General features: G+C 36.4%; 1 pseudogene; it reads left to right on the plus strand.

Annotated features, from left to right (window-relative positions):
* The first annotated feature begins 10,062 nt into the window (after positions 1-10,062).
* On the plus strand, positions 10,063-38,718 carry LOC100386033 (protein LSM14 homolog A-like; annotated as a pseudogene).
* The last annotated feature ends 33,371 nt before the right edge of the window (positions 38,719-72,089 follow it).

Genomic DNA, 72,089 nt, shown 5'->3' on the forward strand with positions numbered 1-72,089 from the left:
TCTTTCTAAGAATTACTATAAGAATCAGCAAAGAATTGGTTTTGATGGAGATCCAGACAACAAAATTTCTTATACTAATAGGAGTGCCTCTGGAGTACAGGGTATTTGAGCGAGAGTCAATGATTCCTCTTGGACTGTGCATGCTTGATTAGAGATGGGCAGCATCTAGCTTATAGCTGAATCTAATTCTATATAAATATCACTCTGTGTATGTGGAGTGCTTTAAAATCAGTTATAAATATCATAGCAACTCCATTCCTAGGTCTTTATCTCAGAAGCTTCACTCCAATTCCAGGTTTCTATGCAAACTGTTTAATCAAAAACTCAACCTGCCAAAACTGAACTCATATTTTCTCCTTTCCTAATCTGAAAATGTTCGTCCTTCATGTTTTCTACTTTTTTTTAGTGTGTAATTCATTACTCCTTTTCTCAGAGTCCCAGATTATACACATATGATCGCTCATCAAATGCTGTCAGTGGTTGAAGCCAAATGCTTCAAATTCCAACTCTGCCATTTACTATGTGCCCTCATGAAAGTTCCTTAACCTCTCTGAACCTTAATTCCCTTATCTGTAAAACAGGGATGATAACATCTGTTTCCCAGGTTTAGGATAGGGATGTAACAAGATAAAGGAAAGTGAGGCTTGGCATATGAAAGTCTTCATATATGTTAGTTTCCAGCCTTTACCCCTTCTTCCACACCATTGCCATCCTTTATTGACTGAGTTTGTGGCTTTAAACTGATTCCTAATTAATTCATTCAGCATTCAATTCATCCTCCATGTGCTTGAAACTCACCTATGCAAGGTACTAGAAACACAATTGTGACAAAATAGGCATTGCCTTTGTTCTAATGAAGGTACTTAAAAAATGTAATAATAATTTGAGACAGAGTCTCACTCTGTTGACCAGCCTAGAGTGCAGTGGTGCAATCATGGCTCTTAACAGTCTCAACCTCCTGAGCCCCAGCAATCCTCCTGAGGTAATGTATTCTGTTCCTGGATCTGTAAGGGGGTTAGTTTCAAGGTCAAGAACTTCCCAAAGCCCCCTTCCCCTCTCTTCATCTGGGAGACTTTACGGTCTTTGTTTAAACTTTCGCAAGTGCGGGAAAGAACCAAAAAATCAATCACTCCAGTGGAAGTATAAGGGAACTCTTCTCATTGGCCAGGAGGCTTGGAGAAGGTGAGAATTCCTCCCAGGTTAAAAGTCTCCTTCTTCCACACCCCTTCAGATTCCATACTTGGGTCCCCTTCTACACTCTTCATGGAAGCTTTCTCTCTCTCATCTTTTTCTCTCTCCTTTTTCCCTTTTCCTGCCTAAATAAATCACTCTTTGTAAAATGTCTTTGGGGTCTGATATTTACTTTATGATTGCACCATGCTGTGGTCCCCTCTCCCATTCTTGGGTGAGTGAGAGACCAAGAGCCTGCAGAAACATCCTCTCACAGGAGCTAAGTGCTCCCCTGAACCCCAAAACCTGGAAACATTCCCACCTTGGCCTCTCAAAGTGCTGGAATTATACGTGTGAGCCACTGTGTCAAGCCTAATGGAGGTATATGTTAATGGAGAAAAGTAATATGCAAAGATTAACAAATAAATGATTATTACAAGACAAAACAAGATAGGATTATGAAGGAATTATTTAGGAAGCTCAATCAGAGACCAACAGAAGCTAGGATTTGGGCTTAGGATTGTGATCTGTGGAATGCTGCCATCTAAATGCTGTTTATTCACTGTCTACAAAAGGAAAACTGCAGACATTGAGATTAGGTGTTAGAAACTTTTATAACAGTTTGGCTTGGCTGTAATCATTGTCATGTGTGTGTTAGATAAGTAGGTGAAAAGAGCAGAGATCATCACACTCCTGTTGCTGGTGGTGTGAGCTACTTAGAAGTCTCATGCACAATAGAACCATGTTCCAACTTGGGATATTTTGATTTGTCAACTGTAAGCCAAATGTGTACAAAATCCAAAATTCATTTCTTTCATTAAAAGCTAATTCAAATTTAACCTTAACTCTACAGGAAAAATTACTGAAACTGGCTACTAATGAAAAAGTAATTATGAATTTTAAAAATACAATGTCTCTTGTTTCATTTTGGATCTGTTAAAAATGAAAATTTCTATAGATGTACTGAAGGACCTTTTTTCATTTATATCAGCATACCTTTAAGATGCTATCTCTACTACTAATGTAATACCAACAAAACATAGAAGCAGTTCATATATATATTATCTTCAGCAAGTAGAGTTGTCATCAATTCAACCTAGATTATCAACTAACAGGCGAAAAGCAGCTCATTTGTCATGCTAAAAACTTTAAGTATCAATACACATTATGTTTGTTTAAAGTGTGTTTCAAGGCTTTTATTGTTGGGAGTCACCATTACACTAACAATTTTTATTTAATCATGATAGCAAATCAAAAAAGTTATGAGCAGAGTAGCAACTTTCCGTATTTATTGCCTATATGCACATTTTTCATGAACAACATTTATCATTTTTTAAATTATTTTGGTTTTTTTTTAACCCAGGTTAGACTTGTTTTTTTTTTTTTTTTTTTTTTTTTTTTTTTGTGATGGAGTTTAGCTCTTGTTACACAGGCTGGAGTGCAATGGCACGATCTCGGCTCACCACAACCTCCGCCTCCTGGGTTCAGGCAGTTCTCCTGCCTCAGCCTCCTGAGTAGCTGGGATTACAGGCATGTACCACCATGCACAGCTAATTTTTTGTATTTTTAGTAGAGACAGGGTTTCACCATGTTGGCCAGGATGGTCTTAATCTCTTGACCTCGTGATCCACCCGCCTCGTCCTCCCAAAGTGCTGGGATTACAGGTTTGAGCCACGGCGCCCGGCCCTGACTTGTTCTTATATTTACCAAAAAGATAACCTTATGCTTGATGAATTTGATAATAAAAAATCAGGGCTTTATTTTGAAAGTATTTTTATTTGCTGTTTCTACTAATTTACTTTTATTGTATTTTATAAAACTATTAGCCCATGATGAATTGGAGAAAAAATTAGTCTCTATTAAAAAATGTAAAAATCAGCTGGGCATGGTGGCTCATGCCTGTAATCCCAGCTACTTGGGAGGCTGAGGTAGGAGCCTGAACTGGGACCGGGTAGGTGGAGTTTGCAGTGAGCCAAGATTGTGCCACTGCACTCCAGCCTGGGCTACAGATGGAGGCTCCATATCAAAAAGAAAGAAAGAAAGAAAATTTAAAAAAAGAAAAGAAAAGAAAGAGAGAGAATGACAAAAAAAGAGAGAGGAACAGAAAAAAACATATCACCATCTCGTAGACAAAAGTGAAGTTCTGTACAGGTATGAGTTACGCCATATCCTCTGTATCCAAAGGACCCTTCACATAGTAGATACTCTAATTTTTTGATGTTGATGGCAGTGCTGTGGTAAGTCTAACAATGCATTCCTTTCCACTGATTCTCTTTTTCTGTTTTATTCTTTACATAACAGTAAGTCCAATTTTATTAAATCTCATTATTTTTGTTGCGGAAAATGTTTTGGGAACTTCAATTATTGACTCAGCTAAGCACAGGATGTTTCCACAACAAGCAGGCCCCAGTGGTCTGGTGGTGAGCTTGCACAGTCATGTGTACCCTGGACCCTGTAAATCTCCCAGTTACCCTGTGTGACCTTTCACCAATTCCTTGCTGACTTGATCATGGGTGAAATTATGTCTTCACTTTTACTAATTTCTAGGCCCTTAAAAGAAATGTAATAGATAACATACACCCCCTCAACCAAAAACCCTTATATTTAACAATTTTCGTTTCATAGAGATGTATAATTTATATAAAAAAAATGAGAAAAAGCATACATTAAATGTTTGTAGTGTGAATCTTGTCTCCAAAGTCAAGAACTGATGGACTCTGTTTTCCAAAATCAGAGTTCACGATGCTCATGGTAATGTAACTATCTCAGAGAAAGACATTCAAATTTACATTTGCTATGTTTACTGAGATTTAACGACAGTACTTTTTTTCTCTCCTAGAAAGTAACTTATGCTTGAAAGAAACTGTAGAGGTTCTTTCTCATGGAGTAAAATGCCCTCAAAATAAATGATCAAATGGTTTATAAATCTAGGAATAATATTACATTTAGAAATAAAGATCCAACCTTCATTTCAGAAAGCAATTTTTTTCCTTTTGCATTTCAAAAAGTTATTTTATTTTTTATTATAAGTTCTGAGATACATGTACAGAATGTGCAGATTTGTTACTTAGGTATTCATGTGCCACAGTCGTTTGCTACACCCATCAACCCATCATCTACATTAGGTATTTCTCCTAATGCTATCCCTCCGCTAGTTTCCCAACCCCTGACAGGCTCAGGTGTGTGATGTTCCCCTCCCTGTGTCCATGTGTTCTTATTGTTCAACTCCCACTTATGAGTGAGAACATGCGGCATTTGGTTTTTGGTTCTGGTGTTAGTTTGCTGAGAATGATGTTTTCCCACTTATCCACGTCCCTGCAAAGGACAAGAACTCATCCATTTTTAGGCTGCATAGTATTCCATGGTATGTATGTGCCACATTTTACTTATCCAGTCTATTATTGATGGGCATTTGAGTTGGTTCCAAATCTTTGCTATTGTGAATAGTGCTGCAATAAACATATGTGTGCATGTGTTTTTATAGGAGAATGATTTATAATCCTTTGGGTATATACCCAGTAATGGGATTGCTAGGTCAAATGGTATTTCTGGTTCTAGATTCTTGAGGAATCACTACACTGTCTTCCACAATGGTTGAACTAATTTACACACCCACCAACATTGTAAAAGCATTCCTATTTCTTCGCATTCTCTCCAGCATCTGTTGTGTCCTGACTTTTTAAGGATCACCATTCTAACCGGTGTGAAATGGTATCTCACAGTGGTTTTGCATTTCTCTAACTACCAGACATGATGAGCTTTTTTGATTTGTTTGTTGGCCGCATAAATGACTTCTTTTGAGAGTGTCTGTTCATATCCTTCACCCACTTTTTGATGAGGTTTTTTTTTTCTCTTGTAAATTTGTTTAAGTTCCTTGTAAATTCTGGATATTAGCCCTTTGTCAGATGGACAGAGTGCCAAAATTTGCTCCCATTCTGTAGGTTGTCTGCTCACTCTGATGATAGTTTCTTTTGCTGTGCAGAAGCTCTTAAGTTTAATTAGATCCCATTTGTCTATTTTGGCTTTTGTTGCCATTGCTTTTGGTGTTTTAGTCATGAAGTCTTTGTCCATGCCTATGTCCTGAATGGTATTGCCTATGTTTTCTTCTAGGGTTTTTGTTGTTTTAGGTCTTATATTTAAATCTTTAATCCACTTTGAGTTAATTTTTGTATAAGGCGTAAGGAAGGGGTCCAGTATCAGTTTTCTGCATATGGCTAGCCAGTTTTCCCAACACCATTTATTAAATACGGAATCCTTTCCCCTATTACTTATTTTTGTCAGGTTTGTCAAAGATCATATGGTTGTAGATATGTGGCATTATTTCTGAGGCCTCTGTTCTTTTCTATTGGCATATATATCTCTTTTGGCACCAGTACCATGCTGTTTTGGTTACTACAGCCTTTTAAAGTAATTTGAAAACAGTCCAATATTTTTTGGTTGTATGAAATTCTCAGGAGACTTTCAGAAATTGTGCATAGTGATTAGTTCAAGGTTCATTACATTTAGAACCAACTTCTCCTAGGGCTGATTTCAACCTCTTTCATATTCGCAGCATCAGTCTTCAATATGCTGAGTTCATGAGGGTAAAGCAGTTTTCAAGAAAACATTCAGGAAAAGATGTGGAGAAAGAAGATAGGCATTGGGTTGCAAATGTTTTTTTTTTCAGTTAATCAAACCCAAACCAGGTTCCCTTAATTATTCAAACTTTGTGTATTATAAGAAAATTTAATACACATGTGTCTTACTGACTTATAATAAAATCCCAGAATTTTAAAGAACAGCTGTTAAATGTCTGAAAATTCATTTTGATATTTTAGCTTACTCCAGTCAAAACCAGAGCTGCATTTTTCCATCAGAAACTGATTTGAGGATCAAAGACAGAAGTTCCATTTGAAACTCTAAACCTATTCTAAGGTGAATGTTCAAAATCCATCAAAAATTGTCTCTCTTAAATAACTCTTAAAGAATTGAAAAGATGTTTTGCTCATTTAAATCTATTCAACAATAGGATCTGGTGTGACTTATTTGGGGACATATTCAATGTCAAAAATCTTTTGTGTTTCAAAAGGCAACAGGGCAAAGACAAAGTTGATAAGTGTTATTAAAAAGCCTTTCCGTTTTGAAAGATCAACTCAGTTCACCAAATAGTAATTAGGCATATAATACTATGTTAGTCAGGTTTCTTAGGAGGGGTGTGTGTGTATGTGTGTGTGCGTGCGTGTGCATGTGTGTGCATATGTATGTCTTTATATATATCTCCTCTGAAGTGTTACTGACATAATAAAATCATGGAATTTTTAAAAACATCTGTTTAATGTGTATATAATCTATATATATTTAGGTTGAACATTCTTAATCTGAAAAGCTGAAATTTGAAATGTTCCCAAATCTGAAACTTTTTGATCTCTGACAATGCTACCAGTGGAAAATTCACACTTGACATCACATGATGGATCATAGTCAAAATACATGGTGTTCAATACACAGTTGATTCAGCATCCTCAAGGGAAAAAAGACCCTCCCAGTCCCCTTTGGCTGCCATGTTTTTTCTACACATGCCCAAATTCCTCTATGTAAGCACATACACAAAGGGTGATAAAATGCTACATGTGCAGAATGGACGCACCAAAGGCAGGTTCTCCACAATGCTCCGCTTGGGGCCAAGACTTACATGCATTACTCACTGTGGGTTTTTGTTTGTTTGTTTTTTGCTTATTCTCTGCTCTGCAGTATAAAATTATTTTGATAAATGTCAAAAAGGCCTGCAGACACCCCTATGAGTAATAGTGGTAAGAAACAAGGAAGCAAGCATTTACGTTCATCTATAACATAGAAAGTTAAGTTGTTGGCGAAACTGGACAGTGGCATAGTGTGAAATGTCTTACAGAAAAGTGTGGAGTGGAAAGGATCACCATATGTGACCTGAAGAAACAGAAGGAGAGACTTTTGAAGTTCTGTGGTGACAATGATGAATAGTAGTAAAAAAGTAAAAAAACACTGCATTAAAGCTAAAAATGATTATCTCAATTGTGCATTGAAAGTATGCATGTGAGGGAATCTGTGGGGATCACTCCCATGTGAGGCCCCTAGGAAATGGGCCTCGCCACACAGTGAGCTTGAGCCCAGGCACAGATCTCTGGTTGGGGAAGTCGAGGTGGGGGAAAGCAGGAACTGAGAGAGGAACTATATGTTATTCAAAATAATTAACAGACATTACTTTATGGATATGAGGACTTGCAAGGCATCGTGACCACTTTTGGCTCCTTATGGTTTATTGCTTGATTGTGTTCATTTTGGACCCTTGTTACCTTCATTGTAAAATATTAAGTATTTACACTTGGTAACTTACCGTAACTTACTGGGTATAACTGTAACTTACTTCCCATAGCTTACTGGGCGTGACTGTAACTTACATTGATCTATTGGGCGTAACCTAATTACTGAAAGTAACCTACTTACTGAAAGTAACCTACTTACTGAAAGTAACCTACTTACTGAAAGTAACTTACTTACTGGGCGTAACCTACTTAATGGGATTAATTTACTTACTGGGCGTAACTTAGTGGGGGTAACTTGCTTACTGTAACTTAAGTAGGTTGATCTGGTGTAAACAACTTTGACCTCAGAAAAGTATATAAGGAAACATATTGCAAAAATAAAATTGCTGCTTGGACATAGCCTAAGCCAGCCCTCCAGACTTCGCTTTTCTATTTTCTTTCACTTCCGCACACTCTCTCCCTCAGGTTGAACGAGACATCTACGTTGGCGGTCTCGGGGACTCCTGCAGGTCGGTAGTCCCCCGGCAGACATGCCGAACCCCAACATGCATGCATCAGCATTGCAATGAACATGCCACTTAGTGGTATTCAGATCATAAAACAAGCAGATTTTTCATGATGAACTGAAAATTGAGGGCAACTATGAATATTCAACAGGCTGGTTGCAGAAATTTAACAAAGATGTGACATTAAATTTTTAAAGATTTGTGGTGAGGGCTGGGCGCGGTGGCTCAAGCCTGTAATCCCAGCACTTGGGGAGGCCGAGACGGGTGGATCACGAGGTCAAGAGATCGAGATCCTGGTCAAAATGGTGAAACCCCGTCTCTACTAAAGATACAAAAAATTAGTTGGGCATGGTGGCGCGTGCCTGTAATCCCAGCTACTCGGGGTGCTGAGGCAGGAGAATTGCCTGAACCCAGGAGGCGGAGGTTGTGGTGAGCCGAGATCGTGCCATTGCACTCCAGCCTGGGTAACAAAAGTGAGACTCCGTCTCAAAAAAAAAAAAAAAAAAAAAAGATTTGTGGTGCAAAAGCATCTATTGATCATGAAGCAGTGGATGAATTCAATGACAACTTTGCCACTGTCATCACTGGTAAAAATCTGATGCCAGGGCAAGTTTATAATGCTGATGATAAATGACTGTTCTGGTTCATTTCTCCATGAGCCTGGAAGGATGTTGGTGTTGAGTTAACGTATCTATGAAGGACAGTAACCACCACAGCTTTCAGTGCTTTGACAAAATTTCAGATGTGTGGTATTCTGGCCAAGCATCTGTGACTTCATATTGTTGGAGCATTTGTTGTATCCCTTAGGCTTGCAGCTGTGGCTGAACCAAGAAAGAAGACAAGTGCAGATTTCCACAGAAATAATGATTCCATGAAAGATTTTGAGGAGATGAGAAAGGCTGGTATTTTTCAGAGTACAAAGTGATATTGGAATATAAAGAATTTCTTGCTGGCTGTGGTAGCTCATACCCAAGAGTTTGAGATAAGCCTGGGCAGCATAGTGACACCACATCTCCACAAAAAATCAAAATATGTATATACAGACCAGGCACAATGGCTCACACCTATAATCCCAACAGTTTGGGAGGCCAAAGCAGGAAGATCACTTTAGTCCAGGAGAAAAAGACCAGCCTGGGTAACATAAGGAGACCCTGTCTCTAAAAAAAAATTTTTTAAATTAGCCAGAGATAGAGGTGTGTACCTGTGATCCCAACAACTTGTGACGTAAGCTGGGAGGATCGCTTGAGTCTGGGAAGACAAGTCTACAGTGGGCTGTGATTGTACTGCTGCACTCCAGCCTGGGCAACAGAATGAAACCCTGTCTCAAAAAGAAAAGTGGTGGTGCTGAATTTCTCAGAAGGGTAATTCTTTGGGTTGAATTCCCTAGAAGTTTGTCACTGACCTGTGTTCCTGAACCATAAAACAAATATGTTCCTGAACCAAAAAACAAAAGAGAAATAGTTTCTCTTGATAAACAATTAACAAATTAAGAAAAAAATCATTATTCTGGTATTGTTGCCCCAGACAGGCACTGACTACAGCTGATGAAAGCCCCTACAGAACTAAGGATGCCAGGGACAGAAAAATGGTGCTAGGATGCACGAATGTGGTAGGCACACATAAGTATAAATTTTCTACAACAGGCAAAACTTATGGCCTCACTGTTTTCAAAGAGGGAATTTATTATCACCACACTGTCTTCCACGATGGTTAAAAGCATAAATCAACAGGGACATCTTTTATGATTAGTTTTACAATTTGTTCCAGCAACTTGTGCTTACTACAGGGAAGCTGAACTGGATGATGACTGCAATATTTTGTTATTTTTTTGACAACCATTCTGCTCATCCTACAGCTAAAATTCCGATAAAAAATAATGTTTACATCATGTACTTCTCCTCAACTATGACTTCATTAATTTAGCCATGTAATTAAGGTATCCTTAGATTTATGAAGAGTAAATATAAGACCAGTTTATTGAACAGCATGTGAGTGGCAGTGAACAGTGGCATGGATGTGGAAGACTTAGAAAAAAAAATTTAACATAAAGGATACCTTATATTCTATGGCCAGTTCTTGCCTCACAGTGACAAAAGACACAGTTACGCATGGCTGGCACAATCTCTGGCCTGCAACTCACGTTCAGGGATGATGATGAACAAGGTGATGACTTTGAAGGATTCCATGTGTCAAGTGAGAAGGAAATAATGTCTGACCTCTTTACATATAGAAAAAAAATACACCTTCAGAGTTCATCAGTAAGCTGGAAGAAGTGAATATTGAAGTTTTTAACACCGGAAATGAAGCTTCATTTGTTCATTCTAACGTTTCTGAATCGATGTGATTGTGATAATAGTGATGATGAGGATTACGTTAACGCTGTAGAAAAAGTGCCTGTAGGTGACGTGGTGAACGTGTTATGGGCTTATTGAAAGACTAGAGCATGTGCCTTCTTTTTTATTATTTTATTTTATTTATATTTTTATTTGTAGAGATGAGGTCTTGCTTTATTATTGCCCAGGCTGGTTTCACACTTTGGGCCTCAAGTGATCCCCCAGTCATGGCTTCCCAAATTGCTGGTATTTCAGGCATGGGCCACCACAGCAGGCCTAGCATGCATTCTGCATGCCCCCTTTTTTTGTCTTTTTAAATTTTTTTCCCACATATAGTCATTCCCAACCAGCATGCATTCTTAACAGAACAAGAAATCATCATGTCAGTTTATAAAGTCAAAGAGAGACTTCTAAAACAAGAACATTGTTATTGAGGCAGATGACTGAAGAAACATTTTAAAAAGCCAACCAGCAGAATGCCTTGGTATCCCTAGGTGACTACATTCCTGGTGCCTTAACAGCCTCTGATGTTTATTTTCACCTAAAAAATAAAAACAGTATGCAGTAACATTTTTTTAGCCTTTTAAAAATTATTATATTTTGAGTTCTGGGATACATGGGCAGAATGTGCAGGTTTGTTACATAGGTACACACATGCCATAGTAGTTTGCTGCATCCATCACTCCGCCATCTACATTAGGTATTTCTCCTAGTGCTATCCCTCCCCTAAGCCCCCACTCCCTGACAGGCCCCAGTGTGGATGTTCCCCTAGCTGTGTCCATGTGTTCTCATTGTTCAACTCCCACTTATTAGTGAAAACATGAGGTGTTTAGTTTTCTGTTCTTGTGTTAGTTTGCTAAGAGTGATCGTTTCCAGCTTCATCCATGCCCCTGCAATGGACATGAACTCAACCTTTTTTATGGCTGCATAGTATTCCATGGTGTATATGTGCCACATTTTCTTTATCTAGTCTATTAATGATTGGCACTGATTCCAAGTCTTTGCTATTGTGAACAGTACTGCAATAAACATATGTGTGCATGTGTCTTTATAGTAGGATGATTTATAATCCTTTGGGTATATACTCAGTAATGGGATTGCTGGGTCAAATGGTATTTCTAGTTCTACATCCTTGAGGAATTGCCACACTGTCTTCCACAATGGTTGAACTAATTTACACTCCCATCAACAGTGTAAAACCATTCCTATTTCTCCACATCCTCTCCAGCATCTGTTGTCTCCTGACTCTTGAATGATCACCATTTAAACTGGTGTGAGATGGTATCTCACAGTGGTTTTGACTTGCATTTCTCTAATGACCAGTGATGATGAACTTTTTTTCTCAAGTTTCTTGGCTGCATGAATGTCACCTTTTGAGAAGTGTCAGTTCATATCCTGTGTCCACTTTTTGATGAGGTTGTTTTTTTTCTTGTAAATTGTTTAAGTTCTTTGTAGACTGTGAATATTGGCCCTTTGTCAGATGGGTAGATTACAAAATTTTTTTCCATTCTGTTGGTTGCCTGTTCACTCTGATGACAGTTTCTTTTGCTGTGCAGATGCTCTTTAGTTTAATTAGGTCTCATTTGTCTATTTTGTCTTTTGTTGCCATTGCTTTTGGTGTTTTAGTAATAAAATCTTTGCCCATGCCTATGTCCTGAATGGTATTGCCTAGGTTTTCTTCTAGGGTTTTTATGGTTTTAGGCCTTTTGTTTAAGTCTTTAATCCATCTTGCATTAATTTTTGTGTAAGGTGTAAGGAAGGGATCCAGTTTCAGTTTTCTGCATAGGGCTAAGCCAGTTTTCCCAACATCATGTATTAAATAGGGAATCTCTTCCCTATTGCTTGTTTTTGTCAGGTTTGTCAAAGATCAGATGATTTTGATGTGTGGCATTATTTCTGAGGGCTCTATTCTGTTCTATTGGTCTATGTACCTGTTTTGGTACAATACCATGCTGTTTTGATTACTGTAGTAGCCTTGTAGTATAGTTTGAAGTCAAGTTGTGTGATGCCTCCAGGTTGTTCTTTTTGCTTAGAATTGTCTTAGCTATGTGGACTCTTTCTGGTTCCATATGAAATTTAAAGTAGGTTTTTCCAATTCTGTGAAGAAAGTCAATGGTAGCTTGATGGGGTTAGCATTGAATCTATAAATTACTTTGGGCAGCATGATCATCTTCACGATATTGATACCTCCTAACCATGAACATGGAATGTTTTTCCATTTGTTTGTGTTCTCTCTTATTTTCTTGAGCAGTGGTTTATAGTGGTTGAAGAGGTTCCTCACGTCCCTTGTAGTTATATTCCTAGGTATTTCATTCTCTTTTTAGCAATTGTGCATGAAAGTTCACTCATGATTTGGCTTTCTGTTTGTCTGGTATTGGTGTATAGAAATGCTTGTAGTTTTTGCACATTAATTTTGTATCCTGAGACTTTGCTGAAGTTGCTTATCAGAGTAAGGAGATTTGGGGCTGAGAATATTGGGTCACCTCAATATACAATCATGTCATCTGCAAGCAGAGACAATTTGACTTCCTCTTTTCCCATTTGATTACCCTTTATTTCTTTCTCTTGCCTGATTGCCCCAACCAGAACTTTCAATACTATGTTGTATAGGAGTGGTGAGAGAGGGCATCTTGGTAATGCTGGTTTTCAAAAAAAATGCTTCCAGTTTTTGTTAATTCAGTATGATACTGGCTGTGGGTTTGTCATAAATAGCTCTTACTATTTTGAGATATGTTCCATCAATACCTAATTTATTGAGAGTTATTAGCATAAAGTGCTGTTGAATTTTGTCGAAGGCCTTCTCTGCATCTATTGAGATAATCATGTAGTTTTTATCTTTGGTTATGTTTACGTGATGGATTATGTTTATTGATTCGCATATATTGAACCAGCCTTGCGTCCCAGGGATGAAACTGACTTGGTCATGGTGGATAAGCTTTTTGATGTGCTGCAAGATTTGATTTGCCAGTATTTTATTGAGGATTTTCACATTGATGTTCATCACGGATAATGGCCTGAAATTTTCTTTTTTTGTTGTGTTTCTGACAGGTTTTTGTATCAGAATGATGTTGGCCTCATAAAATGATTTAAGGAGGATTGCCTCTTTTTCCATTGTTTGGAATACTTTCAGAAGGAATGGTACTAACTTCTCTTTCTACGTCTGGTAGAATTCGTCTGTGAAACCATCTGGTCCTGGACTTTTTTGATTGGTAGGCTATTAATTGCTGCTCAATTTTAGAACATGTAGCTGGTCTATTCAGGAATTCAACTTCTTCCTGGTTTAGTCTTGGGAGGGTGTAAGTGTCCTGAATTTGTCCATCTCTTTTATATTTTCTGATTTATTTGTATAGAGGTATTTGTAGTATTCTCTGATTGTAGTTTGTGTTTCTGTGGGATCAGTGATGATATCCCCTTTATCATTTTTCATTGTGTCTATTTTATCCCTCTGTCTTTTCTTCTTTATTAGTCTGTCTAGAAGTCTATCTATTTTGTTGATCTTTTCAAAAAGGAGCTCCTGGATTCACTGATTTTTTTGAAGGATTTTTGTGTCTCTATCTCCTTCAGTTCTGCTTTTATCTTTGTTATTTTTTGTCTTCTGCTAACTTTGATTTTGTTTGCTCTTGCTTCTCTAGTTCTCTTGTGATGTTCGGGTGCATTTTTCTGGCTTTCTTTTGTGGGCATTTAGTGCTATAAATTTTCTCTAGACACTGCTTTAAATGTGTCCCAGAAATTCTGGTATGTTGCATCTTTGTTCTCATTGATTTCAAAGAACATCTTTATTTCTGCCTTTATTTTGTTGTTTATCCTGTAGTATTTCAGGAGCAGATTGTTCAGTTTCCATGTAGCTGCACAGTTTTGAGTGAGTTTTTTAATCCTGAGTTCTAATTTGATTGCATTGTGGTCTTAGAGACTGTTGGTTATGATTTTCCTTCTTTTGCATTTGCTGAGGAGTGTTTTACTTCCAATTATGTGGTCAATTTTAGAATAAGTGAGATGTGGTTCTGAGAAGAATGTATATTCTGTGGTTTTGGGGTGGAGAGTTCTGTAGATGTCTCTTAGGTCGGCTTGGTCCATAGCTGAGTTCAAGTCCTCAATATTCTTGTTAATTTTCTGTCTCGTTGATCTATCTAATATTGATAGTGGGTGATAAAATCTCCCACTATTATTGTGTGGGAGTCCAAGTCTCTTTGTCTGTAAGAACTTGATTTATGAATCTGGGTGCTCCTGTATTATGTGCATATATTTAGGATAGCTAGCTCTTCTTGTTGCATTGATTCCTTTACCATTATGTAATGCCTTTCTTTGTATCTTTTGATCTTTGTTGGTTTAAAGTCTGTTTTTCTCAGAGACTAGGATTGCAACCCATGCTTTTTTTTTTCTTTCCATTTGCTTGGTAAATATTTCTTCAGCTTTTTATTTTGAGCCTATGTGTGTCTCTGCACGTGAGATGAGTCTGTTGAATACAGCACACCAATGGATTTTTGACTCTTTATCCAGTTTGCCAGTCTGTGTCTTTTAATTGGGGCATTTAGCCCATTAGCAATACTCCTTAAGAAGAGCAACTGCTGGACACTTAATCGTCAGCTTTACCAAGGCTGAAATGAAGGAAAAAGTGCTAGGGGCAGCCAGGGAAAGGTCAGATTACACACAAAGGGAAGCCGATTAGACTAATAGCAGATCTCTTGGCTGAAACCCTACAAGCCAGAGGAGAGTAGGGGCCAACATTCGACATTCTTAAAGAAAAGAATTTTCAGCCCAGAATTTCATATCCAACCAAACTAAGCTTTATAAGTGAAGGAGAAATAAAATCCTTTACAGACAAGCAAATGCTGAGATTTTGTCACCACTAGGCTTGCCTTTCAAGAGCTCTTGAAGGAAGTACTAAACATGGAAAAGAAGAATTGGTGCCAGCCACTGCAAAAACATATCAAATTGTAAAGACCATCAATGCTATAAAGAAACTGCATCAACTAACAGGCAAAATAACCAGCTAGTATCACAATGGCAGGATCAAATTCACACATAACAATATTAACCTTAAATGCAGTAACCTTTTAATAATAGCACAGCATCGTGGATGGACACTGAAGGCTTGCCTTTGTTGGCTGTTGCGGCTTAATAGCTGATACAGGTATTCTGCTGATGCCTCTGTGCTGCTTAGTTTCACTAAACACATTATTTTTTCACTGTGTTAATAGTATGTCATATTTTTCACTGTTAACTAATTATGTGTGAATAAATATAAGAAAATAATTGCTTATCAGTAGCATATAAATTCAGCATCGGGAATGATGGTGATGCCAAAGAACCACAGATTGTCTATGAGTGACTGAGATAGTGACACTGGTGCTAAACAGGTTTAGTGTGCACAAATTTTGTTTTATGTGTGAAATTATTTAAAATATTGTGTAAAATTACCTTTAAGCTTTGTGTATAAGTACATATAAAACATAAATAAATTTTATGTTTAGACTTGGGTTCCATTTCCAAAATATCTCACTATGAATATGCAAATATTCCAAAACCTGAAAAAATCCAAAATATTCAACATTTCTTCTTCCAAGCACTTCACATAAGGATTGCTATATATATTAATCCTGTTTCCATGGTTAATACTGGCTGTCAACTTGATTGAATTGAAGGATGTAATCTTGATCCTGGGTGTGTCTGTGAGGGTGTTAATTATTGCCCAGGATGGTCTCAACCTGTGAGGGTGTTGCCAAAGGAAACTAACATTGATTCAGTGGGATAGGAAAGGCAGACCTACCTTTAATCAGGTGGGCACCATCTAATCAGCTGCAAGCTAATATGTAGTGGGCAGAAAAATTTAAAGCAATGAGAGGGGCCTAACCTCTCAGCTTACATCTTTCTCCCATGCTGGCTGTTTCCTGCCTTCGAACATGGGACTCCAAGTTATTCAGTTTTGGGATTCAGACTGGCTCTCCTTTCTCCTCAGCTTTCAGACAGCCTATTTTGGGGCCTTTTATTTAAGGTAAGATTCTCATTTACATTTTAATTTTAGGTGAAAATAAACATAAGAAACTGTTAAGGTACAAGGAATTTAGTGGGGCCTTTCTTTTATTTTAGGTGATATTCTCATTTACATTTTTATTTTCAGTGAAAATAAATATCAGAAGCTGTTAAGGTATCAGGAATTTAGTCACCCAGGGATACCAAGGCATTCTGCTGGTTGGCTTTTTAAAATATTTCCTCCAGTCATCTGCCTCAATAACAACATTCTTGTTTTAGAAGTCTCTCTTGACTTTATAAACTGACATGATTTCTTGTTCTGTTAAGAATGCATGCTGGTTGGAAATGACTATATGTGAGAAAAAAATTTTAAAAAGACAAAAAAGAAAGGAAGAAAAAGAAGAATGGATGCTGGGCTTGGCATGGTGGCCCATGCCTGTAATATCAGCACTTTTGGAAGCCATGACAGGGAGATAAGTTGAAGCCCAAAGTTTGAGACCATCCTGGGCAATAATAAAGTGAGACCTCATCTCTAAAATATAAATAAAATATTTTAAAAATTATATAAAAATAAAGCAATGCTACTTATATGTATGCCACACACACACACACACACACACACACACACACACATATATATATATATATATGAGTGTATTAGCTATCAACTTAATAGGATATGTATATATCCTATTAATTCTGTCCCTCTAAGAGAACCCTGACTCATACAGATCTTGGTACCAAGAGTGGCTCTAGAGAAACAGAATATTAAGGATGGAATTCTTTCATAGGTTTTGGAGTTTCAGGAGTTGGCTCCTTAATACGGTTAGACCCAAGAGTGCTTAAAGACTACCTCTAATAGTATGGAGAACACTGATAGTCTTTGGCATGAAGTGTTTAAAGAGTTAGGCAAAATAGATGCATTTGGCACTCCTGATTCACTGCTCATAAGAGGCAAGAAATTTAGTGACTCTATACATAATACCTTTGATTATATATGGAGAACCAAGAAACATAATGAAGCTGGTTGGTTGTTCCTAAGTTCAGTGGACAAACTGATAAAAGAAAATGATGAACTCAGGAATACTGTCTCCCAGCTTCAAAAGCAGATACTGAGCCTCAAACCTGCTAAGATTGCCCTGAGTGAGAGTATTATCTACTATAGAGAAAGAGCTAGAATTGTGGAAAACAGACAGAAGCTCTTATCATGTGAGTGGCTGACCTGCAACAAAACATTCATGCACAGCCTTGCCAGTGTACTATAAAAGTGAGGGCATTGACTGGAAAAGAATGAGGCCCTGCAACTTGGAATGGGGACATGTGGGAAGACTCTGATGAAGCTGGGGAACCTGAGTTTGTAAACTCTGATGGACTTTTTTTTTTTTTTTTTTTGCCAGAACTAACAGCTTCCCCAACCCCAGTAGTGGCAACATCCCCTCCCAGACTTTCCACCTTTATCTGAGGAGATAAACCCTGCTCTGCCTAAAGCAACAGTGATGACCTCCCCTGAGGCAGTTCCCAGGTGAGATAATGTTGATTCTCCTCAGAAGCCATCCCCAACACCTCTGCTTGCTTCTTTTTTGTTTGTCTGTTTGTTTGTTTGTTTTTTTCTCTGTTTGCTTCTAAATCTATAACTATGCTAAAGTCCTGGTAGGCTCCTAAAGGTGAGGTTGAGAATCTGATGCATGAGAAATGCTACACTCAAAAAAGAACTGTTTGAGTTCCGTAATTTATATAAACAGCAATCTGGAGAACAAGCATGGGAATAGGTATTAAAGGTATGGGATAATGGTAGAAAAAACATAGAGTTGGATCAGGCTGAATTTACTGATTTAGGCCCACTAAGTAGGGACTCTGCATTTAATGTTGTAGCTCAGGGAATTAAAAAAGTGTGTAATAGCTTATTTGCTTGGTTAGCTAAAATATGGATTAAAAGATGGCCAACTGTGAGCAAGCTGGAAATGCCTGATCTCTCTTGGTTTAATGTAGAGGAAGAGATCTAAAGACATAGTGAGATTGGGATGGTGGAGTGGATTAGTCACTTTAGACCTACCATCCCAGCTGGGAGGGTCCAGAAGATACAACCTTGACCAATGCCTTCTGAAATAAATTTGTGAGGGCAGCACCTGCATCATTGAAGGGCCCTGTACTTGCTCATCTCTGTATGTCAGATCTAATGATGGAAACTGCAGTCACTCAACTACAAAATTTAAATACATTGGTAATAATTGAATCCAGAGGTGACAGGGGCCAAGTGATGGCATTCAACCATCAAAGGCAAGGTGAGCATAGCTCTTGTAATGGACAGCAGTGGTGAAGCGGCAATCAGAATAGTCTGACTCGTGTAGCACTCTGGCATTGTCTTATTAATCACAGTGTTCCTAGAAGTAAAATTGAGAGTTCCAACTCAACTCTCCTGAGTCTCCAGCTTACTGCAAGGAAAGCCAGTCTTGAGTACCAAAACTGAAGAACTTGGATTCTGATGTTCAAGGACAGAGAGCATCTAGCACAAGAGAAAGAGGTAGGTTGGGAGGCTAGGCCCATCTTGTCACTTCACATTTTTCTGCCTGCTTTATATTGGCTGGTGGCTGATTAGATGGTGCCCACTCAATTAAGAGTGGGTCTGCCTTCCCCAGCGCACTGACTTAAATGTTAATCTCCTTTGGCAACACCCTCCCAGACACATACAGGATCGATACTGTATCCTTCAATTCAATCAAGTTGACACTTAGTATTAGCCATCACATGTCCACCTTTTGTCAACTTGTACCTATACACACCTCCTGAGATCATATATAATCTTCAAATAAAGACAATAATAAGGTCATGATTACACCTAACACAATACAACTATCCTTCATACAACTGGAATGCACCAATCCCCAACTCAAACACTATCACATAAAGTTAACAATACTCAAATACTGATATGAAGTCAATAAACCTTGTACCATATGTTGAAGGAAAAGTTAACAAAATTAAGAATTTTCTTAGTACAAGAAGATATTTCTTTGTACAATGTACAAACACGTTTTTACTCATGACAACTGCAGTCCTTATTTTGTCAGCTGGTCACGCAGCCGGTATTGATGATTACCATCTTCTACTACTCATTCTGTATTTCCTTTGCCTTTAGCAAGTATCTCAGCAGGTAACTTTTTGTTTTTTCCTGGTAGAGTGACCCAAACTTAGTTTCCCCATTGACCTTAATCACAGGGCATGGTAATACTAAGAGACACCCTAACAGATCTCTTGTATTCCATGCACACTCTTCCTTACCTCTGCTATGGAGTAGTAGAATGATTTCCAGTCTGGGTCAATCACCCCAGACAACATTGTAACTCCCTTCTTAGCCTGTTGTCTTAAAGGCAGGAGGAACCCAAAGTGTCCAGGTGGCAATTGAAACTTCTACTTCAATGGGATTGTTGTGCCTCAGGGTAGCAGTATTCTTTCCTCTGGAACTAAGACCTCTGGGCCAGCAGAATGTAATGTCATGGGAACAAGATGCAAAAATTTTGCTAGAAGATCACTAGGGGTGATGGTGAGAGGTTCCACTCCACTTACACCCTTTGATTTCTGGACCTGTGAATCCTGACTTTGAGAAAAACAGTACCGTATATTGGACACTGATTCAGAGCATACATGGCCTTTTGGAGAACTTTTCACCAGCCCTGCAAAGTATTGTCACCTAGTTGGCATTGTAATTGTGACTTCACAGGGCCATTCCACCATTCTATCAATCCAGCTACTTCAGCATCATGGGAAACATGATAAGATCAGTGAAGTCCATGACCATGAACCCACTGCTGCACTTCTTTACCTGTAAAGTAAGTGTCTTGGTCAGAGGCAATGCTGTGAGGAATACCATGTTGGTGGATAAGGTATTTCATGAGTCCACAGATGGTAGTCTTGGCAGAAGAATTGTGTGCAGGATAGGCAAACCCATATCTAGAGTAAGTGTCTATTACAGTGAGAACAAACCTCTGCCCTTTCCAAGATGGAAGCAGTTGAATATAATGAACCTGCCACCAGGTAGCTGGCTGATCACCTCAAGGAATAGTGCCATATCAAGGGCTTGGTATTGGTTTCTGCTGCTGGCTAACTGGGCACTCAGTCACAGTCATAGCCAGGTGAGCCCTGGTAAATGGAAGTTCATGTTGCTGAGCTCATGTGTAACCTTCACCCCTGCCACCAAGGCCACTTTGTTCATAGGCTCATTGGGTGATGACAGGTGTGGCTGGTGAAAGAGCCTGAATTGTGTCTACAGAATGGATCAAATTTGGTTTGCTTAGGAAAAACTGAGATAATTATTTTTTTTTCTAAAATTAAGGTTATTACATCCATGTATTTTTCTTAATGTGCTTTTAACATCCTGTGACATTGAGTTACAGGGCTTTGACTCATGGGTCTAAAAAGGACATTAAATCTTGCTAAATCTTAAACACTGACAGCAATTAAAGCCTCATCTTCGGGCCCAGTAGAAGATACCAATCAAAATAGACTGTATTCCTGAGATATAAGTCTTGAAATTAAAGCTATTCAACTCCTCACAGCCCAGGAAGTATCACAGAAGGCAAATGAGATTGTAAACGCTGATTTTGAGAGAGAAGTTCAGTTTCTCTACAAATTTAACCATTAATGTCAAAGGCACACTGATGCAAGACCAACTTATGGGCCTTGTGTCAGATTAATAAGGTTTTATGAAGCATTAACCAACACTTTAATAAAGCTTATAAAGGTTATAAAGGCTTATGGAAGTTATATCTTATGGTCAAGATTAAAATTTTATATATTATTTATGTAAAATTTTGAAAAACAAATTTGATTGGCTTCATGCTGCTATTTATTAGGGTTTATTTTTTGGAAAATTAAGTCTCCTAGCTCAAAGAATAAAGGCTTTTTTTTTTTTTTAAATCCTTGAGTAACCAGTTTGGTTAAATGGATGACTTATTTGACAATGACCTCTGATCCTATTTTGTGATGGCAAGTGTTTTTTTTTATTTATTTATTTATTACATTTTAGGTTTTGGGGTACATGTGAAGAACATGCAAGATTGTTGCATAGGCACACACATGGCAGTGTGATTTGCTGCCATCCTCCCCATCACCTATATCTGGCATTTCTCCCCATGCTATCTGTCCCCAACTCCCCACCCCCACTGTCCCTCCCCTATTTCCCCCTGACAGACCCCAGTGTGTGATGCTTCCCTCCCTGTGTCCATGTGTTCTCACTGTTTAACACCCAACTATGAGTAAGAACATCTGGTGTTTGATTTTCTGTTCTTCTGTCAGTTTGCTGAGAATGATGGTTTCCAGGTTCATCCATGTCCCTACAAAGGACACGAACTCATCGTTTTTTATGTCTGCATAGTGTTCCATGGTGTATATATGCCACATTTTCCCAGTCCAGTCTATCATCGATGGGTACTTAGGTTGGTTCCAGGTCTTTGCTATTGTGAACAGTGCTGCAATGAACATTCATGTGGATGTGTCCTTATAGTAGAACGATTTATAATCCTTTGGATATGTACCCAGAAATGGGATTGCTGGGTCAAATGGAATTTCTATTTCTAGGTCCTTGAGGAATCACCACACTGTCTTCCATAATGGCTGAACTAATTTACACTCCCACCAACAGTGTAAAGTGTTCCTATTTCTCCACATCCTCTCCAGCATCTGTTGTCTCCAGGTTTTTTAATGATCACCATTCTAACTGGCGTGAGATGGTATCTCAATGTAGTTTTGATTTGCATTTCTCTAATGACCAGTGATGATGAGCATTTTTTCATATGTTTGTTGGCCTCATGTATGTCTTCTTTTGTAAAGTGTCTGTTCCTATTCTTCATCCATTTTTGAATGGGCTTGTTTTTTTCTTGTAAATCTGTTTTAGTTCTTTGTAGATTCTGGATGTTAGTCCTTTGTCAGACGGGTAGATTGCAAAATTTTTTTTCCATTCTGTTGGTTGCCGATTCACTCTCATGACTGTTTCTTTCCCCATGCAGAAGCTGTGGAGTTGCAAGTGTTTTAAACCTTTGATATTTGACAAACTTTCCAAAATCAAATTATAAATTATATCCTTTTTGACCTAATTAATCCTTTACGATTTTAAATTCCCTAAGGTTTAAAAATGATACATTTAGTTAATCTGTTATACAAATTACATAGGAAGCATTGTCAAATATGAAATGTTATTTGGCTTTCTTTGAGCTGTATTTGTATAAATATGTTATTGGTATGTGTTCCAAAATAATGGGAAATTCCTATAATTCTGATATGACTTACTGGATATCAGTAATAATTATAATTATAATATTAAATTATTGTGTGCCACAGAGGTAACAAATTTCCTCAGCAATAGTGCCTTTGACTGTGGCTGCCCTAAACCTTTTTGTCATCCATATATAATTGTTGTCTTGTTTTGGTCCTCTTTAGAAGGTGGTTTTATAAATATCTCCAAAACTCTAACAAGTGCTCTTAAATGTATGTTTCTGATAACTTTGGAGATTGTAACATCAGAATAGAGAAAAAACTTTCAGGACTTATGGATAGCTGACATGTTCATAAATATCAAGCAAAACATGAATTAACTGCATGTATGGAAATAATAGAAGACTGAAGTAATCTTTTTGACCTTTTACTTAAAATGCTTCTGATTCTTTATTTTGTTTTTCAGAGTTAAGGAAACTTTTCTTTTATCCTATTTACAGCTTTTAACAATTAAGTAAAGTAGACTTCTGTGAACAAAAGTTGGAGCATATTTGTATCTGTCTACCTGATTTCTCTAGAACTTAGAAACTATTTGTGATTAGTCTTAACTTATAGCAATGTAGTTAGGTTCATAAGTGAAATGAGTCTGTTTTCATTTGTAACAAGACACGACTGGAGAAACTGCTTATTTTACCAAGGCTTTGCATGAAATGATGTGTTTTCCTTTAAGAAATCCAACTTGACTTATACAGCCAATAAAAAGCCCTGTGAGAAAATTGGCCTCATATCTTGTCTACATAGTTCCTGTACAGGGTTCCTGAACTGTGGCAAGTAAAGAATGTCACTTTCTGATAGATGTAGAAGCCCCAAGTTATCTTGGGGCCTCAAGAGGAGCAAAATTCCCTCAACTCATAGGTGTTTTATGGTACAAATCCATGGCTGGGCTCCACTTTAAACAAGTCTTATCTGAGATTCCTTCTACGAAACAAAGTTGCATCAAAGCCAATTAAAAAACCCTGTGTAAAAAATAATTATCCTTGCTGCACTTTATACAAATAATCTGACCAAGTATAACAAAGCAAATTGGTCCTAACATAATTTGTCTTTAGCAAAAACGGGAAACTGGAGGAGAAAAAATATGTTTCAAACATTATAGCACACCTGTTGTTATATTCTAGTCTTGTCTAATGTTTTTCAAATTTTATTATTTTCTATAGTTTGGACTAAATTCTAATTTTTCCTGGCTATATATCTTCAAAATACTGTTTTCAATTATTTTCTTCTTTCTTTTCCTTTTTTCCTCCATTTTTTTCTAACTTAAAATCACTAAAAATTAAGCTGTGCTTTCTTAATGCCCTTTGAACTGAAGCTAGTCAATTTAAATTTTAGAAGAAAATAACAGCAACCTATTTACATACATAAGCCATTTTCATACCTGCTTACTGATGTATGGACTTCAGAGTAATGTGGCCTATATTAATTTTCCAGGATTGTTCTTTTGTTTGTTGTTGTTTTTCTCCTTTTCTTCCTCGATTTTGTTTTTATAGGATATGAGAGTTCACAACCTGCTAAAAATGAGCTTTCCTAGTAGCTCAGAACCTACCTGTCTAGAAATAAACCATCCTAGCCATGAGAGATCAGACAGACTGAGACAAGAAACTCATTTTCTATTAAAATGCTTTCTTCAAAATATTTTAAAAACAAAAGGGGGGAAATGTGAAAGAAAAATGAATATTGGGGTCCCCAAATCTCTAAGCTAAAGGGAAAAGTCAAGCTGGGAACTGCTTAGGGTCAAGAAAACTTTTCTTTTAAGCTATTAACAGCTTTAGCAATTAAGTAAAGTATACTCCTGTGAACCAAATTTTGTTCAAATGGAAACAGACTCTTATGCAAATAACTATATTGCCATAAGTTAAGAATGCTCACAATTGTTTCCAAATTCTGGAGAAATTGGGTAGAGAGAAACAAATATCCTCCAAATATTGTTCACAGGAGTGTATTTTAATTGTTAAAAGCTGTCAGTAGCTCAAAAGAAAAGTTTCCTGGACTGAAACAGGGCCAATAGCTTTTAACTGCTGACTTATTCTATTCAAAGTCATCCTTCTGCTGATTGAGATAAATGCACATCTGATTGCCTCCTTTGGAAAGGCTAATCAGGAACACAAAAGAATGCAACCATTTGCCTCTCACCTCCCTGTGACCTGAAAGTTCCCTCCCTGTTTCTGGTTGTCTGGCCTTTCTGAATGAAACCAATGTACATCTTACATGTATTGATTGATGTCCTATGTCTCACTGTAAAGTATGAAACCAAGCTGTGCCCCAACCACTTTGGGCACAGGTTATCAGAACCTCCTGAGGCTGTGTCATGGGTCCACATCCTCAACCTCAGCAAAACAAACTTTCTAAATTAACTGAGACCTGTCTCAGATATTAGGGGTTCAAAAAACCTATATGATATATAAGTTCATTTTGTGACAAGAGAAATAAGACAAAGATAATTAATATCTAGAGGAAAATGCATAGGTGATACATGAAAATATAAGGTAATGAGGGGATTAGGAATAGGAAGAGAGCGAAAGCATGGTGGGCAAGAAGGATGGGTGCATGAAATCTGGGTTAGTATAAGCAGTGCAGCATTATTTATATCCAGCTACCTTCTGCTTGGGGGACAATTTCCAACTAATGGCTATTACTTCTAATCAATTTGCCTTTGATACAATTTACAAGGTATTTCTTTCCTTTGGAATTCTCAGCATGTAAAATAATGGTATTAAATTCTTCTATTTGGTCAGCTACATAAGGTTGCTTGAATTTTTCAGACTTGAAATCATAAACCTTAGAAGACTGGGTTCAAATTCTAGGATTCTTCCTTACTGGGGATCCTTTTATATTTCAGTTGCTTCATTAGTTGTTGCTGCAGTGAGAATGGGTGGATAATAATACTGACCTTATGAAATTTTTGTGAAGACAGGAGCACCTTATATGACAGCAGGCACATAGAAAATAGTCAACAAGGCAGCTGGGAGAAGTTATTACTTGTAAGGTGAGCAATACCCAGATAAAAAAGAACACTATGAAATGACTCAACATACTCTGACTTGACTTTACTACAGGAAAAAGAACAAAGGAAGAACAAGTGCTTCCTTGCTAGGAAGTAATTTATGATGGTCAGTAACACTATGTCTGCTGTGCTCTATTCTGTGAAGAATAATTTTTTTTTTCTTTTCAAAAACATCTCTTAAATGCTGACAGTGTTCTTTTCTTCTTATGCATACATATCAATGAGAAATTCATACTTAGAAAAATTGACTCCTTTGTGGTATGACATCAAACTTTTAACTCTAGTGTATGAGTCCTTGGAGGATGACCTTAAATTTAATAAAGGCAGAAATAGGAAGAAATTAAGAAATTTATTAACTATAAAAATGACCTACTTTCAGGTTTTACATTCTTTGACATAATATATTAATTTATTTCCTAGAATGTATTGCATTAACAGTATCACCACTATTATGACATTGATTCCTATGTAATCTATACTCCTATTTGCAACATTACTGTAAAACCTTGGATAAGCACTTACCATCTCTGAGCATTAGTTTCTTGTCTGAAAGTTACAAATAATAATACCTACCTAACAGTGTTATTGGGGATACTAAATTAAATAATAATTGTAAAAATATTGGGCATTATTTTGCAGGTCCATAAGTGTTAGAAAATGAGACTAATAGCCTAAAGTTCCCTTAACTTTTCTTGATTCTAATTCAGTAGATTGTCAAGAATATAATTCAGTGAAAAAATTTAATGTTTTATCTCCATGATAATACAGTCAAACAGTTACATTTCCTTAACAACCTTCTGTAAGATACGTTTCTTTATTGCTTTGAGAGATATAATCCTGCTTTCAATTTTGAAGTCTTGAAAAAACTAGAAGAATTTTGAAAAGAAATCATGACTAGGAGGTATTAACATAAAAAATGAAATAAGAGATTTTATTTATGAAGTAAATTTAAGAGTAAATGCAGATTTTTTTTTTTTTTTTTTGAGATGGAGTTTCGCTCTTGTTACCCAGGCTAGAGTGCAATGGTGCAATCTCGGCTCACCACAACCTCTGCCTCCTGGGTACAGGCAATTCTCCTGCCTCAGCCTCCTGAGTAGCTGGGATTACAGTCACGTGCCACCATGCCCAGCTAATTTCTTGTATTTTTAGTAGAGATGGGGTTTCACCATGTTGACCAGGATAGTCTCAATCTCTTGACCTCAAAAGTGCTGGGATTACAGGCATGAGCCACCGTGCCTGGCTCAGATCATTTTAAACCCTGACTTACAGAAGTATAATGAGTATTTGTAGGGAAGAAATAGATTGACAGTATGTAAAGCAGTAAGATTTTTTTTTCTGTCACATAACTGCCAGAAGTCTTCTGATGATGAAAACCACAGTATAAAGTTGGGTGGAAACCAAAGATATATCCTACCCAGGTAATAATAGACTTTATATTCTGATATTTCTCCTTTCCCTGACTGTTGCAATGAGGCACTGAGTACTAGCTTTCTATGTAGAGGAGGTTGGGAGGTTGGGTATAAGAATTCATTTTAAAAGATGCACTATTGAGAATCTTGGGTCATTCCCCCAATAGGTAAACATGAATTAAAACCATCTATGCTGGCATCAATATAGTTTGAGAAAATGTAATTACCAGGCTGATTTGGATCACTAGAAAGCATTGAGTAAACATCTGTGTGTGGCACCATACAAAGAAAACTAAACAGAAATGCCCTGCTTCAAGGGCATAATTATAGGTGATTTTGATAAAGGCATTGTTACATCTAGGAAGTCCATGGAAGCCTGCTGGTTCCAGTTTGCCTAAAGTATGAGGGGATTCAGGAAAGAAGTTACTATACCCCATAGAGTTAGAAGGACCTTTAGGCATCCAGTGAGACTGCCAGTTACGAACTCTGGTTCAGATTAAAAGAGATCTGGCAGAAACCGATTGCTAGAAAAGGGGCTGCTGAGGCTCTTTTTCTAATCCATGTTTGAGAGGGCAAATGACAAGCACCTCCTTTGACTCAAAGGGGAAATGCAGAGTCCAGGATGTTTAGCATTCATTAGTTACTAGATACTGAACAGATCATGTAAGAGACGCCTATTTATTCATGTTAATGAAGTAGGTAATGTCTTAAACATGCTACATAATTTGAAACATGTTGAAGACAGTTTTTGAAAGAATGTTTGATTTAATAAATGCTAACAAAAAGGAGTATCTTCAAATGGGGGAGGGGTAGAGGAAGAAGAAATATCTTCCTTTGTGTTCTTATGTTTCTCTAGGGTCATGGAAAAGTTATCTTTTAAAGGTATGCAACATAAATTTTTTCTCTGACTTCTTAAACTGAAACAGAAAAATGACCTTCAAAGAATTTCAAAACAGAGAATCAGGTATTAAGATATAATGAGTTCTACTGCTGTTTGTTTCCAACTATGTAATGTAAAGTGCATCATGACCCTAGTAAAGTCAGCACCACGGAAGAGGTCCTTCTTAAGAAATCTGCTAGCACATTTGTTTTTCAAATAGGTAAATTGCCTGACTGTTCTTAGATACATTTATTCAATAATGGAAGAAGAAAATCTTGAATCATTTCTTTTTATACAGACATATTTCTCAACAGTTTGAAAGGATGGTTTTATCTTTGCAAATATGAATTAGTTTTCCAAATAACTGTAAAACTATTTTTTTCTTCACTGTCACTCATAATTACTTGCAGAATCAAATAATTGTTCAGTTTGTTGCTGCTTCTGAAAGCTAGAAAATAAAAATGTCCAGATCATTTTAGTTCAGAGATGTTACAACTCTAACAGCTTTGATAATTCTCTCCTAAAAGTCAGTCAAATGAAAAATTTGGAGATCAAGTCAGTAAAAGTATTTCTATGAGTAGTGAATTTTGCTGCAGGCGATGAGATGCCAGTACTTCAGTTAAAAAAAAAAGTAATATGAATCAATACCTCTGGGGCAGGGGTGCTTGGTAGGCAGTGATTCATAACCCTACATGCTGTCCAAGTTCTAGAACCCCTTCTGAGAAGAGTGGCTGATGGTACGGAACAAACCTTATTCAGAGATTGCTACTTAGTAACCTGTTGAGCCATCATCTTGGCTGGAGATTTGTATGAGCCAGAATGACCCAGGAGTTGACCCAGTTCAGTGGGTGTGGAGCTAAGTCCTCCATGATAGCTGTTTGACCTGGTCAGCTGTTCAGGTTCCACCTCAAGACCTGCGGAATCAGAACTTGAATCAGCAATTTATGTTTTAACAAGTCCTCTAGGTGATTCTGTTGCAACTAAAGTTTGAGAACCACTGCTCTAAACAGAAGCACAGAGAAGGGGCATTTAATTCATCCTTGGGCAGTCAGGGAGGCTTCAAAAAAGAGTCATTAATTTTGATAGAAATTTGTGGAGGATGAGAGGAAGATTGTGATGGACTATGTTAACTATTCTTCCCAGGGCCACAAGGGGCGTGGTTTCAAAGGTAAGAACTTCCCAGTGTCATGCCTTCATCCACCTCCCCATCCGGTAGGTAACCTAGAGTTCTTTGCCTAACTTTTCCTCCTGCCAGCAAGGTAAAATTCCAAGTGAGTTTCCTTTGTTCAGAAAGCCCCCCAAAAGCCCTGGAAGGAGGGGCTTTGTTGTGGGCTCAAGCAACCAATCTGGGATTAGAGTCAAAGACCAATCACTCCAGAGTAAGTTTGAAAGATGTCCTCTCATTGGACAAAAACATGAATGGGGGCGGGAATAACTTCAAAGGTAAAACTCCACTGCACCTTACCTGTGGGGATTTCATTCTCTTGGATTCCACTCTCACAACTACGTGGGAGCTGTCTTTCCCTCTCTGCCTGTGCAGACATCCCCTTCAGATTCCTCTCTTATGGCAGTGTGGGAGTCTCTCTACTTCTCTCTCTTTCTCTCTCTGCCTAATAAATCACTGCAAAACTCTTTGGGTCCAATATTTACTTGACTGATAAGCTGACCCCCGCCAGGGCCTCTTCCTCATTCCTGGGGCCAGGGAGCCCAAGAACCTCGGACATATGGGGCGGCGAGGGGGGGTGGGCAGGGAAATCAGATGGGGAGGGAGCTGAGTGCATCTAGGGAATTGGGAGCAACTTTGGGACATCTCTTTGCTCTGCCTTGTATCTCGTGACCTGATTACAATCAGAATGAGTGCAATACAAAGAGCAAGCGTTTAAGTAAAAATATAGAGGGAATTTGTTCTACAAAAGATGTTGTTATGCAAAGGGAATATTAGGTGTATAGGCAAAATACTGGGAAAGATGAAAAATTGTTGTAGACATTGTGTGCCATGAGAAGTATCAACATCTTTGAAGAGCCACTTAAAGTAAGTGGAGTAGATGATTGAAAGAGATCACAGAGGAAGGAGGTTGTAAAAGCCAACATAGAACTACGAAAGAGAGAATGGATTCAACAGTTTCTTTCTTTCTTTCTTTTCTTATGAGGTATATAATTAGCAGTGTTTGGTGTTTGATCGAAAGAAGCAGAGAGGGAATAATACGATGAGTACCAGCTTTCCTGGATGGATGAGAAGAGGACGGTATTATCACCACATGAGATATGAGATGAAGAGGAGAATGTGTATGCAGTGCATGCACATGCACACATTTTTATATGCTGAGTTTGCAATGCTATAGAACCTCTTAAGTTTGATATTCATTAGGAGATTAAATTTTATGTGTAAGTCCTAAAGAGAGTGCAGGCTTGAGGTTATACAAGTCATGAGAAAGGGCAAGATTCCTTAGGACTGCAATATGAAGCTATAGAAGTTTTGCTTTCCTTAACTACTTTTATCTCATGGATCCTCTTCATGATCTGAAAGAACTATTGAACTTCTTCCCAGAGAAAGGCACTCACAGGTAAAACTCTGCCGATTTCTATGTTTATGGACCTCTGGAGCTCATCCTGTCATATCTAAGGACTCAGATGAGGAATACTTGATGTGTAGTTCCAGCTGCCATGTGGTTCCAGAAGCCTTAGAAGTGGTGATTAAAATAGTACTAGATCAAGGTTGGGTAAGTAAATGCTGAATACATGTTAGATAACAATAGCAAAATAAGCGTTTAGTATTTCAGTTTTTCAAAAATGAACCTAAGCCTTCTCATTTCCCTCCTTCTTTAATCTCTCCACACTATACACCTTATTCCAGTTAGGAAAAACAAAAAACAAACAAGAAACAAAATAAAGCAAAACATCTTCATAATCCCTCTGTCCATACAATCCAAATCTCTTTGCTCTACATCCTTAAGCTGGTTTGTTTCTTTCATATTAGAATTGGGGACAGTATTGTCTAGCATAGTTTTTTTTTTTTTTTCAGCATATAGGGGAAAGGTCATGGGCAAATGGTGCTATTTCCAACCATGATTTTGAATCTAAGCTGTGTAATTTATGAATTATATTACCTAAACTTTAGTATCTTGACTTCTGAAACTCAGTCTCCTCATTTATAAAAAGGGTTGATGGCTCCTATTTTGCAGACTAGCAAATTGAGATTAACCAAGTTAGATTTTGTAGGAACATTAAGCAGAGAGTACTGTATTTAGCGCGTCTTCTCCTAAATCTTAATCAAGGCCAAGATGTGAGAGAAGTGTTCATGAGGACTGATAAAACAATTTAGTTGCTGAACCATTCCAGGACATGTAAAAAAATGAAGAAAGAAAATATCTACCAGCCCTCTTCTCAGGGAACATGTTTGTCTTTGGTTGGAAGGAAATACTTTGATAAGCCGCTTGGAGTGTGAGGTGAGTTGCCTCCTTCCCCCAAGGAGTATTTTGAATAAAAACAGATGGTCATTAAACTGCCTCCCTCAGAGGGTGGGTTCAACTTAAAAGAGGAGCTTTAATTTGTTAAGTAGGTTGTGCAGAGCAAAGCTGAGGCCCCATCCCTGGCTTTAACATTCCCTACCCTGCTCCCATGAGACTCACAGCTTCTTCTCTAAATAAATGTTAAATATATAGTTTTAAACCTACTGCATTAATATTATGCAAATTGGCTAACCACCCTGCATTTCTGAATGCTTGTTCCCATAGTCTTAGTGTGGTTAAAATATTGGGATGAAGTTAGTTGTGGGAGTTCAACTGAAACCGAGAGAATAGATTTCATGTATATGACCACATAGGTTTTTCCCCAGGTAGTGCAACTGATATGTCATGCTTTGCTAAAGCAATAGTCCAGGGCTTGCTCTGATTTTATTTTGAATCATGGTTTGGATGTGTTAAGGTAGTCCTATCTGCAATTGGTTCTAACTTTTATAATTCTGAGTAAAATGTTTTTGTGAGAAAAAACGGTATAGGGTTTAAATGTTTGAAAACCCACTTGAAAAATTTGTGAGGTTTACACTCATGGAACAAACAAAATCCATAACATAATTTTAACAATTTACACCATTGATTTCACATATTTATATTTCAGTTTTAGCTCAGTTTTGAAAGTTTAATTTCCCCTTTTGCCCCGTCCCTACACAAGCCTTACCTATGATAGCTTCCTCTTCAACAAGGAAATAACAAAAGCCCTGCTTCTATTCTACAGATTTTATGGCAAATGCATGAAATTACAGAGTGTAGTGTTGGCTTTCATTTTTTCGAACTATTTTCTGATTTTTTGTTAGCTTTCCTCTGTAGTTAATTTTTTCCCTTGGAGTGAACACTTACATTTTACCAGTTACTTTCTAGTCTCATCTGTCTTCCCACTCTTCTGACCAAATCTCGCTTTATGACCAAGCCACGTGGCTGTGATGGAGGGGAAAGGACTACTCTTTTCCACGTGAAGGATAAGACCCAGAGCAAAATGCACAATTGTCAGAGTGAAACTTCCATTTCTGGGAGGAAAAATGGCTGTAAAAAGAGAAGATATTCCTTGATTCTTTTTCTTTCTTTTAAATGAAGATGGATGTGTTTAACTTGTGGAAGATACCATGGAAAGGTTTCAAAACAAGAGATTTGTTAGATTTACTATGGATTCATTGCAAAAGTTTACAAATTAATGACTGTAAAATTGGGCTTAAATCTTTGGTGATCAGAACATCATCTCAGGAAAAGTCTGCTCTGGAATGTGTGCTATTAAGCCCTCTCACAAATCACTGTGAAGATGAGAACTTGAAGGAGTATAAGACACATTGTAGTATATTGCTTCTAAATTTACTACACGCTTATCCTTGAAAGTTCCTTGAATCAACTTTAGAACTGTTTTGAATCAGTGCCTATGAAAAGAGGTACCATGGGCCAACATATTTTCCTTTTAATTAGGAAACACACATAATTTAGAGAAATAAAGGTGACTCTTAGAAACTCTGCTTAATGGTTATTAGTTACAAACTTCCTTTTTATTAAAATTAGCTTGTAATAAGAAGACAAGCCACTTGAAAGACAAAGAACAGTTGGAAAGTCCCACTGTTTTTAGCCAATTCCAACAAGAGCTGATGAAATTTTCTCTGAAATATCCTGCTCTGTTCCCCTGTACACACACACACACACACACAAATACACTCCAGAGGTTTCCATTAAAACTGGAAGTTTCAGAACCATAGCTAATCTGCAACGTAAGCACACGGAATCAGAAAGGCTAATGGATTCCATAGTCATCAACCACCCTCCTGCTTTGGATCACAGACCAGGGGAGGCATGGTCTGAACATGTGAAATAAATGTAGAGATTACATAATGCAGCTTTAAATTATAGTTCATTTTAAACAGACCACTGTTAGTAGAATCCTGTGTGTGTGTGTGTGTGTGTTTCTAAGGATATGCGGTTTAAGGAAGTATGATTTATGTGATTTGGAAAAATCCTTACAAATGATTCCATCCCACCCTCTCAAGGAAATACAGTGATTGTGGCAGCTACCAGCTTAAGCTGTATTCTATTAATAGTCTATCTATGATCAGTACCACTCTGCTGCTTGTCTTAGTGGGGTAGTATATAATAACAAGAAGCCATGAAAATAAGTGATTATAGTTAAGTCTTGACTTGTCACACAAGAGGTTTTTTGGTTCTGTTGAATGGAAAGAATTGTTTCTCTAATACACTTTTAATAGCTTAATAAGACCTGCTTAACTAAATGCCATATCTCATGTTCTGTGAGAAAATATTTTACCTCAAAGAACAGTCTAGAGTGTCAAGAAGGGATGCTAGAAGAACCCGGTTCTCATTTCTTGAATTTTCTCTTACGATACTTATCAGTACTATGAGTAAGCAGAGGAACGTCTTAGTAATAAGGGTTGACAGCACTCCAAAGAAATCAATGTAATAATGAGACAAAAGCATGAGTCAAATAGAGTTGGAGGTCACTGATGAATGAGTTTTAGAATACAAAAGATTTCAAGTAGTAGGAAAAGTTTCTCTTTATCTTTTTAAAGCTACTGTATATACAAATTAAAACTAAATTAGTCCTCTTCTTTGGTTTCAATGACTGTAAAGCAAAAGGACATATACCAGATTTGCCTTGGTTGCTACAATCAATTCATTGTTTCTCAAGATTTATAATCTTCTGAGATACAATATTCCTAATTTTTCCAAAGATTTTCATATTATGTATTAGTCTTCAGGAAATTTATTCTATTGTATCAATTTCATAAAATACACTTCCTTTATAAGTACTAATTTTCACAGTGATGTGAGAAAAGATATAAGAAAATATGCTATTTTCTGACCAGGCACAGGGGCTCATGCCTGTAATCACAGCACTTTGGGAGGTCAGGTAGGTGGATCACTCAAGGTCGGAGTTCAAGACCAGCCTGGCCAACTTGGTAACACCCCATCTCTACTAAAAATACAAAAATTAGCCAGGTGTGGTGACATGAGCCTGTAATGTCAGCTATTCAGGAAGCTGAGGCAGAAGAACTGCTTGAAGTCAGGAGATGGAAGTTGAGCCAAGATCGTGCCACTGCACTCTGACCTGGGCGACAGAGCAAGACTCTGTCTCCAAAAACTAAATAAATAAAATATGCTACTTGCTAATATAAAAACAATGATCAATTTTCTATATATGCATGTACAAACCTATACATGACTATAAATATTCAGTTCATATTCTTTAATTCAAGAACATACAGTCTGCAGTACACCTTGGGAGGCCGAGGCGGGTGGATCACGAGGTCAACAGATCGAGACCATCCTGGTCCACATGGTGAAACCCCGTCTCTACTAAAAATTACAAAAAATTAGCTGGGCACGGTGGTGCGTGCCTGTAATCCCAGCTACTCAGGAGGCTGAGGCAGGAGAATTGCCTGAACCCAGGGGGCAGAGGTTGCAGTGAGCCAAGATCGTGCCATTGCACTCCAGCCTGGGTAACAAGAGCGAAACTCCGTCTCAAAACAAAAAAAAAAAAAAAAAAAAAGAACATACAGTCTGCTGTGTCCATATCTGTGGGTTCTGCATTCAAACAACTACAGGTTGAAAATGTTCGGAAAAACAATGGATGGTCACAGAGATTTTCATGTCATTATTTACATGGCATACAGTATGCCAGCTATTTTGTATTAGGTATTATAAGTAATTTAGAGATGATTTAAAGTATGTAGAAGGATTGCATAGGTTATACGCGTAAAGTACACCATTTTATATCATGAACTTGAGCGTCTATGGATTTTGGTATTGGCAGGAATGTCCCGAAACCAATTCCCCAAAGATATGAAAGGACAACTATATTATATTTTAGGAAGTTTCTTGCAGTTCTATCAGTTTGAATTCAAGATATATTTTTAATAGATAAAATTTTATAGCCTGTTTGACTCTCAATATTACTTAGTACTTTTTAAATCTGAAGTCCCTATGAAAAGGAATATTTATAATGCTTTTTTTTAAATCTACAGCTGATTTATAAAAAATGCATTTCTAGTTTCAACTCAAGATATAGGAACATGTCTTTTTTTGTTCTCTTACTCCTGGTCATATCGACAGTTTAAGAGGTTGGGTGTGGTAGGGGTGGGATGAAAATTGAAGATGAAGAAATTCTCATCTGTGTCTGTTTGCCATCTCTATTTATATAATGAAAAGTAAATTGCTAGATAAGTGGCTACTTAGGTATTCTAAATTGGAATGGATTGGCATTTGGAAGTAAACTGTAGCACAATATAGAAAGCTTTAAATTGGTAGCTCTCAGTCTCATTCATCCTTCTAATTAATTCATTTTTTTAAAACTTATATTGTTTGTTCTTAGATTGTGAGTCTTTCAAAGAAATGCTAATTGCTTCATGTCTGAAGAAACTTCATCCCTCAGAGTAATTTAAATTTTCTTTTGACTATTAAGTTTATGGTGGTAGGAAGGCTTAATTTGTCAACCCCTTGCATTTTAAAAGTTTAAGATGAGAGAAATAGAAGGCCACCAAAGAACCATGCTGAAATCAAAATAAGTTCTAATTCAAAAATTATTCTTTCCAGCCCCCAGGAAGAAGAAAAATTGCAGTTAGGCCTTTAATGGAATAATTGCAAACATACTTTCTCCAGATCCCTAAGAGAATAAATGATTTTTCCAACAAAATATTTTATCAATAACCAGAAGCTTTCAAATACATATGTGATGTTTACCTTTATCAAGTCATTGCTTAATAGTTTCACAAATCAGCTGAAAGTCTTTTAATGAATTTATTTTTAGATTTTCAAAATGATTTTTTTCTTTAATTTTGCCTGGGAAATTGTTTAAATGAATCAGTATTCCACAAACCATAGAGGAACAAAACAAGTTGACATTTTAAATAAGGCAACTGGCTTTCATACTCCTAAAACTTCTTATACAATGGATTAATTTTGCTTTCTTGAAATTCTAGCTATCGTATTTTTCACAATACAACATCGTTCTTGGTTCTCCTGCCCCCTTTCTGGACTTCATCTTTTTGTTTGTTTGATCTCTTTTGTCCTCATCCTCTTCCTAATTTCTAAACATAAGTCTTCCTCTCAGGGTTTTGTCTTCATTTTCAATCTATCATACTTTACTGCCATGTGCCCAGGCTCAGCCTCCCTTCTAAGCCATGGCCCTTTGTATTGCTTCCTGATGTGTTGAAAAACAAACTCCTCACATCTTCGTCAAAAGCATCCTGCTTTTCTTTCCACAAGTTTCCAGACTCTGTTAGTAATAGAACCGTTTCCTCAGTCATACTGTCTTTTTAAGCATCTCAGATGTCTCTTATTTTCTTCTAGTTTGTAGGTCAATCATCCCATCATTGCATCCATCTTCTCTCTTCTATTTCTTCTTTCTTACCATTGTTTCAGGCAGTCATTTTTCCCTTGGATAATATAATGAAATGTAATTGACGTTCCTACCTCTTGTCTCTCCCACACTGAATTCCATGGTAACACCTACACATCAGTCTTCACAAAATACAGGATTAGCTGTCAATTCTCTACCAAAAATCCATATGAGTTTGCCATTTTCTGCTGCATAAAGTATAATATTCTGATCCTGGCACACAAGTCCATCCAAATATGGGCCTACCATGCTTTCATCCTCCCGCAGTAATGTGAATCTCAGCCAAACTGGAGTGGTTGGTATTCCTAGGACTAACGTTGTGATTTTATAACTTTTTGTCTTCATCAATGCTTTTTCTTTTATGAGAACTTTCCTACCCTATCATCTGCTTCAACTTGTTAACATACTACTTAATTTTCAAATGCTACCTGACACATGAAGCCTTCCTTCAATTTCTAGCCAGGTACAATTCCTTCGGTTTCTTTTATCTTTATCTCTCCATAGCATTGTGCTTGTAAGTTTCTAGTGGTACCAACCTTGTTCCACTTTGCACTTTAGCTATTTGAGGATGTGTTTATTTTAATTCAATACATTTCAATGCATTTTTTAGTTACTCATATGTAAAATAAAATGAAATGCACCTATTATACAGTGTAAGGTCTCTGAGGGAAGGACTGGCATATTCATATTTGTCTTTGATATAGCCCACCCCAGAGGCCTAAGCAGTAATAGATGCTTTAATTACTATTGGTTTTGCTGAGTTGTGAAGACAGAAATACTATTTAGTATATGTACATTTAGACCTAATTTTGCTTAGCAGTTGTTTCAGGCATCTTAGAAAACAATCCAAGATTTAAGTCCTAAGAGATATCGTTTTTCAGATTTTAGAAGTCAAGATGGTTCTTTGAAGTTTTCAATTTTTTTTTTTAATGAAATGAAAATAAAGCTGATACAGTGGAGTCACCATGTTAGATCTGAGGCGGCTGCCATAGGCAGGACAGAGCCTGCGGATCGCTTCACAGCCTCGTGGGATCTGCGGAATCCACCTCTCTGCGAGCACCCAGAGCTCGCAGCTGATTTATAAAAAATGAGCACCTTCCCTCCTCAGCAAGATCAGCCGCATCTCCAAGGCAGAGATCTGCTACGAAGGCATCCTCTGCACCATCGACACCGAGAGCCCCACGGTAGCCCTCGCCAAAGTTCCATCTTCTGGTACAGAAGCTAGATCGTCCAATACCACCTCGAGATGAAGTACTGGAATACATTGTATTCCATAGGAGTGACATTAAAGACCTCATTGTTTGTGAGCCACCAAAACCACAGTGTTCTTTGCCTCAAGATACAGCTATCCTGCAGTCCTCACTAGGCTCATCAACTTCATTCCAGTGTGTGGGTTCTCGTGAGCCTTTCGGCAGGATTCCCACATATGGTCAGTTCAGTCCAGGTTCCTCAGTTGGGCAGCAGTTTGGTTTGGTGCTGTTGGTGTTGCTGGAAGATCTTTGACATTCTTTGGAACAGAAACATCAAACAGTGGTAACTTACCCCAAAGTAGTGTGCTTTGTACAGGATACGAGATCTCTAAAAACACAGTTATCTCAAGGCCACTCAAGCCCTCAGTTAGGCCCTTTGAGAAAAGCCCAACCGTGCAACAAGCAGTGAAGACTGTCTTGGCCCATTCACCTGCTCCAGCACCTGTTGGGAGAAGGAGCCCTGTATCAACCAGGCCTTTGCCATCTACCAGCTAAAAAGCAACAGAGAATCAAGAGCACAGGTGAGTTCAAGTACACAATGTTTGAAGACCAGTAAATGAACAACTCAGAAATGATAGCAAGAGACAAATCTCTCCACGTGCTCCTTCAGCTCCAAGGATAGGGTATGGGGTTTAGCGGGGTAGCAGGGGAAGATTTGGTAATCTGCGAGATGGGCCAATGAAATTTGAGAGAGATTTTGACTTTGAAAGTGCAAATGCACAATTCAACAAGAAAGAGATTGAAAGTGAGTTTCATAATAAAAGAAGATAAACTTGGCCAGGTGAGGTAGCTCACGCCTATAATCCCAGCAATTTGGGAGGCTGAGGTGGGTGGATCACTTGAGATTGGGAGTTCAAGACCAGTGTGACCAACATGGAGACACTGTGTCTCTACTAAAAATACAAAATTAGCTGGGCGTGGTGGCGCATGCCTGTAATCCCAGCTACTCCAGAGGCTGAGGCAGGAGAATCGCTTGAACATGGGAGGCAGAGGTTGGGGTGAGCCGAGATCGTGCCATTGCACTCCAGGCTGGGTAACAAGAGCAAAACTCTGTCAGAAATATATATGTATGTATGTATGTGTGTGTATATACTTGAGAAGAGAAGCCTGTAAATGGTGAAGATAAAGGTGATTCAGGAGTTGATACCCGAAACAGTGAAGGAAATGCTGATGAAGAAGATCCACTTGGACCTAAATGTAGCAGGACAAAACTAAATCCTTTGATATGTTTCTTGTGAAGACTTTTGAGAATGGAGACTAACCTGGGCTGAAGAAAGATTAAATGCTAAAACATTTGGAATCCCAATTTGTCCAAACTGTGACCATGGAAGATGCAGAGGCAGAGGAATCCTTGTTTTCTGTGGTGGCAGAGGACATGGTAGTGGCAGATATGGTACTTTCACCATCCCTTGAGGATTTTTCAGTGGATTCAGAGGAGGTCATGGGGGTAAGGGAGTTTTCGGATTTCGAATATATGAAAGACAACAAAGTTGCTGCATAGTCTACAAACAAGTCTTTGAAAATAGGTGAATTTTTAGCTCTTCATGGTTCTGAAAATTGATTTCAGTTTTTGCGAAGTGTGGAGAAGTGAATTCGCTGTATGTTTGTCATCAGCACTGGGCTTTGTTTTTTGTTTGGTTTTCTGCTTAATTTTAAAGATAAATGCAGTTACTTTTTGGTGGGGAGAAAGACTAATCTTAAGGATGAACATAAAATATATTCAGAATAGCAGAAGGTTAAGTCATTTCTTATTACAGTTAAACTAAAGCAGTACTTCAGTGGGACTTACAAGTATTTTTTTCATCACTGAAAGTATATATTTTTTAATCATTAAATCGTATTTGGCAATTGCAAGTTGCCTGCAGATAGGGCTGTGAGACTGTGATTGGGGCCACAGAAAGTTGTGTGTGTGTGTGCATGTGTGCATCTTTCTCCTTTCTTTTGGGGAATCCTACAATATGAGGTGGCTTATTTCATCAATTAGGGTGCCGGATGGCAGAGAATTTTCAGTCAACTAGGTACACACAGTAAATACTGTTTTGAGGCAAAAGTAACTTTTTTATATAGTTGTAAAATTCCATTGCCAAAGAAACGGTAGGAACTTCGTATAGCCACATAAAAAGCAACCACATTTTTAAAGAATAGTTATTTTAAAGTCGGCAAAAGAAAACAGAAACAGCAAGAACAGAAATGCTGATTTTATTGTCTATGCTCAGGGCAATGTCTGCCTTGGTATTCAGAATGTTGTGAAAATTCGAAAGGATTTTTTTGTGTCTTCCTATTTTTTTTTTTTTTTTTTTTGCATCAGATCACTTTGCATCATCTTCTCATCTGCAAATTGGGAAATAATATTATCTACTTCATATGGTGGCTGTGAGATTTCCTTGAATTAATATATGTGAAGCTATGAACACAATGCCTAGCATAAGATCATTAAGAGTCATCAACAAGGAAGAAACCCGAGAGTGATTGGGATGGATGTGTCTGCAGCCATGTGCAGGTTTTCCTTGAATGCTTACCTTCATCTAAGTCCATGGATCATGTATATGTGAGCAATAGCAGCCAAAGTGAACTGTAGATATCTCCCTCTTTCAGCTAACTTCAATCATTGCTTCTGAGTGAATATTTGAGGTTGTGTTTAGTGAGGGATTCAAGGCTTTTATGCTTCATGGTGGGGTAAATTGGATTCTATATCAATTGCTTAATTAAGATTATGAAAAATATATAAATTTCACATGAAAAAAGGACTATGACTCACTTTTTCATCCCTGTACCTCAGCCCATGGCACACTGCCTGGTGTATTGCAGGCACTCAAAAAATTTTGTTGAATGAAGAAGTCAGTTAATAGAGTTAAATGACTAAGACATGATATGTTTTTCTTACCTTTAGAAGATATCCTAGAGATGAACTCCCTTTTTTGAGAGCAATTAGCCTATAGTTGATTTTATTACAAAGATAAATGATCCCTTATTTTATATTGATTCATTTCTTTGCAACAGATTCAGTTTAAGTAATTGGGAATAAATTCTCGTTAATATATGACATTGTTAGAAACATTCCATCTCATTTGCATGAAAATCATCTAATAGGATAAAATGACATTTCACAGGTGCTTACTGTATGCCAGACACAGTTCTAAATGTCTCAAAAAATAAAATATGCATTTCATAAGTGCAATGTAGAATCCTTGATTGAATCTTGAAATGGAAAAGGAGTATTAGTGGAAAAATAGACAAAATTTGAATGAAATCTGGAGTTTGGTTAATTGCAATATATCACTGTTGGTTTCTTAGTTTTGACAAATGTGTTAAATCTAAGGTCAAGTCATTTCTTATGTACATTGAGATGTACACATCTGAAAGTTCTCATATACCTCTCACCATGTTTCCCTTATCGTTACTCTGTTACATTACCATTTGTAAGAGAGTACAAATATGATCAAAACTAAACACTTCTTTGATCATATTTCTTTTGATGACTATAGGGAATGGAGACCAACCTGGGCTGAAGACAGAAGATTAAATCCCAAGATCACACCACTGCACTCCAGCCTGGCAACAGAGCGAGACTCCATCCCCCACCCTCCCTGCCAAAAATTATTCATTTATTTAATCCTTAAAACAAGCCTATGATACAAGTAGCATTGTTGGCTCCTTTTACAAGTAAGAATTCAAAGTATAGGGTTAAGTTATTCCTCCAGGGTCAGTAGCTGCCATCCATTCCAAGATACCGGCATCTTATTCTAGGTTGCAGTGGTCCTCAACATTTTTCTCACCAGGGACTGGTTTCATGGGACATAGTTTTTCCACGGATGGGAGGGACAGAGGTTGCAGGGATGGTTTTGGGATGAAACTGTTCTACCTCAGATCATCAGACATTAGTTAGATCCTCATAAAGAATGTGTAACCTAGATCCCTCCCATGTGAAATTCACAACAGGGTTTGCACTCCTAAGAGAATCTAACGTTGCCACTGATTTGACAGGAGGCAGAGCTTAGGTGGTAATGTTCGCTCGCCTGGCACTCACCTACTGCTGTGTGACCCAGTGCCTAACAGGCCACAGACAGGTCTTGTTCGGCAGCCTGGGAATTGGGACCCCTGCTAGGCTGTACACTTTTAAAATAATATGCATTCCTTTATCTCCTGACTCAAGTGATCAATAAGTCATTCATGAAGCAGATGTAATCACAGCTCAGTAAATCATTCTGTCTTCTGAGACTCTAGTCATATAGCCAATCACTGACCATTTTTTTGCAATGCTACTCTCTATGAAACCTGGGCTAGATGCTGCTGATTCTTGATTTCAGAATGTCACACAGTCAACCACTACCATGGCTACAAATTCTAAGTTGAGTCCATTTTAATTGATTGTCATGATCATGTGTTAAATTCCTTAATCCAAGACTGAAATGTTGAATTCTGCAGTCATTTGGGGGTTGTGAAGGCCACTGTCCTGCGTCCCTGTACTGGTACATGTCCCACTACCCTCTGTGTGGGTCGTACTGTGCAAATATCATGCATTCATGCTTTCCCCATTAAGCGGTCCATAAAAAATTGAAGAATTTTGAAGAAAATTGAAGAATTCTGAATTCTTCAGAATACACAGTTTCTGAAGAAAAATTGAAAAGATGCAGAGAAGAAAAACACTAAAGCAAAAACTCTCTAGAAAAAAGTAAATCAAAAAATTTCTCATAAACTTTAAAGACTAGAACCAGAACTTTAAGCTTAGAGGTAGCTAATATGTTCCAAATAATCTTATTGTACAGCAGTCAAAAAACCTCTTTATTCTTTAATGGGTATTTCTTGCTGCTTTCTTACACCCTTAAAAACTTTATGTCTTGCCTGCACAGCTGCAACTATGACCACAGGCCACTTCTTTTTCTCATTATATTGCCCACCTATTTGTAACAATATCCTTTATTGTTTCCTTAACCACAAACAGCACTGGAGGAGAAAGAAACTATTGCTCTCTATTTATTTCAATATGACAGATGAAAATGCGTGGGGGAGGTGCACGAACACGAAGAGAAAGGTTTTTTTTCCTTCACTCTTTGATGCTACCATTTCAAAGCACATTTGCACTTTTTTTCTCGGGTTTGTTTTGTTTTAATTTGACCGATGAACATTTACAAGATTTGCAATGTATTGGGAAAAATGAAATTATTACGTTTTTAAAAAAACTATGTGCAAGTTCACATTTTATCTAAGAAGACTATATTACTTCTCCATAGATTTAGATTATTGATGAAAACCTTTAATGCATTTCTGATGGACTCATTTTTCTTCTGAAAACACTTCTTGCTTTCACCTAAAATATGTTGAAAATAAATGCTTCTTGTAAGTTTTAGGAAATTAATTTATCCCTAAGAAATATATTTCCTGTTATGCCCTTGAGCTATTATTTTTTTGAACAAATTGCTTAATAACTTTTGAACTTAGATATTTATGGATACATATTTCCTTTGATTAAATGTACCTAAGAAGATTTAATTTTAAAAAACAGGAATGAAATTATATAGGGGCTCATTGGAAATCAACCAAAATTAAGTGTAAAATTAAAAAATCTTTAGGCAGTGGCAGAAACAACCTATCTTGATCTTTGTGTGAAATTTTCTGGTGCTGCTGCCAATCCTGTTACCATGGCCCCAGAGTCCTTTAGTTCTATTCTCTCCTTACCTGTCCCCTTACTTTCCCTTCCTCTTCTCCCCTTTTCTACTTCTAAACACATACACTGGCTAAAGTGGCGAACATGGAAAGAATAGTGCATTTCTGCTTGCTTTCTCTCTGCATTTTCTATTTTCTGACCACAAAGTGGCTAGAGATGCCTCATGTAATCAAAAATAGTTTTAGATTTGTGTTTGTTTTGTTTTTGTCTGGGATAATGCTACTAGTTTGCCCAGTTTTTTATGCTGTTGGCTATAAGCTCACACAAATTGTAAATGTCCTGCATGGTAACACTGTGTATTTTTTTCTCTCTTAGCACTTAGTATCATATTTTGCTACAGTCTGTCATTAAGATACCATTTAACATACACATATACATTTTTCAGCAATTATCATTGTAACCTATGCTTGACTGAAAAATATACTGAAAATAATAGTCTACTTTTCTACAAGCTCATTTAACTTATGTTGTTATATTTAAGGTATATGCCTTTAACACCCCACTTGACACATCTAAGCCCAACCCACTTTTTACTGTCAGCCATGAGTTCTGCATCTTCCATTAAATGTCACTGGTCCATTCTAGCTCTTGTTGCCTCTTCCTTTTTTCCTTCCTTTTATTTTCTGATTCTTGTGACTTATACTTTAATGTTAATCTTTTGGCAGACAATCCTATTGTCAATATATGACTAACTTGTGTAATACAGATACCAAAATCTATATATGCTTTATTTACCTTATAAAAATTTGATTATGCTCAAACTAGATCTTGAGTTCCATCAAGGTGGTGACCATGTCTTATATTTGTTGTTCTCTGTTTTCTAACAGTGAAAGATGTCAGTATATTATGATTGGTAACTACAAACCCTCTGTGGACAGGAACAAATTAAGATATTCTACTTGATTACCTATATGGTAACTTAGAGTTGTTTAAATGTCTTGAACAGAAACATAAACAACTTTGAATCAAATTTTAAAATTATTTTCTAATGATTGATGGAAACCACAAACTATAGAGAGAAAATGGCTCTGGACCTTTCAGTATTGACCAACAGGAAAATAGGTACCAGAAAGAATGAAGACTTTTACATCAGGTGTTTTTAGAAGGGACTCATGGTTACATGAGTACAGTTATGATATCAGGGTGGTGTGTTTGTCCAAGGCTGATAAGGAGCCTTAACCTGACAAGATAAATAAGAGTGAATCAACTAAATTACATTTGTGATTTTGGCATATCCTCTGGCAATGAAAAATAATCACTGTCTCAGGGTTAAAGTAATGACTCAGCTTTCAGAAATTGAGGTGGGAATGTCCAGATTTGGGAAGAATAATATTTCACATTCCATAGGCTATCTTCATTTAAGTGCAAATAGCTAGAGTAAATGATTGTGGGCATCTGAGCCGTGATGAGAAAGAGAAAGGGTATAATACACACAGCTTCAGAGACATTATCATCATCACAAAAGGCCTTTGGACTTAGCATTTATGCCTTTCTGTATACAAGCAGCTGTGGAAATATAGTCCAGGAAGGATGATTTCAAATTTAGATTAGAATATGCAAGCAGTAAACAAGCAGATATTATGTTATGTAGCATAAGAGAGTGTTACATTTTCCACTCTGCCATTGAAGGTTAATCACTTGAGCATGGATGACCCCACAGAGAAAAGTTAATACATTTTACTAGCATTTCATTCTGATTGTTGCAATGATCTATCAAAGGCAAAGTAAATGGTTCTGTCACTATACTTGCCTTACAATGCCCACACATATGATATTGTGTTATTCTTTATGTCAGCTAATGTTCAAAACTTGGTTATGTATCAAGAGAACTTCAACAATAACTTGGACTGTACATTTTGAGAATTACTTTAGTATCTCACTGTCTTTGTTAAAAGAAAAAAAGGGGAAAAGAAAAATGCTGCTCCATGTACATACATAAACTAATTGACATTATCACAAAGGCAAGAAAATAGAACAAATCATACATCTGCATTCCTTGCTGTTCATTCTGTTATCAAATTAGCTGAAATGAGATACCTATGTAGCTCATGGACATTTCCTAGGCAACCACCATTTTTTATTTGAAATTTTACCAAGGTCTTAGAATTCTTAAGATAAGCTGCAAAGAGTCAAAGGCAAACATAGGAGGAAAAAAAAGAGAGAGAGAGAGAGAAAACAACTTTTGGTATTTTTAAGACCTAAACCCTGAGATTGCGTAATGTTTTGAGGCAAAGAACTCCAAATATCCATTCCACACATAGTTGGAAATGATGAGTATGTGTTTGTGTGTTGGAGGTGAGTAGGTAAGAGGGGTAGAACAAATTGTTTACTTTAGTTACATGATTTCTCAATCAAAGAACAGTTGTTATATTTCATCATTATAACTGTTTGCTCCGGTTTTTCAAAAGCACAAAGAATACGAAATCCTATTCTTTCTAATTTTGCTTGACACAGATTCTCTATTGAGCTTTTCAACTTTATGGTAGGTATCATGTAACTGGGACAATGCTTTGCATAAAGAAAGTGCAAGACATGCTTCTATACATCTTGATATTCTGCATCTCCTTTCAATTGCTTTTTCATGGCAGGAATTTTTCTTCCTTATCTCTATATCCTTATATCCTACCAATGTATACCTATAAATTATAATATACCCATTGGGCAAGAATGATAATTATACTTCTGTTTGCTCTGTCTGCAAATATCTTCTCTCAGGTAAAATATTCCAAAATTATAAATGTAGTTTCCATAAAAATAATATATATAATTATATTATCTCACAAGCTTGTGATAACCGATATTTTAGTTAAAAATTCAGCCCCATTACCACAATTATTTCTTCTCTCTCTCCAGGTACTTGGTTCAGCAGTCACATCTAAAGATCTCGCATCATTTGAAATTATTAACAGTCAACTGGGTTTGAAGGCACATGACAAAGTATCATAATATCATCATTCAGAAAATTAGTAAGAAGAGGCCAGGAGAGGTGGCTCACACCTGTAATCCTAGCACTTTGGAGACTGAGGCAGGCAGATTACTTGAACCTAGAAGTTCAAGTCCAGCCTTCTCAACATGGCAAAATTGTATATTTATAAAAAATACAAAAATTGGCTGGGCATAGTGATATGTCTGTAGTCCCAACTACTGGGGAGGCTGCGGTTGGAGGATCACTGGGAGGATCGCTTAAGTCCCAGTGGTGGAGGTCACAGTGAGCTGAGATCATACTACAGTAATACTCAGTGATACATACTCAGCCTAGGCTATAGAGTGAGACTGTCACAAAAAAAAAAAAAAAAAGAGAAAAGATTAGGTAAGAAGAGATTAATCTTTTGTGTAATTTTATGTAATTCTCCTTATGCAAGGCTCTATCTAGTATGAGACTGGAAGAATTTCTGCAAATGAGTTCTTAGTTTTATTAAACTTACTAATTAAGGTGTGTTTGTTAATGGGAAAAGGATAAAGAATTGCTAAATATGAAAATTTGGAAGACTTTACAAATTTACAACCTATTTTGAGTTTTTCACCAAAGGGAAAACCAAGAAAGCCAGCACCAAATATTGAAGACCATAAAGTATAAGTTGTTTCTGACTTGAGGACAATGATTAGAGGTTAGGTGTGAGGTACAGAGTGGAGATCATGCTGATTGGAAGGTTTACATGTCTTAAGAAAAAGTAAGTGCAACAAACATTGTGATAAAAACAAGATAATCTCCTTGAAAATCTACAATATTTGTCAAGTGAGGATGCCCATGAAAGACTATAACATAACCTCTGACTCTAGGCTAGGATATCTTACATTTGAATGAGTTAATCAGAATTGGTGTGTGACTATTTTAAGAGCTAGAACCTGAAGGGAAACAGAAAGGACACTGTGCTGAAACTGAAACTTAGGGAGAAAGTCTAGGGTTGTTCACCCAATCTTCACACATGCCTGTTTCATCTTATTTAGTTGTTAGTTGCAGTTGGATAAAAGATCTAAACTTACCAAACGAGGAGCTGCAGAAAGGAGAGAAACCCCCTCCTCTGCTTAGTTGATGGGCATGTGTTTAATAAACGTGCTCTAAGTAGCTAACATTTCTGTCATCTGCAGAGGCCTTAGGCAAGGGTTGTGACTGAAAGAGAACTTCTGACTGTTAGCTATGACTCACAAAAAATACAAGGGTCTCAGTTTTGTTCTATCCACATGTAAGTTAGTTCATACCTCAGACAATGTAACCTTACTTCAAAGAAGGTGGTCTTGGCTTCAGACATATATAAATGGTATTTTTTTCTGACTGCAAAGTCTTTGCACCTGTGTTTCCTTAAAGCATGTGAGAAAAATGCAAAGTCCAAAGGGAATTATTTTCTCTTTTGGCATCCTAGTCAATCCCACCTCACCAACCAAGGAAACTACAAATTATCATGATTCTGAAATTGGCAGTTCCCTGGAATGCCTGACATTCCATGTTAGTAAGCAGAAAAAAAGAAGAAGAAAAGAAGTCTTTCCTGCTGGGAATGTGGTAGAAATGTTAGAATTCTTTCCAGAAGAAGAAATCCAAATCTACAAGGGCACATTGTTTTCATGTTTTCCTAGGCTGTATTTTCAGCCTTGAAAACTTTCATTCAGAACCTCCCTCCAGAATATGGCATGCACCAAGAAGACTGAAACTAGCACCTGTGAGAAGCAAATCCATGACCCTCAAAATATTCAGTCCCTGGGAGGGACAAAGCACAGCCTTGTTTCACTGAGGTTGTGCTAGGAAAAGACTACAGTTTAGCTGGCATTGCAGCCATGGCCAGAAACCAGTTTACCAGGCAACTTATTTGATAGAATTCACAGCATCTCTCGGACTTGTAAACACAGCTACACTGAACTAAACTGAAAGTTGTGGCTCTTTGAGATGGGTACACCTCCCGTAAGCCATATGCTGCTGATCTATACCAGTAACATAAGTGAGTGAAAGGAGGCCAGTTTTAAGAAAGTCAGTCAATATTACCATTCTCAGTTTCTGGTAGTGCTGTAGATATATTGTGTGTGGGAGGCAACTGACACAGCCTCACTATCTAGACCACCCTTGGGAACATCAGGGACTGAGACAAACTGGAGAGAGCCTGTCCCATCAGAAGGTGGGGCAGTCACTCAACATCAGTATTACCCAACAGAATCTGAGTTCTGGTAAAGAAGGATCCTCCTCATTCTCAAAATGAGCTGCCAATGTGAAATCTCTTCATTTCTAAGTGTTATAGTGTGCCAATGCAGCCTATAAATACTGAAGTGTAGAAATCGTAGGTTTCATCTTTTAATCCAGAGTTTAGTAGAGTAACAGGTCCCTCACATCTGTGATAATTTAGTAAATTAAAGTGTTCTAGGGCCTATGTGTTTTACAGACATGTATGTGATGTATACAGATGAGGCCATATGGTACTATTTTGCTTGTATCTTCACTGTCAATGAAGAAGGCTTTTGGATTAGAGGTAAAGTAGATGTTGAAAAACGGAAACTAAAACACAACATGGGTGAGAAATTTATAGGCATGATGGCCTTGAAGTGTTTCAAGTTCTCCCTCCTTGATATATCATATCCCAGAGAATGGAGAAAACATAAAACGTGTTATCCAACTGCTTAATCCATATTTGAATGGATAAACAAATATATATCTAGGATAGTGGACATAATTATACAAATTGCAACAGTGGTGCCAGCCCTTGAAGAAATTTTCACTGGTCTGTGGAGAAATGAAGAAAATACAGTATATGGAGTATATAAATATATAATTATAAATATATAAGTATATAAATATATAAATATATAATTACAGTATATGGAGTATATAAACTTATTTGTGCTGGGCAAATCCCACTACCTGTGGGATTTTTAGCCAGTCTCTTCCCTCTTCTGTATCCTCACTTGTAAAATGAGAGTTTAGAATTCAGTGACTTTATTTTTATTTTCTATTGTTGCTATAACACATTACCACAAACTTAGTGGCTTAAAACAACATAAATTTATTATCTTATGGTCTAAAGGTCAGAAGTCCAACATGAGTCTCAGTTGGATGAAACTGAGGTGTCAGCAGGGCTACATTCTTTCTGGAGCCTCTGACCAGAAATTGCTTTTCACATCTTTTCCAACTTCTAAAACCTACTTCATTCTTTGTATTTTGGCTTCCCTCTATCTTCAAAGCCAGTCTTTTCTTTTCTTTTTTAAAGTATATTTCATTTTTAAATTGACAAGTAAAAATTGTATTCAGAACACATGATGTTCTGAAACATGTATATATTGTGGAATGCCTAATCACATGTATTACCTCACATATCATTTTCTTTTGTGGTGGGAACACTTGAAATCTACTCTCTTAGCAATTTTCAAGTATACAGTATTGTTATTAAGTATAATCATCATGATATACAGTAGAGATCTTGAATTCCTCCTGTTTGAAATTTTGCACCCTTTGTCAAGTCTATTTCATGTTATATCACTTAGAAACTCTTCTGCCTTTTTCTCCTTTTAAGGACCATTTTGATTACATTGGGGACATCTAGATAATCCAGATATCTCATAATATTAAGGCTACCTAATTAGCACATTAAATCCACCTGCAGATTTAGTTCCTCTTTGCTATGTAACATAACATATTTATAGTTTCTGGGGATTGAGATATGGACAATTTTAGGGGGCTATTTGTGTGTCTACTACATCATTTCAACTAATTTTTAGTTTTTCTGTCCTGTGAATCTATGAGATAATGTCTTAAGCCTGACATTTCATGAAGGAATGAGACAGGTTCCAGGGAGGTAAGCGGGTCTGAAGTTTGCCATAATTTATAGCATTCTGTTAGCATTCCCCAAAAATTCAACCAGACTCTGAACTATTGAATGCATATGACACTGATTGTTCTTTGCAACCAGGCCTTAGGTAGAGATTATCACCTCAATAGTTTGATTCCTGGCCAGGCGTGATGGCTCATGCCTGTGATCCCAGCACATTGGAAAGTCAAGGCAGGAGGATTGCTTGCATCCAGCAGTTCAAGATGAGCCTAGCCAACATATCAAGATCCTGTCTCCACAAAAAATTAAAAAATTAGCTAGGTGTTTTGCTTTGTGCCTGTAGTCACAGCTACTGAGGATGCTGAAGTGGAGAGAGCTTGAGCCTAGGAGATTGAGGCTGTAGTGAGCTGTGATCATGCCACTGCACTCAGCTTCGGCAATAAAATGAAGCCCCACCCCCAATAGTTTGATTTCTAGGATTGAAATAGCAGCAAATTTTCAAGATAATCAGATGTCATAAGGTTATCAGTTATTGGAATGAAATTGCAGAGCATGGGCAGAACTCATTCAGGATGCTTAAGCAGTTTCACACACAGTGGTCCCTGTTATTTGACAGTCTGTGTTTAGCCTTATCAAGTCTAGATAAGACCCTTCCTTAAGGATAAAATGGATGTTATATTGCTCCCCTGCCTTCAATATCATGGTGCTGAACAGAGGAGTAATGTTAGAAAGAGTGAAGTCTGCCCAGTCCCTCGTCCCTCTGACTTTCAGTGACCAAAAACATACTTTAGAGGCATTCTACATGTTGTTCTAAAACAAAGCATAACTCTACTCAGACAGCTAGAGAAAACTCTGGTTTATGACCTGTAATAAATCGTTTTTTTCCAAACAGGCTCACCAATGTTCTTTTAAAACATTTTTACTAGAATATTTATGTTCTCAACTTTCAACATCGAAAGTATTTTGTAAGCTCAGTCTGAAATGGAGGAGTGAGTGGCAAGGCATACTTTCTCCCCAACAAACAATCATTTAACTGAGGAAAATGATAAAAACAATCACATGAAGTATATGGATATTGTCCTATGGGCATTCAGAAAATGGAGAAATATTCATTCAAAAAAATCTACCAAATCTTAGTAAGGGCTATAGAGTCTGTGACATTTGAACCACAACATACTCCCTTCCTATTCTCACCCCCTCCATCTTATGAAAACTGCCCCCAGGAGCCCTAAATCTGGGACCTGTGAGGATAGAGAGCCCCCATAATCTTTTGGCCTTGTGAGGAGTAGGCTGCCAGCTTTTCTCATCTTCCTTAGCCCTATGATATAGAAACTTTATTCTAGGCAAGTGTGGCTGACAGGACCAGGCCTCCATTCCCCTTCTCAAGCCTCATTCACAGGATAGAAGCTGTACTCCCACACGCCAGGCCAATCACACAACAACAAGAGCTCCAATAGCTCTTGCTCCAGCTCACTTCTAAGGTAGAGATTATCATGCCCTCAGTGAGTGCGTCACATTCACTTGCACACCAGAAATGTCACACTGTAGGGGCAGGCCACTGTCTCTGCCTCCAGCTTTTAAGCAGTAGCACAGAGATTCTATTCAGAGGGAGAGATAGGTCTTAAGGACAAAGAGCTCTGTAGCTCTACCTGAGAAGAATGAATTTATGTGGACAAATATATGAAAAATTTCATGTTTTAAAATGTGGTGTCTAAATTCACGGAGATTTTGCTGCAAAGCAATTAAAAGGGTTCTCATAGCTCCATTATTCAATTAGAAAATGGAAAATGACAGAGAAATCAGAAGTTTAACAGAGAAAACCAGAAAAAGAGACATCCAAGAAGAGCTCTTCAGGGATTACAGTGAATCCTCCAGTAAAAAGTGCTGTGTGAAAACTCTAGACATCACACATTTAAAAGCAATATAGCAGGGAGTGAAGCAAAGACTTGGAAATGATTCTCAAGCAGCATACAGATCAATCAATGAAGAGCAAAGCCTCAGAGACAGTAGGGTTTAGGCACAACCTGATCAACCACTGATTGAATTATAAGATACACTTACCTAGGGGTAACTCCTAGGAAGCCAGTTTTAACAATAAAATAACACTCATTCTTTGCAGTGTAGACTATTTGCATGCCCCAAACTGTGCCTTCTCAGGAATTATAAGAGGGGTAAAATCAAAGCTACTAATCCCTGGTTGAACATGGGGCAGAGACATAAACTTAAACTATGATAGTGGCCTCCAGGCCACATTTATGCAATGGTAAAGTGTAAAAATCTAACTGGCCAAAGGAACCTAAGCACAGTTTTTAATAATAAATAGCTTATACGGTCCCAGAGGCAACCTCTAGGCAGCCAGGCTAGAAGACAGACTTAGAAAGAATATCTGATAGGGACATCAGACGCTGTACATGGAGGGAATATAGATGTTCACAGGATCAGTTCAGCCAACTTATTAAACAAATAAATAAAGCACTAAGCAAATGGCAGCAAAATCAACCTATGGTGGTGGTACTGTGTGTGGTGGGAATCAGTATCCAGAAGCTGTTACAATATATCACTTAAACTTTTCAGCCAAAAGTCATTAGACATGCAAAACAAAACAAAACAAAAAGGTAATCCATACACCAGAAGAAAAGCAGGCAGCCTTTTGAAGGGGTCTAGATATGAAACTTAATGTGTAACGACTTGAAAATAGCCATTATAAACATATACAAAAAACAAGAGGAGACCTTGCACAAGTTATTAAAGAAAGTTGTAATGACAATGTTATAAAATAGAAGTAAAAAGATAAAAATTGTGCATTTAAAAAAGCCCAAATGGAAATTCTGGACCTAAAAAGTAAAACAACCAAATAAAAAATTGACAAGAGATGCTCAACAATAGATTTGAGCTGGCAGAAGAAAGAAATACAAGAAATAATTAATATCTAATTCTAGTATTAGATATTATGCAATTTGAAAGAACAAAGATAAAAAGGAATGAAGAAAAATGAACAGTTCGGCAAAGAAATATTTGATACCATTAAGCACATCGACAAAGGCATAATACAAGTATCAGATGAAGAAAAGAGAGAGAAAGACAGAAAATTTTTAAAGAAATAATGGCTGATAACTTAAATTTGATGAAAAACATTAATCTACATATTCAACCAGTGAAAACTGCCAAATATACATAGAATTAATTCCAAGCCTTCACAAACTCTTTGAAACAAAAAAAGAAGAGGGAACACTTCCAAATTTATTTCAGGAGTTACTCATTACTCTGACACTACAAGCAGGCAAAGACATCAAAATAAAATTATAGACCAATATGCTTTATGAATATAGATAAAAAAATCATTAACAAAATTCTAGAAAGTTGAATCTAGCATCAGAAAAAAGGGATTGTACAACATGGCCAAATAGGATTTATCCCATGAATACAAGGTTGAATTAGCATATGGAAATCAATCAATCTGATTTGTTATATTAATGGAATAAAGGGAAAAACCACATGATAATCTCAATAGATGCATAAAAAAAATTCGATAAATTCAAACCACTTTCATGATAAAACACACTCAACAAACTAAAATTACAAGAAAACTTTCCTAACCTGTTAAAGAATGTCTAAAAAACAACCCACAGCTAACATTATAATTAAGAATAAAAAGATCAAATTCTTTCCCTTTAAAAAACAAAGCAAAAATATCTTCTCTCATCATTTTCAGTCAGCATTGTACCAATTAAGACAATTGGGCAAATAAATCAAATGTTTCCAAATTGGAAAGGAAGGAGTAAAACTATCTGCATTCATAGTAGACATGATCTTGTCTACAGAAAACCTTAAGAAATTCACTTAAAAACTGCTAGAGCTAATAAGTGAGTTCGTCAAGGTTGCAGGATAAAAGATAAATATACAAAAACCAGTTGTATTTTTATCCACTAGCAATGACAATCTGCAAATGAAATTAAGAATACAATTCCACTAACATTAGCATCAAAAATGTACAACTTCTCTGAATAAATTTAACAAACTGAGTTCAAGATGTGTAACTGAAAACCACACAATATTGTTGAAGAAATAATGAAATGCAATTTCTATCAAAAGCCCTACTGACTTTTTTTGCAGAAATTGACAAGACAAAGTTAACATTGAAATGCAAAGGACACAGAATAGCCACACACACACACACACACACACACACACACACACACAGAAATTCTTGAAAAAGAATGAGATTGGAGAACTCACACTTCTTGATTTCAAAACTTATTACTGTACACAGTTGCAGTTATCAAGGCAATATATACTAGCATACAAATATACTTATAGGTCAATGGAGTATAATTGAGAGTCCAGAAACAAGCTCTTACATTTATAGTCAATTCATTTTTGACAAGGATGTCAAGACAATTCATGAGGGGAAGAATAGTCTTATTAACAAATGAGGCTGAAAACAACTGAATATTCACATGTCAAAGAATGAAGTTGGACTCTTCCCTTAAACAACAAATCAGAAAATTCAAAATCAATCACAGACCAAAATATAAAAGATAAAACTACGTGATTCTTAGAAGAAAATGTAGGAGTACATTTTAATTTACTTGGGTTAGGCAATGGTTTCTTAGATATGAAATGAAGGTAAAAGTGACCAAAAAAAACTAATAGATAAATTGGATTACATCAAGATTAAGAACTTGCATGCTGCAAACAATACTATCAAGAAAATGATAGTGGTGGAGGTGTTACAGAGGATTTGGGCTGGAAATCCTCTTTGTTTTCCCAGGCTCAGTGTTACAGAGGACTTTGGCTGGAAATCCTCTTTGTCCCTGGCTCCTGGGGCCCAGGGACAGCCATAGATCTCCTGCGCCTAGCCAGCGGCCATCATGGAAATAATTAGTTTTACATTTTCCTGGAAGAAGGACTTGCAGGCAGAGAGGTGGACTGCAATGCATTTTAAACCTTGGGTAAAGAGCTAAGCCATTGAATTGCTTCGCTCAAAGAAAGGAGTAGAATTATGTAGGCTATTGACACAGATAAGTTTTTCACCCTAAATTATTGTAATGCTTCTTTCAGTACTTAACGCAAGATTTAGTGTGTATCTGTTTTACTTCATTATTTAGCTGTAGGTTGGAGTGAAATGAGCTATCCTGTCCTGCAGAACTGGCTTTCAAGGGGCAGAAGATTAGATCCAATAATTAAAATTTATACCTTAACCTTTTAGATCTGGTTTTTGATATGCTCTCTCAATAAATCAAAGAGTGTCTTTAAAAATGTAAACCCAGAGCAATTTAAAGTTTCTATTTAAACTTTATGTGCAACTCCTTGAATGAGAAGATTGAAGTTATTTATAGTTAATTGCACTATTCAGATTTTTGGATGTATGAGGCAACCAAAAAAATTCTATCTACAGTTTGCTGTTAAAACAAAAATAAAGAGACAACACACAGAATGGGAAACAATTATCAGTAAACCATATATCTGGTAAGAGACTTGTATCCAGAATATGCAAAGAATTTATATAATAATAAAAAGATAACCCAATTAACAATTGAGAAAAAATTTGAACTGACATTACCTCCCCAAAACATATACTGATGAAAAGATATTCAACATCATTACTCATTAGGAAAACACAGATGTTTCATCAGGGGATACAAATTCGAAAAATCTTCTGAGATCTTGTGATAGAATATTGTTTGTTATGAATATTTTTTTAGCTAGGAAGCCTAGGCAGGCAGGTCAGTTCAGTCAGGAGTTTGAGACCAGCCTGGCCAACATGATGATACCCTATCTTTACTAAAAATACAAAAATTAGCTAGGCACGGTGGCATATACCCATAATCCCAACTACTTAGGAGGCTGAGGCATAAACATCACTTAAGCCAGTGAGGTGGAGGTTGTAGTGAGCCTGGATCACACCACTGCCTCTTGCCTGAGTGAGAGAGAAAAAGCAAGACTCTGTCTCTGGAGAGAGGTTGGGGAGTGTGCCATAGACTATTCTTTTAGGAATATTCTTTTGAGAATGGTGAGTTTTTAAATAAGTGCGTCCTTACTTTAAACTAATTGCTCATTTCATGTTAGCATTTAATTCCAAAAGCTCATTATGCCTTTTAATTATGAAAATAAAATCTCTATTTTTCTCTCTCTCTCTCTCTATATATACACATATATACCTACCTATATATCGATATAAATATGATAAGATACAGGTATATAAAATTACTACTATAATCTCAATTTTATTCCCAATTTTTAATTAAATCTTCAGATTAAAGAGGATTTTCCAGGCATAACTGGAATAAAATTTAATTGTGGAAGAACCAAAAATTTGATGATGGGAACCAGGAAAACAGAGAGTATGAAAGAGATTCCATATGAAATCATTATTTATAAAATATGGGAAAAATAAGAATATAAATTGAGTATGATGCTAAATTTTAGTTAATTGTATTTCAATAGGTTTTTGGAAAACAGGTGGTATTTATTTACATGAACAAGTGTAGTGGTGATTTCTGAGATTTTGGTACACTCATTACCTGAGCAGTGTACACTGTACCCAATGTACAGTCTTTTACCCCTTACCAACCCACATTCTTTCCCCTGTGGCCCCAAAGTCCAATGTATGATTTTGTGTCCTCATAGCTTAGCTCCCACATATGAGTGAGAACATATAATGTTTGTTTTCCCATTCCTGAGTTATTTCACTTAGAATAAGACATTTATGCAGCCAAGAAACATATGAAAAAAAGCTCATCATCACTGGTCAGTAGAGAAATGCAAATCAAAACCACACTGAGATTCCATCTCATGCCAGTCAGAATGGCCATCATTAAAAAAATCAGGAGACAACAGATGCTAGAGAGGATGTGGAGAAATAGGAATGCTTTTGCACTGTTGGTGGGAGTGTAAATTCATTCAACCATTGTGGAAGACAGTGTGGCAATTCCCCAAGGATCTAGAACTAGAAAGACCGTTTGACCCAGCAATCCCATTACTGGGTATATACCCAAAGACTATAAATCATTCTATTATATAGACACATGTACACATATGTTTACTACTGCACTGTTCACAATACCAAAGACTTGGAACCAACCCAAATGCCCATTAATGATAGAATGGATAAAGAAAGTGTGGCACATATATACCATGGAATACGATGCAGCCATCAAAAGGGATGAGTTCATGTCCTTTGCAGAGACATGGATAAAGCTAGAAACCATCATTCTCAGCAAACTGATACAAGAACAGAAAATCAAACACCACATGTTCTCATTCATAAGTGGGTGTTGAACAATGAGAACACATGACACAAGGAAGGGACCATCACACACTGAGGCCTGTCTGGGGGTGGGGTCTAGGAGAGGGATAGCAGGGGGTATGGGGATGGGGGGGTATAGGAGAAGAACTGTGTTAGGAGAAATACCTAATGTAGATGATGGGTTTATGGATGCAGCAAACTACCATGGCATGTGTAAACCTATGTAACAAACTGGCATGTTCTGGGGCACATGTACCCCAGAACTTAAATATAATAATAATAAAAAAAGAATAATGGCCTCCAAATCCATTTAGGTTGCTGCAAATGTCATTATTTTGTTCCTTTTTATGGCTGAGGAGTATTCCGTGGTATAAATACATCACATTTTCTTTGTCTACTCATTGATTGATGGGCATTTGGTCTGTTTTCATATTTCTGTAGTTGAAAATTATGCTGCTATAAACATGCATGTGCAAGTAGAAAATGATGCTAAAACGAACTGAAAAGTGAAGCATGTCCTGGAAAGATATGACATAAGCAGAGTTAAAAACAAAGGCCACCATGGTTGACAAGTAATAAGGAAAAAAACAAAACACTGTGTTTAAGACATGGAGATCTTGCCAGTTACATACAAACCTTTACTTTTTATTATAATAGAAAGTAAAAGTATATATTACTTTTTATTATAATAGAAAAAAAAATTTTTTTTAGGTCTTCTCTGCAAAGGCCTCATCAAAATATAGCCAAGCCTCTCTTGCCTCTCACTAGCATCAAATTAAATATTAAGTTGAAAACAGTGTGCTAAAATTATTAACTTTATTTAAGCTTTTTAAGAATTACCTTGGAATATTAGTGCTGTTCTATTTTTACCATTAAGTATTACTCATTTGAATTACATAGAGTTAAACTTTGTACATATACCAGAAAGCTATTTCCATTACTGTATCATCATCAAGGGATGGTAACAGGTATTATAATTAGGACTAATTTTTTTCAACCACCAAAGACATAAAACAACTCTATACTCCTCCAGGAAACCTAGAACCCATGATTTATAAGAATCAATATTTATGAGACTGAGTTTTCAAAATGAGTGTTCTGTTCAGGTTATTATAGTGGTAGAGAGATTAGTTGTCCTCCCCAATTTCCCTACAGCATTATTTGAAATTAAAATCAAAATTTAAAGATTAATCTTACTTTGAAAAGGTGTTATCATCACTTATCAAATATCCTTTCCTCCTCCTCATGAATCTTTCCTGAATTCATAAGTGTCTGAGAAAGTTTGGGTTAGAAATAAAAGCTCCTCTATTTCCTAAAATTTACAGCATGCTTCTTACTGTAGAGGTAAAACATTTCTTATAGGAGTGCTGCATACAGGTTACAAGTCAGAAAAGGCTTCATGTCTTTTCTTTCATTTGTGTTCCACATGGCCAGCCTCTCAGCAATACAGATCTTAAAATCAGATGGGCAGCCAAGTCATAGCAAGTGTTCAGTAATACTTTGTTTGTTTATTGATTGTAAAGGGTTGATTAGGCTGGGTAAAAACCTAGGCCAGTCACTTTTTCCAGATATTGACTTTTTCCAGACAACTAATTAATAACCAATGCTATAAAAAATATTTTCTTGCTAGGGACATCTAGCTCAGATATAAAAATTAAACTCAGTCTGAAAGGCATACTGATATACTAAATACTGTAACCTGATGGGGATATACTGAAAAGCATACAGAAACAGAACAAAATGTATATGGCTTGGGAGATAAACCTACTAGAGCATTATTTTGGCTGGTAGGAACTTTCTTTTTAGGTGAATGCAAAGAAAACGATACTCCATCTTCCAAACTCTCTTCTTTCCTTCTGATTCACTATTCCTATCTGAGTGATAGATTGAGCCTGAAATTTGCTGTGATCTCTACTTTGTATAATATGATTAAGTAAATAATTGTCTCTGGTCAGGGATAAACTCTTACATTGACCATCCCTCAACTAAATAATCTAAGAGAGACTGTAGCGAACACATGGTATTTTTGTCACTTAGTATTATTTCGTGCCCTCTTTTTCATTTTTTGTTTTTTGTTTGAAAGAAAAAGAAGTAAAATAACACTATGGTGGTTCTCTGGGGAATCACTCTTTTCTATTTTCATGATAAGTGATGGTGAAATTGATTTCACTATCTACTCCATTCTCTATTCCAGTGATCCTGGTTAAGCCATTGGCATATCCAAACCTTGGACTGACAAATAGGTCCATCAGAGTTGATGATATATAAGGACATTTGGTGAGGTCAGTCAGTCAAAAACAGCTCCATTTCTTCCCCTGAGAGGCATATAAGAGCAGGTGAAGTCAGGACCTGCAGAAGCCATGCTACCTTCTCTACAAAGAGAACCTAAAACTGCTAGTGAGACTGATTTTGAAGCCTAAAGATAAAAATCATTACCACAAAAGGCAGAGGAGAGAGATGGAAAAGAATGGGGCCTGCAATTTGAGCCCCTGGATAAAATTTCACATGGAATTAAATATATGTACCTGGATTTTTAAACTACTAATGAATAGGTTTGATTTATACTTAAGTCAGTGTGATTTGGGTGTTCTATCACATACTTACAACACAAAGAAATATTACTCAGTTGGCAGAGAAATGAATGCTCATTTGCTAAAAATAATTTTCTTTCTTTATTCACATAATCAATTTGACTATCAAGAAAACTGTGTGTGTGTGTGTGTGTGTGTGTGTGTGTGTTTGTGTGTGTTTTCAATCAGTGGTGTGATTTTGTGATTTCATGTAACTGAGATGCATAAACAGGTGAAGAGTCACATGTAGGTAGGGTATGCCACTTGTAACAAGCAGATGCATGGTTCCAATCTTTATGCCATGGAAGGAATAACACGTTGGTGCTTTTGTTTTGATGCTTCACTTAACTGTTTCACACTGTGAATTTCTTGGATAATTTGCAAGTCTATCTTAGGGACTTAAGCTGTAGTGCACGCAGCCTCCCTCTACTGTCTTTGAAAGAACAAGGAACATTGGCAAGTTGCTTCTCTTCGTTTACATTTGGGTATTCCTTTACAGAGGGTCAACAGTGTCAGTTAAAGACCACAAATGGCAGCTGCCTACAATTTCCCCAGTTTTTTATAATTTCCTATGGGCTTTGCACTTCAAATGCACAAAGATGAATTCCTTACAAATTTTTTTTTTTAAATAAATGTTATACTTATGATCTGTAATAAACACTAGGTTATAGTCTTTATGTTTCCCTTCAATAACTTCTACCATATTTATGTTGGACTTCCTGCAACATCCATCCTAGGGCAAGTCCTTCCACCTTTATTTCTACTTTGGAAAACTGGCTTACTCTTTGTTTCCTTTCTGTGGAACAGCATTAAAAAGGGCAAGTTTTGGAACTTGATTGGTTTTTTTATTCTTTTGTTCCTATGTTGAAAGACCACAAGTTTATGTCTAATGTTTCACTGGATAAGCATTTTTATTAATTCAAATCTGATTCTGAGTCAGGCTTGAACTCTTCGGCTACATGTACATGGCTTAAAGGAAAGAAGTCTTGGAAGTCATTTATTTGATTTTAGCAAAGTATAACTTGTGCTCAATCTTTCAGCCTTCTAAAAATGTCTAATTAGTAAATCAAATTAGCTGGATTGGCTCTCTTTACATAAAGTCCTTCTTTTCTTCTCACTGTACATCCTTTAATAAGTAAAATTGGCTCTGATGCTGCACTGTAAATATCCCCTCAAAGGCTACCAGTCCTAAAGATAGAATCCAGTTTCTAGTCTGATTTGTACGGCACTTCTGCTGCACTTTACAACAATTAATACAGTCTTTACTTTAGCCCTTAGAATGTAGAATCCTGTGCTTTGAATTTTAAAAGCCGTTCTTCTTTTTTTCTTCATGGCCTCTACTCTTTCTTCTCACATCCACATGCAAGCATTTCAGTTTCCTCTTTCATCTTCAGCTCCTTTCTATTTTCTTCATTATTTTCTTCCAAGACTTCAAAAAGTCAATTCCATGTATAACTTCCAAATCCATGTTAGTCAGAGGCAAATCCCAAATATTCAATGCCTGTTTGATCCCTCAAAAAACTTATTTCTTAGGCCTCTCATATCAGTCTTTCATCCTTCATGCATACCAACAGGTGAATTCTTTTAAAGTGTAGTTCTAGTCTTTCTAGATTCTCATTCAGACTCTACCATTGTACACCAATACAACTGAAATTTCTTATCACAGCCTTTAAGAACCTCTACTATCTCTTCAACTTTACTGCTTGCTACTCCTCCACCTGAAAAATGAGGATCTCCACCATTTATTGTCTCTATAATCCAAGTACGTCTTTTTGCCAGGAATAATTTCCCTCCATCTTAATCCATGAAATGTCAGCTGTAATGCTGTTGAAACAGCCAAGCCTTTAGAATCCAGTCTTTCCCTACTTGATTCTTTTCTCTGACCTCTCATTAGAAATTTCCTTTCTCTTTTTGACTTTTAGTAAACATCGCCTCGCATTGGTATAATTTGTGTGAGTTCTTACCAAGAAAGCCATACTTCCTCAAAAATGAGTAATTAATATGATTCCTTTTCTTTTCTCTATAGTGCCTAGTGAAGGCACTGAATAATGGCTCTAGAACATCTTAAACATTATTACTGATTATGTGCAAACTTAATTGGGGTAAGGAACAGTCTTCAACACTTGTGCTTGAAAACATTTAATTTTCTTTATAGGCAAACTCCTCAGATGGGAGGAAGAATTTTCTTTTCACTGAACTATGTAGCTGAAAAACACTATACAGATATAAGGCATGTAATAACACTATGTATTATAATATCAGAATGAATTGGTAAAGGAAATATAAGATAGATATTTTCTCAATAGGCCTTGAATCTTTGTGTAGAGATGAGTTACTATCTCAGACTGTAAAAGACTTATAGAGGTTACATATTCTGACCAATCCCATGGGACTCTTCAGTGACAGGTGAAGTCCTGTCGCTGAATAACTACATGGCATTGGTCAGAATATATAAACTCTATAAGTCTGTTTTTTTTTATTGGTAAAGGGAGAATAATACTCCAGACTGATATTGTTAAGAAAAAACAAGACAGCACATGTAAAGAGATAATGCAGAGGATACACTTCATACACAACAGCTACTATTGATATTATCATCAATAATGGATTACTTTTTCTTAGCTGAAACTTACATTCCCTTCTACCAAGCAAGACCCCTGAAACTTTAGATGAGTCTCTGGACAAAACAGCTCCTCTTAGATTTAACATGTGCTGTATTTTCTACTTTTATCAAATTGCTTATACTCTACCTTGCTTAGAAGGTCATAAATTCTGCCATGATGCCCCTTCGTCAAACTGTTGCAAAGGAAGACAAAAATTTGCATATATATGTATATATATATATATATATATATCTGTGATTCAAAACTGTTCCATTTCTGTAGCACAGACCTGTACAAAGGGAAGCTCTACTTTTATTAACGTCTAATGATATAGATGTTTTGATCTGTTCCTCTATATTATTACCATGAACATGATAGAAGACTGTCTAACTTAGTAACAAGGTTGCATGCACATTTGAAGAAGGCATCCTCCTAAACTTTCATAATGGAGGCAAGTGCAACAGGGGTAACTTTATGTATGTCACATTGTTAGAGCAGCCACCCCTTACATCTGTTTAGTGCTTTTCAGTTTACAAAGCCCTATCCCCACATTATCAACTTTCAATTTTGCAAAAATGCAGTTAGGATGGGAGGGCAGTTAGCATTATTTCAATATTATAAATGAGGAAAATGAGACTCTCAAAGATTAATTAGCTTGTTATAAAAAAATTACATGGCTTGGAATGGAGAATAAGGTTCAGAATGATCTTTTGACTTCTAATTAAAGATATTTTCACTCAATCTCTAATTCTTAGTGTTCATGAACCTTAGGGTAAAATTAATCATATGTGCCAAACAATGGAATTTTAAGACAAACTAGCTGACCTACTAAAAAATTAATCTTGTTCTTACTAAATAACACAGTGATAAATTCTTTTCATGGTACTGTCTATATTTTATGATTAAGCGAGTTTACAGCATTCTTATCATAATATATCACCCACTCAACTTTCAGTAACTTTGTGCTTTCTCTTTTCTTCTCTCATTCCTCTGGCATATAAACTGATTGCAGCTAAGTGAGTCAATCAGTATAAGAACAATTAAAAATATATATTTGTTGCAAATATACTTTGCACAAAAACAAAAATAGGTGCTGACAAATGGTACCATTGTTCGATCTCACTCAAAAAGTTCTGGCAAAATCTATGAAAGATAGTACACAGGTAGAAATTTGCTGTAGCACTTATGCAGATAAGAAGACAACTAGGTATGAATATCACTGCTGAATAGTATAATAGTCTACTAAAACAAAGACAGTTATTTGAGAGCCAGAAATAGGTGATAGCATTTCTATCTTAAGTATTAGAGTCAAAATGGGGAGATAACTCTATTTTTTCTAACAATTGATTCTTAGGACTCATAATAGTCCAAGGTTATTTTTTTGTCTAACACAAATATCATCTTGTATTGCCTTAATTTCCCTATTAGTAAAATAAGAGTAATAAAACTTACTTCATAGAATTTTGAAGCATAATCACATATACCTGGTATATAATAAATATTCATTGCACAATGGCTAATAGTATCAGCACGAGTATTGTCTTGCTCCTCTCTCCCAAATATTAAACACATGCTGTAGTTGATGATAAAAATGATTATAATTCTCTACCCTTTCTTATAGCCATGTCTTTTGAAATGTAACTTTACAGCTTCTCCCCAGCTGGCCCTGTGACTTGCTTTCGCTAATAGAATGTAACATAAATGTCACTATCCTCTTGTCTCTTGGAATCTCTGCCTCTTCCATATAAACAACCCCAGGATAACCTAATGGAGAATGAGAGAGTGGGTGGATCAGAGCCAAGCCACCTCCATTGTCCTAAGCAAAGGTATAAACACATCAGATACAGAAGCACATTTGATAGAGCATACAAGATTAGCAAAGCTGACACAGTCAATACTTCGCTGATGACAGACATGAGGGAGCCCAGCAAAGACCTAAAGGACCACCCAGCTTTCCCATGATTTGTGAACTATAATAAAGGGTTACTGTTTTAAGCCACTAAGTTTTGAAATTATTTGTTATACAGCAGTATCTAACTAATACACAGAATTTGCTGGCCAAGAGTTGTAAACACTGTGGACTGTGTTTGTTTTTGTCTTTTCCATCTCGGTGGTGGGAACTCTGGAGCAGAACGAAGGGTCATCTATAATGATGTTGAGAATAAATGTTTAAAATCCGGTCTAGAAGACTAAGTATTTTATCTGCTATGCTCAGTCAATAGAGAAATGATTTTACCTTAGGATTCTGTGCCTTGAGGGCCCATGCTCTTTTTCTTACAACCATGTAGTACAGTCTATCAGTGTTTGCCTTGAAGTAAGTATAGCATTTCAGAAGAGGGAAAAGAGAAGTTAGAGACTAAACATTTGATATGGTTTGGCTCACATCTCATCTTGAATTGTAGCTCCCACGATTCCCACATGTTGTGGGAAGGACCCACTGGAAGGTAACTGAATCATGGGCAGGTCTTTCTTGTGCTGGTCTCATGATAATAGGTCCCATGAGATCTGATGGTTTTATAAAGGGGAGTTTCCCTGCATAAGTTCTCTTCCTTTGTTGGCTGCCTTGTGAGATGTGCCTTTCACCTTCTGCCACGATTGTGAGATCTCCCCAGCCGTGTGGAACTGCGAGCCCATTAAACCTCTCTCTTTCATAAATTGCTCAGTCTCGGTTATATTTTATTAGCAGCTTGAAAACGAACTAATACAGCATTCAAGGCCCTTTTATCATGAAGAAAAAAATTTTGCCCTTTAGAAACATTTCATTTTGGTTGGAATTACTCTGTTTATAAAACTTGCCAATTCAAAAACTAAACTAAGGATCAACATTCAATTTACCTTAACCCAGATTTTTCTCAGATGATGACATCTTTTTAAAGAGCCTCCTCTGTCCTAGGCAGGAAAATAATCAGACAAGAGTAATAACAAGTAGAATTTTAAAAGTAACCAATACTTTATTCTGAACTACAAAAGATGAACAAACAGCACTTAATTTTCTTCTTTCCTTTCTCCTTCTGGTGAGAAACAGGTTAAGGTTTTTAATGCCCTTCTCTCAATAGAACCTATAAGAAATTGAAACTACCATTTTCTTCCAAAATTTTCTTAAGACAGTGAAAAGATACTAAAAATTCGCTGCTACGATTGGTTGATGTATGGAAGGGACTAAAATAAGTGATCTGAATAATTAGCTAATTCTCTTTGAGTCTCTTTTAACTTCCAGCCAAACTGTTATGCTATTTACTGATCTCACCATAAACATTTCTTCAGAATAGGAAAAGCAAGATGTCAAGTTCCAATTCTTCTTTCTAACAATTGATTTAACTCAAATATTTGTGGATGGTTTAAAAATGTTGGTCCCACCTTAGATATACTAAATTATAACTTCATATTTCTATAATTGAACTGTTTGCCTTTGAGAAATCATTTGCTCTCCTCTGTTCCTCTAAGTATCTAAGATAGTTCTAGGGATAAAATATCATGAAATATCAGTTCCTGCTCTTCTCCTTGGGTTATCCAATATCCATGGTCATGGATATAAAATGCTGGTATTGAGAGGGCTCTGGTCTTTGTGCCATCTACTGGTCTAGGTTAGTCTCTGTACAAGGAGTGGCTATTGCACCTGAGCTTGGCCGTTGGCCATCAGTGTCTGCGTCTCTGAGATGATCTCCTCACTCGGTGCCATTTGTTATTTAACTCAAATATTTGTGGGTGGTTCTTCTAGGCCTCTGTTTTTGCAAAACTGGTTAGCACGCACACTACATTTTCTTTGCCTCTTTCTAGCCCCTTAGTTCAGGAAGAGCTTTTATTTTCTTCGTGAATGTTGAAAAACTGCTTTTAAGCAGTTCAAGGTTAAGATTATTAAAATCAGTTTGGGATATGTAGAATAACTTGGTCTTTTTTCCTTACAAAATGCAGCGATCAGAATGTCAGATGTTAGAATTTTTTTTTTCCTAACATATAGTCCAAACCAGTGTTTTTTTCTGATGCCAATTTGAGGACCAGAACAGGTTTTTACCAGTCCAGTTGAAATCAGACTGCGTCGGACAATATAATGTAATTATTTTCTTAAAACTACATTTATTAGTTTACAGTCTGTCTTTCATTCTGAGGTTCTAGTTCTTTATCTTTTTTCACATTTTAAAATGAAATTGTGATAGTAGATTACAATTTTTAAAATGGCTTAACTTTGCCAATAAAAAATTAAGCCAGTTTCCAAAATATTTTTTGATTACTTGCTTGAATTATTTCCACAGAGCTATAAAAACTAAATGTTCAGAAACCATTGATTCAAACAGTCATATTGGGAAAGTTTCTATTAGCTTGACAATAATAGTAACAAAAAGAATGCTGCATGGCATAAGAAAGCTCCTTATTTCTTTGTTATATCATAAAGTCATAGCAATTTGAGATTTCCCAAACCATAAAATGGAGGTAATAATTGCATCTCATAAATTTTGGGGGTAGAGAAAATAAAATTGTATTAATAAACTCCCTAGCCCATTGTAAGAACTTTCCAATAGTTCATATCACCTGCCCATTTTCACTTTATAAATAACAGTTGGATATTAAATAAAAGCAGGTGCTTCCTCTTCAGTTAGGTATCTTGTATTTCTCATGGGCTTATTGATATCTAGGTTCCTGAAAATTCAAATAAAACTTGACTTTTTAGACAAGTAAGCCATAATTATATTGATTACATTATAATTATTGGAGTTTTTTTTTTTGAAGTTCTTTAATAGGACAGTGAATTTTAATTCTTCAGCTTAAAATATTGTGTTTGCTTCATTCCCATATAGTTAAGAAGTTTAAATTGGTCAAACTATTGAGACCAAAAAAGAATCACTGCAAAAGGTAAGATTTCTTTTATAAATACACTATCGACTCCATCCATGAATGTATCCCTCCACTCATCTGTGCATCCCCATATCCTAATATTATAACATTTAAAATGTATGTTTTAGCATTTTAAGCCTTTTTCTTTTAAAAAAATTACAAGAATTTTTTAAACCAAATAGCCACTAAATGCCTGTTTTCTATTAAAGTACGGTAACTTTTAAAAGTAGGCCACTTGTTTAAACTGACCCTGTAATTGAAATGCATTCTAGTTATATATACTTAAATGTATACATTAGGTCACATGAGAAATGTTATTTAGCTCAAATATGACCTACAATATCTAGCCATTGGCAAGCTAAATAGAAGTGTGATGTTTCTCAATGCCTTATAGAAATTGGTTGTGGTGTGGCAGATTCAGTCAGACTAGGGAAGTTGATACCTTCCTTTGAATATGAACTAAATCCCAGTGGATTTGGTAGCTGTTTTCCTGACATTCGGTGAAGCGAGCATATGATTGAGCCCAGCTGGCTTGCATTTATTTTGAGTATTGAGAGTATACTGACATAGAGTAACTAATGAAAAGTGGGTATGATTTTATGTTACATAAAAATTTAAGGCAGCAAGCAATATAAAAAATAAGGAGAGGTCATTTTAAGCAGCACTACATACTCTTAAAGCTAAATGTTATCTCCTGAAAGTTTTACTTACATAGATAAATTCTGAAATATTTATTTTAATCACCTTTAATGCTGAAACATTAATTTAATCTGACATAAATTATTTACTTTTTCTCAGATGTAAGGATTTTAATTTTTTGTATTAATATTAGCTACATATACCTGACCAGTGTTCTTTCTGTCACAATAAATTAAACTATATAATATTCTTCTACTCTTAATAAATTATTAAATGACAATCCTTCTTTAAAAAGATCCTCCTTTTTTATGATTTGATAAGGTGCTGCTTTTTATTTACTGTGGTGCTCCTTTTAAAAATAGTCTGGTGGAAACATACATTTAACTATCACCTCTTATAATACAAAAAAGATCTGGACATTAAAAAAAATAAAAGTTGGGAGGGATAGCCTGGGGAGAAATGCCAAATGTGGGTGAAGGGGAGAAGAAAAGCAAAGCACACTGCCATGTGTGTACCTACGCAACTGTCTTGCATGCTCTGCTCATGTACCCCAAAACCTATAATCCAATAAAAAATTAAAAAATAAAAAATAAAAATAAATAAATAAATAAAAGTTGTACTCCTTAGAATGAAACAAAAAAAATGAACATGATTAGAATAGAAGGATGGAAACTTAATGAAAAACTAATTTAACTCTGACAAACACCTGGCAAACCTGAACATTTTCTCCATTAACTCTCCAGAGAGAAGAAATTATTTGTTCTTTCCATGTTAAAATACATAGCATTTCCTACCCTAACCAAACATCTTAATTTAGCATAAACTTCCTCATACTAATTCAGTACCTTTAAATATTATTTGTCATGGTCAATGATACTGCTTTATCTACCTTGTTTTCCCATCAAAAATCTATGTGTGACATCCGGACATGGTTAGGGAATACATTTTAACTAAAGTTCCCATGGTCTGCATCATCTATTGTTTGAAACACAATAAACTGGCAGGGAGTGAGTCTATAATAAAATAAGCAACAGTTGCTTGGCATCTGAAAACACATGGTGAAATACAATTACTAGGTATTTTGCAGAGCAAGTGGTTACCTCATACAAAACTTATGTCTGTTAGTGACTAGCACAGGTATACAATATTTCTTATTTAATGTCCTTCGCTGATAAGAGTTAGACACAGTTTACCTCTCACTGAGAACCAAACATTTTTGTATCATCCTTCAAGAAACTAAGAAACCATCTTCTGCTTTCATATCCAACGGAAAGATATTTTGAGGACTTGGTGATACTATGCATGTTTCCCTCTTTCACAAATATGACCAAAAAGAATAAGTTTCTTCTAAAAGGGTCCATTGGAAAAACAAGCCTCCATAATGAAACCAGAGTATTATTATCAGACTCTAACATCAACTCATGCGCAGGAAAGCATCTTTTAAAAACCCTTTCAAGTTCTGAGACAGATGGATGACAAGAAAGAAAAATATATATTTTCAAGATTTTTGTGAATAGAGTTTCCATCTTTATAATTGCTTGCCTACTTCCAAATAAACCCCACAAAAAACAAAAACCCTTAAAAATGTCAGAATTTATAGCAGATATCTGTAGGATTTGCAGACATGGATCATGAAACTAAATAAATATCAATTAAATAAAATCTTGATTTCCGGGGAAAAAAGCATTTATCCGCGTTGTATTTAAAATAACTCAAATGATTAATAAATTAAAATTAAGGATATTGAGTTCTATATTTTACACCTTCTAGCTTCCTACCAGTAACTAAAATTCAATCTTCCATAATAAAAACTTCTTGTAGATTATTAAGAAATTCACACACTAGCCGGGCGCGGTGGCTCACACCTGTAATCCCACTTTGGGAGGCCGAGGTGGGTGGATCGTCTGAGGTCAGGAGTTCGAGACCAGCCTGGCCAACACGGTGAAACCCCATCAAAAGAAGAAAGAAGAAAGAAGAAAGGAGAAAGAAGAAGAATAAAGAAGAAAGAAGAAGAAGAAAAGAAATTCACACACAGAAAGAAAGAAAAAAATCTGACTTCTGAAAAAGAAGTCTTGATAATCATCTAAAGCTGGAACTTTTACATATTTCAAAAGTTAAGAAGTAAAAAACACTACGCAGAAAAATCATGTGCCTCTGTATAACCTGTTTGAAAGCAAGGCAGGAATTTGAAAAACAAAATGCATTGCGAAAAGCTGAGTAGGGAACTTTTCCATTGCACATCAAGTCTGCTCAAGATTTAATGCTAATGAGGTCTGCATAAACACTTAATCATGGTTGCTTCTTCAATTAATACCTCACAGTGAGTCTTAACTACTGACTGACTACAGAGAATGGAATATTATACAAATTAGATGAAGGGAAGTACAAATAGCAAAACATGTTGAATCATTTTCTCTAAGTAAATTTCTTTTAATTTCTATTGCCTCCAAATGCTGTTTAATACACTATTTCTCTTTTTTAGATCATAATTATTTAATACACCACTAAAACATTTTCATCATTGATTTTTTTCAGAATAAAGTTAGTTTGTATTTTATTCATCAAAACTATCTAAATAATAAACCAACTAACAAATCAACTAGCAAAAATATCCCAGATTATATTCAACTAAATTCAAATAGAAATTACGTCTAATACTTGACCTGCTATGTGATTTAAAAATTAATTTTTAAAAACCTACAAATATAATTAGAGGGAAGGACCTCATTAAATTAAGCAAAATAACAAGAACAACAAAAACTTAATAAGAAGCATGGCATCACAATTGAATCAAAATAGGAAAGAAAAATAGAAATAACAGTCGAAGAGCCTAGAATTCACTATTAAGTTCTCTTTTACTTTTGGATGGCCAATAATTTTTTCAATAGAATGGATTTAACTCACAAAATAAGTTTTGATTTATAAATACAAGTATTTTACATAGGAAATATAGAGTTTCAGTAGAGAAAACTTCATAGTAATCTCAAAGAATGATCATTTCAGAACTGTGATTTGTTTCCAAGTCAGTTTCCCATCCACCTCATGAGTCACTGTTTCTCCAAACGACATTCTTTCCCCTTTAACCAGTAACCTTTCCGGTATTAATCTGATTGACCTTCTCACTTTATGTCTTTCTTCCTTCCCTTTTTTCTAACTTGAATTACTTAAAATATTTATTTTGAGTCTCTGGGTCATCCTGAATATGACTGTAGACCATATGGGGAATAGCTTTCCCTTTTGTGTAATGTGACAAGCATAACCAGTTAGCAATTAATATACTACATATCTATTATGGTGCAGGAACATAAAAAAGTAGGTAGTGGTTAAGAAAATTAATTCTAAAATCAGAATATTTTAGTTCAAAACTCATCTCTAACACTTACGGTTTTGTGGTCTTGGGAAAGTTGAATGAAGTTTTCTTATCTGGTAAAAGAGAACAACACAAATACTTGGCCTAAATTATATTTACTGGTGACAGAATTAATAGAATTAAAGACTTAATGAAATCAAGCATCAGAAAGTAAGCTAAGAGAGAACAATAAATTACAGTGTCAGAGAGCTATTAATTACATTTTTTAAAAAACTACTACAGGTTTTTACAATTTAATATATATCTATTACAAGTCTAAGAAATAAAACCTATATTCGATCCTTTTATGCACACACACACACACACAATACATACATATTTATTTTCTTAATATATTGATTGACAAGTCAGAAAAAATCTAGTGCAAATGAATAGATGGTAGAGGTACTAGACATGGGAGCTACATTTTACATTACGCTTATTAAGCATGAGCATTTGTGTTCTCGTTTCTTTTTTTCTTTTATTTTTTG

This window comes from Callithrix jacchus, chromosome 4, assembly GCF_049354715.1.
Source record: "Callithrix jacchus isolate 240 chromosome 4, calJac240_pri, whole genome shotgun sequence".
Taxonomy (NCBI): domain Eukaryota; kingdom Metazoa; phylum Chordata; class Mammalia; order Primates; family Cebidae; genus Callithrix; species Callithrix jacchus.